We start from the raw sequence: 72,089 nt of genomic DNA, 5'->3' as shown, positions 1-72,089 counted from the left end.
TGGCTGTTTTTGCGCCTCCCTCTGTTTTCTGTACCTCACTTTCCTCTTTCTGGCATAAATCCTCGTCCACCATGTGGCAGTGCTGGAGTCGTCCTGAACCTATTCCAGTTGGGGGAGCTGCCCAATTTGCAAATTATTCATTGTTCAATTAAGCTTTGTTAAATTTAATTTATCTAAAGTGTATCTCTCTCTCTCCTCCTTCTTTCCTTCCTTCTTTCCTTCCTTCCTTTCTCTCTCTTTTTCTCTCTCTCTCCTTCCTTCCTTCTTTTGTTCGTTTGTTCTTTCTTTCTTTCATTTTTTCCTCTCTCTCTCTCTCTTTCTTTTCCTTGTGACGGGTTCAGTGAAAACCTGTTGGCCAGGTTGGAGTGCAGTGACGTGATCATAGCTCACTGCAGCCTGGACCTCCTGAGCTCAAGTGACACTCCCAACTCACACTTCGGTCTCCTGAGAAACTACAGGTTCCTGTCACCAAGTCTGGCTAATTTTTGTACTTTCTGTAGAGACAGGGTTTTGCCGTGTTGCCCAGGCTGGTCTGGAACTCCTGGACTTAAGCGATCTTCCTGCCTTGGCCTCTCAATGTTCTGGGATGACAGGTGTGAAATTTTTTCTTTGTACATATGAAACATATTTTAACATATGAAACATTTAACATCAATAATTCATATTAAAGAATCCCGTTCACTTAAAAGAGTGTTTTTAAAAATCACTGATAATATTTCATCTTCTCATTTTACAGACAGGAAAACTGAGGCCCAGAGAGGTTAAGCCATCTGCCCCAGGGACACACAATGGCAGAGCTGAGAGGCTGTTTCCAATATTCCTGCTTCAGTGCTCTGTACACTCATTGTTGTTCAGGCAGATGCTGGAATGTTCCCTGAATATAACCAAGATAAAACAACTCTAAAGTTCCTACCCTGTGGTGCAGATACACCCCTTGCAAAGGAACAGCAATGTGGTTTGTAAACCACAGTTTGCCCCCAGGACTGTGGAGTGAGTCTGGAAGGTGCAGGGTTGCTGCTGCGGGGCTCACATGGTGGCCATGTGGGGAATCCTGAGCAGACATATGGCGAGGACTCGCTGTCCATCACGCCAGCTCCGATCTCCTCAGCACACACACCAGCTGCCTCATAAACAAACTGCACAAATAACCCCCTCCCCGTTCCATCTCTTGCATACTTCAGGCCTTGATTTAAGCAAATGTGTTTCTTCTTTTAAAGATAAAAGTGGCATTAATTTTCACCAGCCTTCTCCCACCCCTCCTCCATTCCCCAAGGACTCAAATTCCTCCTTCCGGCAAACTCGGCTCCACTCGGTTCAAAACTGAAGTTCAAACTCCAGATTATCATTTGGTAGAACATTTGGAAAATCACCTCATTCAGAAACAATTAAGGTTTTATAAGATAATGTGTGCTGCTGAAAACATCCCATTATTTTTAAGTAGGGAAAATTCCAGAAATTCTATTTATTTCTCTCTCCTATCTGATAGTTCTTGTTTTCCATGGGAGGGAAAGTCTTCTTCTTGGAATACTGAAGAGAAAATATGCATGAGAAATCTGTCAAGTCATTGCATGGATATCTACCAATGTCTGAGAAATGGCCCTTGACCTGGAGCTGCTTCCACATTTGTTGGTGAGGTACAGTGCAATACAAAGCTGGATATTTCTGTAAGTCTTCGATGCATGTAGATTAAAGGTGTGTGTATGTGTCTGTGCATTTGGTGTGTGCATGTGCATATGTATATGGGCACATACTTGCATATGCTTGTACATGTATGTATATATGTATGCATGCGCATGCATGTGTGCATATGGGCGTGCGTGTGTGTGTGTGTGTGTGTGTGTGTGTGTGTGTGTGTGTACCATAAGTTCTGATTGCTGCCATGGACCACAGGCCATCACTGACTAGAACAAAAGGAAGACTGTGGCTCTGGGAGGCAGTGGCCCCTGGGGGTAGATGGAGAAGTCTAGACAAGGGTGTCCCTTGACAAGGAAATAAGTGAACTGAGGCACAAAGGCAGGAGGACCAAGGGGCTGCAGGATCCAGGGGAGACTACATGTGGATTAATCTACAACAGATTCCTGCATCGAAACCGGAGCTAGGGCTTTGGCTAATGTCAGCCATAGGCTGAATAGCAGTAAAACCCTGAGAATCACGGCTGTACACAGCGCATTGGCATTACCAGAGAGCCTGTCTCCACTGCCTAGTAACATGCACATGATTTGCCACCTGGGCGGATGAGGCAGGACCCACTGCTGCCTCCTCCACAGTTCCCCAAAAGGGCCCCCCACCTTCCAGTCATGTGAAGCGGGACGGCACCAGCTGAATAGGCACAGGCTGATCCCATTAAATAATGATGTGATTAAACCTCCCATTCTGCAGAGGAGGAAGCGAGGCTCGGAGGGAGGAAATAACTTGAGCCCGAGGTCACTCAGCTATAACGGATACCGAGGCAAGCCACTGCTGCCCGTGTTGAGGGCATCTGTCCTGTGTTCTCCCTCTGTCCTGGGTCAGCACTCATCCAGCCCTCAGCACAGCCTGGAACACCAGGATCAGCTCTTAGCAGTGTCTCCTGGCTAAAGCGAACCCCGGAGGTGCACCCCAGGTAGACCATTTTTGTGAGCTCTGTAAATACCCTCTCCATGGTCTGAATATATATGGATTTGAAAGATCTTAATTCCATAAGTACATTTTGCGTTCTCTGGAATGTTTCTTCACAGCATGATGTCCTGAAGCTCCAGAGAAAGGGCAAGGGTCAGGCCTCGGGGCCTCAGTTTCCTCCTCCTCGAGTGAGTGGTGTGCTAGGGAGGTGAACACAGAGTCGGAAGGAGTAGCCTGGGGAGAGTGGACAGCATGGAGGATCACCCACCCAAAGAACCCAGGTTCAGGTGGGGCCAGGAACTCTGCATACCACGGCTGTACCAACCAGCGCACCCTGAGGGTCACTGCAAAAGCACACAGCAGGGCGCCCTGGGGAGTGAGGCCAGCAAAGCCCAGAGCCACAGGCTGTTTCCTGGGAACCTGCCCCTAAGCGGACTGCCCTTCGCTCCTGCCAGGCCTGGCCACCTGACAAGTGGATTGCGATAAAGCAACATTTATTAGACATGCTGGTGAAAATCCACTAAGGAGAATAAGGGGCTGCTTCCCCATCACAGGTCTCCAGCATGCACAGAAAGTAAAGGTCTGATGCTTGGCCACTGCCAAAGGTGATCAAGTGGGACCAGGTGTCCAGAGGCCTCCTGGAACAGGTTCTGGAGGGGGAAGAGGAGGAGGGAGGGATGCGGCAGCCCCTCCCCTGCCCAGCAGGACATCTCAGTCCATCCCCTGGGACTTGCTTCTTCCTTGCCTTCTAATCTTCAACATCCTTGAAAGAGATTTTCAATTTTCCTTCCTCAACCCAACAGACATAGAATGACAGCCTGAAGCTGCCTAAATTAAAAAAAAAAAAAAAAGACGAGAGTTGGGGTGGGAGCAGAGAGAAGCCAGGCATAGCCAGCTGTCTCAGTAGCTCCTTTGTTCTGCAAGGAGCCTCAGGAGTTGCAAAGGGCCCCACATTGCTGAGGGTCCAGGCTGAGACGGAGACGGAGCTCCCACACACCAGGGCACCGGCTGTGCACGGCCGCCCTCCTTTGATCACAGGTGTGTACTCCGACTGTCATTCCACTTCAGTGACCACACAGAGCCCCTCTAGGAAGGGGACTCAACTCAGGGACTGTGACAAAGGACTGAGTGTCAGAGCCAGCTTTGTGGCCCAACACCGAAGGGATTCTTTTTCTCATTGGGAGCATTGCTTTCCTTTGCCATTTATAAGGATGATGAAGACATACGTGGCTGAAAGGACGCATATAGAGCTCTAAGATGGGACTCACCGAGGTGGCCCGTTGGCTTGGTGCTAGGAGGGCGTGGGGAACTCCAGTGCATGCATTTGGGTGTTCTTCAGCTGGACACATCATACCTTTTTTGTTTTGTTTTGTTTTAGAGACGGAGTCTCCCTCTTGTTGCCCAGGCTGGAGCACCGTGGCACAATCTTGGCTCACTGCAATCTCTGCCTCCAGGGTTCAAGCAATTCTCCTGCCTCAGCCTCCTCAGTAGCCGGGGTTACAGGCACGCACCACCACACCCAGCTAATTTTTGTGTGTATTTTTAGTAGAGATGGGGTTTCACCGTGTTGGTCAGACTGGTCTGGAACTCCTGATCTCAGGTGATCTACTCGCCTGGGACTCCCAAAGTGCTGGGATTACAGGCATGAGCCACCCAGACACATCAGGACTTCTGAAACTGTTCCAGAAGAGAAGGCCCAAGTGGTCTGTTTGTTAGTCAGAATTATGTCTGGAGCAAATAACAGAAACACCGCTCCCCAAGTAACTGTGACTTAAGATCAAGAGAGGTGGCCATCTCTGATGTTCACAACCCCAGAGTTCTGTGAGAGTTGGGGCCCCTGGCTCCCTTCAGCTCACACTTCCCCATCCCTGGGGCGTGGCGGTCATCCTGAGCTCAGGGTGGTGTCAGCAGCAGCAGAACGGAGTGCATGGAGATGGGGCACAAGCAGGCGCCGGTTGCCTCCTAAGGAAAACACCCCGCAGCTGCCCACAACTCAGCTGCTTAAATATGTTGGCTGGAACTCAGTTTCACGACTTCAACTACCTTCCAGAGAGGCTACAAAACACAGTTGTTATTTTATTTTGAGACCCACGGTTCTGGCTAAAATACCTAGCACCCTGGAAAAAATGGAGAAATACCCGCAGGCTCCGTCACAGCCTCCTTCACCAGAAGTTTACGCTTTTCACAAATCCTGTTCGCAAATAGAGCATCCTGCATGCTGCTGAGTTTCTTATCTCTACCAGAATTGTCTTCCTAAAGCAATTGACTCATGTTCCTCCATGCTTTGAACCCTTCTGTGACTCTCCACTTTGGGAAGGAAGAATTGCAAATTCCTCTCCTGCGTCACAATGGCACAGAAGATTCGGATTGTGTGTTGCTTCTTGCTGAAGCTGCCCCGCCTCCCCAAGCCACAGTCGCCCATTTCCTTCCAGTGAGGCTCTAGCATTTTGCACCACCTACTACCGTGGCTCTCATGAGATTATGCCAAATTGTTAAATTCCATGAGCAAGTGACTACTTGAACAAAATACGGACTCACAGGTAAGAAAGACACCGGCTACCTTGCTGCAAAACTGCTCCATCAGGGAGCTAGACTGTCACGGCTGACCGTGGACCAACAATGTCCCCCTCCCTTCGCATTGCCTTGCTCTCTGGAAGGCAAAGTGGGTGAATTACACGGGCAGCAGGTGGCTAAGTCCTGAGGGCACAGTGTTAACAGATCTGGCAGGTTGGCCAGGATAAAAGAGTTTGCACGCTGACAGTTAAGAAACCATGGTCATCCTGATGAGACAAGAGAGTACGGTCCATGTTGTCAGAAAAGGGGCATTTCTGGCTCTTGCGTAGCTTTGCTTCTGCATGAATAAGTGTTCTAAAAGCAGATTTTGTCCTTAAGATGTAAAAGAACATGGAAGAAAGGATCCCAGAGAGTTCAGGCAGGGCATTGCTTCCGTGAGCACTGCAGGTCAGTTGTGCTCGTCCCTTCTGATGACAGGGTGAGCATGTCCCCTAGCACCCCACAGTTACCCTGGGAACACGTTCCTTCCATGAGGCTGATTTGGGTTGCCACAGGTTCTACGGGATGTGTTCACACTGCTGCTGTGGGACCCTGCCTCTAAAGCAAGTCGAGCTGGACTTATCTGGACTGGCTTGGGCTTAAAACAAAACACTGACAAACAGAAAGCTCTAAATCTTCTCATAGCTGTTAGCCTTCCCTCTACCCAAGAGCCATCCCCACTCGGAGCCACCTCTTGAGATTCTTAACGCGAGCCGCAGTCCTGTCCTCATCCCTGCTCAACAGGTGTCTGGGGACAGGCTTCTTCCCATCAGAGGCCCGCCTAGGCTCTGAAGATAAAGTAGTGAACAGAATATAGGAACGTCTCACACCAGACCCCCCCATCAAGGAGCCATCATTCATGTCTCTGCAGACGACGGGCCCAAAGCCGAGCCTCCAGCAAATTCTAGAGACAGAAAACGGACTCAGGGCTGCCTGGACCCGGGAGCCAAGCGTGAGGACAGAGGGTGTGGCTGCTAATGGGGATGGGATTTTCCTTTAGGGTTACACAAATGTTTTAAAACTGGATAGCGGTGATGATCACACAACTCTATGAATTTACTACAAAGCACTTTAAATGGGTGAATTACATGGTATGTGAATTCTATTTCAACTAAACTGGCTATTGTTTTTAAAAAAGCCTAGCCTCCTTTCTTGACTACTGCATCTTCATGCATACTCTCTTCGATCATCCACACTTTTGTGTACGTGGATGTTGTCAGAACCCCAAACTGCTGGACCTCACATCCTGACACAGCAAACTTGACAGGTGACATCTCATCTGCTCATGACAACAGCTCATCCAGACCTCAGGGTAGGCTCCTGGCTCAGTCCTCCATCCGTCCCTCACTCCTTCACCCAGACTGAAAGCCCAAGCAGACCGTTCCAGCTGGCAGCTGCAGTCTGGTCGCCTCTGCCCTCGTTCTCCAGCCAGCAGCCCTGAACACCCCGGAGGTCTCTCTACCTCCACTTCTCTCTCGGTCCTTCTCCTCTCCCTCCACGTCCCTCTTAGCGCTTGTGGTTTGCACAGTGCTATCGATCTGCGGTTTCTTGCAAGGGCCACACTGCTTTGCTCCACTGTTTCCTGTCTCTGCCCTGCCTCACCAGAGGGATAGCCTTCTCCCACACCACCTCGTCTGAATTCTTCATGGCCTCTTCAAAGACTTCCCCTCTCTCACAAGTGCAGGCTCTCGCAACAAAAGTGCCGAGCCCTGGAGCCCTGGGAGTCGGTAGCCTCTATAGACTTCCGGAGCTCTCTAAAGTCTCTGTTGGCAGGAGCACGGGCTCCAGGGGCAGGAGAGCTGATGAGTTCTGTGCCCCGGTGGGAGGGGCAGGAAGTGGGGAAGGATGGGGTCTTCCACTCCAGATTGTAGTTTGTTTCTTCCCAAAGTGTTGAGAATCAAGCACATCTTTTGCCTCAAAAATCAATTTCTTTCTGAAGACCCCCATCTAATCTAAACAAGACATTCTTAGTTGTCCTGTAAACTAACTTTGACTTTGCTTCTTGTGAGCTAATCATCCTGGTCCCAACAGGCTCCCAGCCTGGATTCCATTTCAAAGCCCTCCCACATTAACCAGCAATGGTGTTGTTTTCTGCCGTCATCTCTCCCTAATCTCTAGGATTCTGTCCCGGTCACAGGAAAGGCTAGTGGTAGTGTCAATATCTTCATATAGAAGGAGAGAAGGAAGGAAGATATGAAAGAAGGGCAGGAGAGAGGTGGAGCGGGTGGGAATTTCACCTCTATGACGCTCATACTGGCTCCTCAAGCCTGTACTTTGGGGTGTTCTTAGTCATATAAAAATTTACATACTCCTTCCTCCATTCTGTGAGTGAACAGACAGCTTGAAATCTCAGGATAGGCCCAAGGTAATTGCACTTTGAACTTTTCCTTCTAGATAAAATTTGCATTTCACAAAGGTCTGCAGTGACTCAACTCAAAGACGCGACTAATTAACTTTCTGTAATGATAATGGGATCACTGGAGAGGGGGTGGATCGATCTCTCACAGAAAGCATCCTTCTCAAATCACAGCGTTTGAGGTAGCCTATGAGAGCACTGACTGTAATGCCTGGCACACAGATGTTCTCAAGAAGGTATTGTTTTCTGTGTTTTGTTATCTGCCTGATGCACTGAGTGAGTCCTAGTAAGCACAACTGCCGTTACATTGTGTATCTGGTTAATGAAATTGGAAGTAGGCCCTGGAGACTACTGAGAGGCTGGGGGAGTGGAAGGAAGGACTCCTCCCGGGCTGAGGCGCTCACAGACTGTCTGTGGATCTCCAGGTCCCTGTCTTAGATGGTGGTGTATACAATCTGCAGTGGGATTTTTCACCCTGGGGAGTTCCCAAAAACATTTGAAAAACATGAACGCCATGGGCTTGTATTTTTTTCTATGCAAATGCCCCTGTAGGAAAATAATAATAATAGTTAAAATGGAGGCCTCATGTAGCACATGGCAAGTGCTATACTAAGAGATTCGTTGCGATTTTGTCGTTTGGGTAAGTACTTTATCATCCCTATTTTACAGATGAGGAAATTGAAACTTACAAAAATAAAATAAGTTTCCCAAAGTCCCCAGCCCTGCTGAGCAGTGGAGGACCATCTACGCTTTCCTTCCACTCCCCACAGAGCAGGATGTGGGGGGCAGGGTGAGGGGCTCCCAGGCTGCACGGCAGATGGAACAGTGGGAAGCAGTGGGATAAACACATGAAGGAAACAGTTTGGGGTTGTATCTGTTACTCTAAGAGAGAATTCCCATAAAAATCACACGAGAATCTGGCTGGGGGCTGTGTTGGAGGCTACATTTAAACGAAGCAAGCTGTGCAGTCCCAGTGACGAGCCAAGCTGGTTTGTCTGCTCTCCCTGGCAGGGTGGAGCTCAGAAACAGGCCCGAGAGCTCGGAAATCACAGAGCACAATGCACATTGAGTCAGGCTCTTCTTAGCCTCAATGCTTCAACATACAATTTCTTTTCCAGGCAAGGTTGAGCTGTGTCTGGGCTGATTCACTTGTGAAGTCAGAAAGGCATTGTGCTTGGAGCTGGCAAAGCACCCCGTCCTGTATCTCTGATGGCTGGCTTCCTCCTGTGGCCAGGAAGCGGCCCTTTCCCCTCAGTGGGTGGGATCCCAGGTCAGCTCCTACCCAGCAGAATGAGGCCGGCCAGGCGGGCCCTCAAGGGTCTGCTCTCAAGCCTTTCTGCAAGAACTTGGGCCTGGTGTCACCAAGAGGACAGCAACGGCTGTGACTGACGGTCCACTCTGGTCCACGTTAACAGCATCATTCCCAGCTTTAACTTAACGTCCAACAAGCGTCTTAAAATACTGAGATTGCGCAAGAAACTAGAAATTTATGATAAAAATAAACATCTTTTACAGTATCTCTAAATATTGTCTAAAGCTGTTTCCCACCTGGGATGGCGATATTTACAAAGTGGCTCTAACTCCAAGGAGAATGTGAAGTGTGCACGAACGTAGCTTCCTGCTTCCAGATAGAAACCTTCAGACCCATGTGAAGATCAGGGGGAGGATTCAGGCCCCAGTTTCCAAATCTCCAGCTGAGGTGAGGTGCAGCTTGCAGGCTCAGGGAAGTGTCTGTCAGCGTCATCCTGCCCAGGCTGCTCACCTGGAGGGGGCACCCTCAGGGCAGTCAGCCTGCCAGCCGCTGCTCCCTCTGAGCTCACAGTGTCCCAAAGAAAACCACACCACACTGAGGGCCCTGACTCATGCCTGGGAGAAGAACCCCATCCCTGATCCTTTTAGGCATACAGGGCTGTTCTTTTGCATTCTGGGAGCTTCATGGGGTGTTACAACGTGACTGAGCACTTTGTTTCAGAAATGACCAATTAATTCATTTTAAGTCCTGTGTAGGGAGGCCAGTGACATGTTCTTGGAAATATGAGGTCATTGGTTTGTGAAGTTAACTTGTGAGAAACTACCAGACTAACCCACCGTGTCATACCCAGCAATGAAGGTGTCCCTTCTTGGCTATGGGACGCTGCCTGAATATGGGTCTGGCTCAGGACTGTCCTCTGGGAAGCCCAGCACTGAAGCACTTGGCCACTGGATGTCCCCAGACAGGAGTCTGAGCTTCTGAGAGCCAGCAGGCAAGGAGGAAAGCATGGTGCTGCCCCTGATATCCAAGGAGGGCTGCATGTCCCATGCTTGCAATCTGCTGGAGTGGAGGGAAGAGAGTGGCTGCGAGCCTGCCTGGGCTCCGCTCCCTCCCCCTGTTCTTCCACTCTGCATGTTCATCCTTCCTGGCATCTGCCTTGTAGAAATGTCGGGGGCTTGCACAGAGTGACTGCCTATTGAGCAGTCCACATTTCCTTAGGAGGAATGACTTGGATTCTCTTGTTTCATTAAACGAGTAATTAATCCAACAAATATTTGCAAACAGCCTGCTCTGTACCAAACACTACACCAAGTTCTGCCACCACTGAGCACCCCGCTCCCAGCTACGGGTGCTGGAGTGAAGCCGCAAAGAGAAGACGCTCTTAAAATGTCTCTGTCATTTGAGAGGCGTAAGCTGGTGAGTAGAAACACTGCCACACCATCCTTGGTCTCCTGGAAGGAGAATACTGGGCAAAATGACTGGCTCTGTGTTTCTAAGGCAGATAGTCCCTTTTGCAGCAGACCTACATCATAGCTTGAGGCCTTGCTCTAGGAAGGAGGCTAGGAGAACAGGGAAATGCATTTCTAGCCTGCCCCTGGACTCCAGGGCAGACGGGCTGGGCAAACGGGTGAGTCCTGTGAATTTGAATCAAATGCACCAAGCAAACTGGATTCCAACAGCCAGAATCCTTTGTATCCTCTTTGCTGGTTCAATTCAGTAAACGTTGTCTTGGCCCCTAAAATGATCCAAGTTCTGAGGATATCAAAAATAAATTAGACTCATTTCTTGCACCTAAGGAGTTTATAGCGGGAACAGACATAAGTATATTTCGTTTCACAGCTAGCAAAATTTCTGCTCTGATTTTAGATGTGTACGAAATACTATTTCTTACTTTTTTCTATAACTAAGTTTAAGTAATATTTTAAGTGCCCATTTTTGCAGAGTGGTAGCACACCAATCCCAATACATGTGTTCTTTTACCTGTTACTCCTGGGGTTGGGGGTAAGTACTGGAGACTTTGTATGGTGCCAAGAAATCAGGCAAGGAGACATCCATGCCCCATCTGACTCCACTCACATCTTCTGAGCCAACTATCGTTCTTGCATGGTCTTTACTACTGGCCCAGCTCTGTCACCACCATTTGTCCCCTGTCCCAATCATGAAGTCCCCTAGGGGCCAGTGTATTGCTTCATTCCTTCTCTGCCTTTCAGATACTCGGGTGTCACTGCTGCTCCCATCCCAAACTGGGTGTGGTAAATTCCAAGAAATTATCTAAGGGTCTGTCTACTTATGTTTTTAACTGAAACTGTTGGCATCCCTCCACCAATCACAACACTGCCTATGGTGGCAAGGGACACATCAAGCTGACATTTCAGAAAACATCCTGAATCATCCCAGAGGGAAAAATAAAACACGCCTCGCATAAAAGCTTGGAGAAGAGAATGTCATACGGCTTCTCAATTGCTACGCCATGAAGCCACGCTTTCAGAACCAAGGCAGGATGACGTCCAGTCTAGAATTCTATACCTAGCTAACCTGTCAATGAAGTGTAAGCATGGTGTTGTGGGTCTTCACATGTGGAAGCCTTGGGATGCTTCTTCCCAGGCATTTTTCCTGTCTTAGGAGGCAGGCAGCTCAGTGCAGCCATAAACCAGTAGGTGGAGGGCAAGAAACGGGAGCACATGGAATCAGGATGGGAGAAGGAGAACAGGAATTCACAGGACAGAGTGAGGGAGGCCTGAGGTGAAAGCTGAGCTGAAGGCCTCAGGAACAGCCCAGCCCAGGAGGCAGCAGGGCAGCCAAGGAACCACAAGAGTAACAGCACTTAGGACAGTAACAGCAACAGGCTACATACAACCGAGCAAGCAGAGAATGCACATGAACTTCTTCCAGGGAAATGTTCATTTCTTTGGAAGATTTTGGGAAGGAATTTGTGATAAGTATTTAGAACGCTAATTAAACAACAAGAAAGAGGCAATTATTGATTCAAAGACAGAAAATTTGTACAAAAGGAAAAGCAATCATACTATACTATATGACTCAACTATGTACAAAAGTAACACAGTTCAAATAACGTAAACAAGGAATACTGACTCCACCCAAAACGGCAATATCATGATGTGGAATGGAGAGAGAAAGGCATAGAGGTACAGAGGAAGGGGTGGGAGGAGTTGGGAGAAGGGAACCCCCCATCAATGATCCCAGCTCACATGGAAAACCTGGGTCATCCGTAGACTCAAATGCAGGGAGACCAGGCAAGGCAGGTGAGAGACACTGCCACTGGAGGGCAGAAATCAGCAGTGGGGCTGCGAGGCAGGGAGCCAGGGTTCTTCTCACTGGAAGCCTAGGAGGGCTGCTGGGTGCTATTGACATCTTAAGCTCAGAATATGCATACCTTTGACTTTCTAAAAGGAAAAGCCACATTGTAGCTAAGGGAAAGACAAGGTTTGGTGAGAGTATTATGTTGAGAGGGGATTTCTATGCCAGGTTCTGGGCAGGAGAGCTCACACACCCATCACTCACATTAGGATCAGTGTCTCCTAACCCTGCCCAGTGGGAAGCATTTCTGTAGCTTCTCCCTGCTGAAGCAAGGTCTGCGGACAAATGCCTGCTGGGCAGTCGGAGCCAGAAAGTTGGGTCCCCCATCCTCCACCTGCACCCACCTGAGACACTCTGGGCCTCTCCTGCTCTCACATGGTGCCTTCAATTTCAACATTAAAGATCCACGTTTTTGAAGGAGGATCCTTTCCAAAATACAGAGGTAACCTCCTTCAAAGTGGGCACAGCCAAATACTTAGGACATCAATTTTGGTCACCCTACACACACACTTACATGCATACATGCACATATACCATTGTGCTTGCCAACCAGGAGAAGATGGGGCCGACTTTGCTGCAGACTTCCACATTATACAGCGACGAATCCAGACGTGGTTCCCCAGTCCCTGACCGTTCCAAGGGAAGAGGAGCCAATGCCATCTGACCATGGGGCACACTGCCCCACAGCCTGAGGGTCCGACAGCTCACCCTGAGAACCTGACCATGGGGCACACTGCCCCACAGCCCGAGGGTCCGACAGCTCACCCTGAAATGAACATGTAGTGGCATGTGTTGTTATCACACCTGCTGTGACGCTATCTCTGAAAGTTCTCCCTAACAGGATGATCAGGCAGGCCCAGCACAAATGCCACCTACCACTGGGCTGTGATGTTGGACCCCACAGCTCACATTCTTTCCAAGCTCACCCTCAAAACAATTTTCTGACAATTCGGAAGCAGCTCCCACCTTAACCCAAAGTTCTGTGAAATCCCGCCTCAGTCTAGTGTCATGTGGAGAAGAAACACTCCCCACGAGCCTGTTTAGGGAAAGCCACTGGGGTGCTCGCTGGAGTGGCAGTGGCTGCAGCGGCAGCTCCTATCAAAGGAAGAACAAACCTCATTTCAGAATGGGGTCTGCTACCTACTGGAGAACCTCTTGGCCATGATGCCAAGTGACAGCAGGACCACCCCATGGATACACGTATGACATCTCCTGGGTGAATCCTAAAATATTCAAGAAGGACACAATCTCGCCAGAGGGGGAATTCCTTGAGAGCAAGTAGGGGCCTAGTGTGAGAGAGAGTTGCGTGTTTAGGCTAACAGCAAAAGCACGCAGATACTTATTGGCTGCAGAAATCCTGGACAGCTCATTCTAGAATTTGGGAGTGAGGCCATACAGAGGGCTTAGAATAAAACATCCCTTCCAGCTACCTTTGCCAGCGTGCAGAGGGGAGCATCAGCGGAGGTGTCCAGGATGCTGCAGGAAGCGGCCTCGCCCTGTAACTTCAAGACAAAACCACAGAGATGGAGCTGAAAGCAGACGGCAGAGCTTTTCCCTGCCCAGAGGAGCTTCTGAGAAATGCAGCCCCACATAGACCTACTGAAGCATGCTTACAAGATCCAGGCGACCCCTGTGAGAGGTGCTGACTGGATCAATTCCCTTTCTCCGAGGCATTATTTAAATCACGAAAAGCCAAAGGTGGTGCTACTGGTGAGAGCTGGGGACCTGTGGTAGGCCACACAATGTTTTGAGACTCTTTTTTCTTCTCTGCAATCGTTCCTGCCCCTGAAGACTTTTGTGAGGAGTAAATAAAATCATATAGGTGAAAATGTTTTCTAATAACAAAGTATCCTGCAAGTGTTATCAGTTTACCTTTGAAATGGACATCTCCTTTTCAGTCCCCTGGTCTGGCTGTGGCTTACGGCTTGGGCTTATCAGCTGTCCAGGCAGAGTCACTGCAGGCAGGGATAGACAGGAGCGCCCAAGGGGCTCAGGGCTCCAGTAACTCAGATCCTTTTAAGCGCCAAGACCTTCTGCCTCCAGCCTCTCCTAAGCAGCCTGTGCTGAACCAGGCAGTTCTGATTTTCAAAACCCAACTTGTGAAAGGATAATATCTTAGGCCCCCCAAATCACTAAGCTAAAAGGAAGAGTCAAGCTGGGAACTTCTTAGGGCAAGCCTCCCCTCCATTCTATTCAGTCACCCCTCTGCTCACTGAGATAAATGCTTATCTGATTGCCTCTTTTGCAAAGGCTAGTCAGAAACTCAGAAGAATGCAAAAGTTTTTCTCCTGTCTATCTAGGACCTGGAAGCTCCCTCCCAGATCCACCTTTCTAGATGGAACCAACATTTGTTTTCCGTGTATTGACTGATGTCTCACGTCTCCCTAAAACTCGTAAAACCAAACTGTGCTCCAACCATCTTGGGTGCATGTTGTCAGGACCTCCTGAGGCTGTGGCAACCACATGTCCCCAACCTTGGCAAAATAAACTCTAAATTAACTGAGACCTGTCTCGCATTTGTCCCTCGAGTGTTGTGGTAGGTTTTGTTGTTGTGGCTGCGGTGATGAATGTTGATCACTGAACACTTTACACAACAGTATCCCGGTTTGTAATTTAAAATCCCTGGTGCCATTTTCTTCCTTCTGCCTTCTGGGTAAAGACTGCAGTGACCGATGCCCCACAGATACAGTGAAGAAAAACAAGGGGGCCCCTGTTGAAATCATCCCAGTGCAAAATTTACATTTGGGGGAACACTGCTAATAAATGTACATTTGGAGAGCATTTATAGGAAGCTGCACGTTTCAAATCAGAGTGCATCTGTGCTGCAAACTCAGTTCACAAGCGTTTGGGAATGTCAACCCAGCGATGTTCCTTGGAAGTGGCTCATTGTCATAAATTCTTCAAGCAGGTTAACACAAAGCTAGGAGAACAATAAATGCAAGGCTAAATTTTATTTTTAGAAAGCGCCGTAGCTGAATTGATTTTTAAGAGAATATATAAAAGAAAGAATCTAAATCTTGGGAACTGGTAGAACCAAGTTATTTACCATTTTTACTGTTCAATTTCCGCTGGTAGAAACAGGAAGGAAGCCGTAAAGGGCCTGTCCATTGAAAGGAGACCAAAGTGGGAACGCAAATAAATACTGGAACCCAGTGGTTATGGTAACTGACAACCTCAAAGATTTTTCACATCCTCTCTGGGGAAAAGAATATTTTACGCTAATTTTGGGGGTAACGGATGGCATTTTACTGAAAATGTAGATCCTAATGTGAAACTAAAAATTTCCATGAAGAAAATATTTTTCCACTGGGCGCCAATTCCAGAGTCTCAGAAGCTAAAAAGGCAGACATGTTTTTTTTTTTTTTCCAGTCAAAGTTGATTGATAGCCTTAAATCATTATAATTAAACTTTCAACAGTAATGGCATGCTCTCTGCTTCTATTTTTCTTGTATCTGGGGCTTCCCTGCAACATTGGTTGTGTGAATATGGCTACGTTATTTCCTCTGGGGCAGACACCAAGGTCCCCTGTGGTCTCTGGGCTTGTTTTCTGTGTCCTGCATGAATCAGGAGTTGTATGTCCAAGAGACACCAGCAGAAACTTCCAAGAAAGGAACGGCTCCTTGCTGCTCCCCAGCCACTGCTCGGCCACAGGGCCAGTGCGTGGGACAGGTCTGTCACATCAGGCTGAGCATGCACCGCACCAATCACGACAGCTGTTCCTGTTTGGCTTTCAACTTCAAAGCTTCCTGCTTTCCTGAACATGCATTCCGAGTTTTATTTTCCAGCACTACAAACCATGCAGTTCCCCAAGTGCGCTAAAGGTCAAGCTTTCATCCCAGGCCTAAAGGAATACACTTGGACGCTTTCCTTTTTTGTTTTCCTTTGGGGAAGTCATAAAAACAGCTTTGATAATTAGTAAACAGCCAACATTTCCCCAGCCCTCATAAAACATAAAGGCGATGGGAAAACCCAGATTTGCTTTCAAGTCTCCTAGAGGCTTGTGTTAACGGGGGTCCACATTCTTCTGAGTGCAAGCAAATTGTTCAAGCTGCCTTGTTGGGTCTGCCTGTATTGCCTGATCCACCCTGGAAGGAATGTGACCAGGTGCAAGCTTCTGTCCTGGCCACGTCATAGGAATTCACTAAAGGTAACAGGGAACCAGCCTGATTCTAGATTAAGACTAGAGTCGATCCCTGGAGACTGAGAAAATTATTTTAACTTTTCATTACATGTAAGGGCTCCATACTTTTTTGTGTATTTTTCCATTTTCCTGGTAAACCCAGTAAATTCACAACAAGTATACGGAAGAGCTTTTAATCTGTTTTGAATTAGTTTAAAAATTTCAACCCAGCCCCTCAGTTAGCTCAAGGAAATGAAAAATATTAGCAGCCCAATTTGAGTCCATGGTATGCGTCTGCCGGAATTTGAGTTCATGATAGGTGATTGCCTGATGTCGCATCACAAGGGTTGGCAACATGATCGGCTGGGTACCTGGACAGCCTAATGGCTCTGCAAAGAACAGGCAGGATGCAAATCCACCATGGCCACTTTGGAGCACTCCTGTCTCAGCTGGAGTCTTGGCTGATGCTGAGAAGCAGGAAAGATGGGAAAGAGGAGGGGCAGGCTGCCTCTAGCCTCCTCCAGGAGGGAAAGTTGAGCTCAGGAGGTGGCAAGTGCAGGTAATTTCAAAACATGAGCGATTTCTGGTAGTATTTCATTCAAATAGAAGACAAGTACATCAACGAAGTGGAAAATATGTTGGCTCAAGAGTCTGCAAAAGAGGCACCATCTTCAATTAATTCATGGACTGCATGGGAAGTGTGCAGAGGAAAAAGAGGAAAGATGTAAAATTAAATACTTTAATTAAATAAGGCAATGCCCAGTCAGACTTATTTATTGTGAGGGCAGAAACAAGCTGACTTAATTGAGCAGCAGATGAATTTATTGAAACCTCAGAGCCTACCCAGGCCTGGCAGGGGAGGACACGTGGCCCTCACTGCCAGACACTCAAGCTGGGGCTTGCCCACTGCCCACCCTGGCACGGGGTCCCAGTGTCATTTCTAGTCTTCTGACACTACTGCCCTCTGTGGCAGGGACTCCACTTCTCTTCCCAGAAAGGCTGGGACATGAGGATCTGCCTCATTCAGCTTCTGAGTGGGAGCTGCCTCTGCTTACCATGGAGGCTCATAAACTGGGGATTTCTCTGAGCATTGGAAAGAGAAGCACAAATCAAAAAAGAGATGTCTGCAGTTTTTACCCTACCCCCACCCCCTTAGCAGCACCTTAGAAATAAAGAGGAGTCCTCCTTTTCCAAAGGGCAGAATGGACCCAAACTTGCATTGCGCTCTGAATTCACTTCGCAAAGGCACTGTTCTTCCTGCCACAGCCCCTGCATAGGTGCCGCTGCCTCTCCACTGACTTGGCATTTACTGCTTTCATCACCCAGGTGCTAGGGCTTGGCTGTTCTCTTGCCTCCTCCATGTGCACCTGGCTCTTTAATTACGCTTTTCCAGGGAAATGTGCATGAACTCACACTTAGCGCTTTACAACCTCCTTCCATTTTGAAACATGTACACCTGAAAATTTTAGCCAAGACGAAATACAGATCTTTATCTGCCAGGTCTTTAAGCACTTTTCCTTCAAGCTCTATCTTTAAAGAGAATATTTAACCTGTGTGTTTCATTGAAAACCTTTTTACAGTCAGTAAATATTCATTGAGAATCTGTGCCCGGCTCTAAGTGTGGACGTACAGTTATCTCCATAGAACCCTGTAAGGAGTTGTACCATCCCCATTTCACAGATGAGGAAATGCGAGTATGATCTGGCAGAATGACAAGGCTAGCTAATAAAAAGGCACTTCCCAAACACAGGCCTTTCTGTCCTTTGGAACCTACCCCTCCAAGGAGCTGTTTCCCTGGAAGATGCCCTCACCTAGGGCAGCTTCGTTCTAGGGGGAGTCTCTTACCCCCATACTCCAGATGTCCACCCAGCACTCACACCTTAGCTGTAGAGGTTAAATCAGGTACTGATGGACACGTTTCTGACAGTTTGTGCTCAGCAGTGTTGGGGACTATTGCTGGAGTTGTAAGCCGGCTCTAATCATCAGGAAAAGTGTTGGTAAGCTGGAACTTTATCCTTCTGTCCTCTCAGGGAGCTGGTGGCTCATAGAAACTGAGAATCGCATATCACCCACCAGCCCAAAGAGATGCCAAGTACAGAGTTGTAATGATTCTGATTAAAACACCAAAAACCAAAGTGAAATCCCTGAGCAGCGGAGAGTGAACCTTACAGCTGCCAAGACTTTAGCAGCAGAAGGCAGCCCGACACAAAAACAAAGGAAAGGGATTCTCTGGATGAATGACTTTCTAGCCATTTCTGCCTGGAGAAAGCAATGTATTTCAAGAAGAAGGGAGAATAGAAGTGTGGAAAAGTTCAATGCCCACATCAACAAAATTACATTCCACTAGGTTCACATGTGACCTTCAAAAGGTCAAACCATTCATTCCAACAGCATTTTTGTGCTTCAAATTGTGCTTGACTATATTGAGTTTCTATAATAAGATCCAGGGATAACAAACAAATTCTCATCAGTTGTCAAATGTGATCTGTCAAAAGTAGAGCGTGATCGGGTGTGGTGGCTCATACCCATAATTGCAGCACTTTTGGAGGCTGAGACAGGAGAATCACTTGAGTCCAGGAGTTCAAGACCAGCCCGGGCAACATACTGAGAACCCCCCTTTATGAAGAATACAAAAATTAACTGAGTATGGTGGTGAGCACCTGTAGTCCCAGCTATTATGGAAGCTGAGTCAGGAGGATGGTTTGAGCCCCATCAAGGCTGCAGTGAGTCATGATCACGCCACTGCACTCCAGTCTGGCAACACAGTGAGACCTTGTCTCAAAAGAAAAAAAAAAGTCAAGGGCTCTAGCACAGTGGTGTGAGCCTGTAGTGCCAGCTACTTGGCAGGCTGAGGCATGAGGATCACTTGAGCCCAGGGGCTCAAATCCAGCCTGGGCAACATATCAAGATCTTGTCTCTAAAAAAAAAAAATCAAATCAAATAATAAGATTAAATTTTAAAAATCAAGGGCACTGCAAAATGCCAACTGCTAATTGATGCAAACTCTCCACTAGAGAAACATTGGTCATACGGCAACAGTATGGAATGACAGAATTACATCTCCAGACCTGATGATTTAATATTTATGTGGTTATGACAGTGGGGCAGAGCTGTAGGTTTTGCTGAGCAGGGCTCCAGGACCTGAAGCGGGCTCCCTGGAAGCCTGTCCTTAAGATCTTCTCTTGCAAAGAAATTCCCAGGCATACAGAAGTCCCAAATTATTTTCATCCAGTCGGAAACAGATACAGCTTCAGAATTTTTACCTAAGCATTTTGTGGGGAAGGACAAACAAAAATCCCAGTTTCATTAGCGTTAGCCTCACAAGGATTCTAAAACCCCTGATGAAAAATTGGGCATATCAGGCAAATTGCCCTGCCCCGAAAGAAGGGGAAATGAGAGGTGCTCTGAGCGGGGCCACTCCACGTTTTTCCCAGGTATTTTATGCACCAGGTGTAGCAGATAAAAACACCAAACCTCCTGGCTTATGGAGGGATCCAATCACCGCACGTCGTACAGCGCAGGAGACTCTTTAAAAAGCATTTGGTAAATTCAGATGCTCTCTATGTGTTTCTGGACACACTTTCTCTCACATAGTGTTTGGAGCAAAGAACTCAATGAACTTAAAATCCCAGACAGAATGGTGGGAAAGGCTTTCTTCACAAGTTCCTTCTGTATTTATCAGTGTTCGTACCACCCAAATGTCCTTCTGGGACTGGTGTTAAGACCTAAAGATTAAGCCTCTGTCCAAGTGGAATTTATGAGCAAATGTAGATTGCCACGGAAGTCTGCTGTTAGACTGAGACACAATAGTCCTGAAATGTTAAATTTACATTACACTCACCCGGTAATTCATTTTAGACCCTCCTGTTAAGGACAGGACTCATTGTCACAGACTGATCTGAGGTGTTAATAAATGCCCCTTGTCTATTCCTTAAGGGACACCCCGAGTTTTCAGAGGCCTCTGCCAGCCATGCTCAATGCAGCCTGCAGGCTCTGCCCTCCAGCCCTGACAAAGATTTAGCCCAAACTAGACGTGATGGAGAACAAAGGGAGGGAGGCTGAAGGAATCTAGCAAGCACCAGGTTTTGTGAATGCGTTTGAACAAGAGCGTTGCTAGAATGCTTCTGACCTCGGAAAACGCCAGGAAGGGAAATCACTAGAGATGAAAAAGACAAACGACACAAATAACCTTTTTTAAAGGTAAAACTATAGAAAGAGTGAAGCAGACAGAATCACAGCTTTCTTCAGGCCGTTTAAATCTTCAGTGTTTTGAAAACCTTGGGTTTTATCAGAGGTGGTTGAAAACCCACTGACTGAGTCCAGCCTCCACACAGCACAAAGGAAGCAACCAACGTCCCCAGAGGAGCCCAGTGGCTTCCAAGGCCTCAGTAAGTGAGGGACACAGCTTGAGCTCTGTGGAGAAGCTCCCCCTTCCAGCCTCTCCTCGACCCATGTGGCTTCCCTTTCTCTGGCTGCAGACGCTTTGCTTTGAAGTAGCCATATCCTCGGGTATTTCAATAAAATCGCATCCCCGTTTCTGTCAGCTCCTGGAAGCTGGAAGCCAGGGCATTACTAAACCTTTATTAAGCTCCAGTATAGAGGAAGAAATGGAAGCAAAAAGACCAAGAACCACCGCTGTGTCTTTATGTCATCCTCTGTAGTGCACCATATGTGAATAAAAAACACTGGTTAACTGAGAAAAATCAGAGTGGGCCTGGACCTCTGCGCTTCCTCTTCTGTGTTTTATTTTGTCCCTTTGTTGGACATCAGGCATCAAGATCGTGTTAAACATACTCTTCTGATTCTTAGAACTTTAGCACTATTAGTCTATGCAAGGCAATCAAATCCTATTTATTTCTTTATTAATTCATTTACTGGCCCATTCTTTTCCTTGAGAACTAGAGAAGACCTCTTTACTTCCTGCTAGTAGGAAAATAACAATCTTCTGGCCATTACGAATAGTGTAGAACCGTATAGGCATGCCTCGTTTTACTGTACGTTGCTTCACTGCAATTTGCAGATATTGCATATTTTTTCAGATGGAAAGTTTGTGGCAACCCGGCATGGAGCAAGTCTGTCGGTTCTGTGCCACCAACAGCATGTGCTCACTTTGGGTCTTTGTGTCACATTTTGGTAATTCTCATATTTCCAATTTTTCATCAGTATTATATATGTTATGGTGGTGTGTGATCAGTGATCTTTGATGTCACTATTGTAATTATTTGGGGGAGCCACAAACCCTGCTTCCATATAATATGGTGAATGTAATCAACAAATGTTGTATGTGTTCTGACTGCTCCACCCACCAGTTGTTCCTGCACCTCTCCCCTCTCTTCAGGCCTCCCTATTCCCTAAGAGACAACAATACTTAAATTAGCCAATGAATAACCCTACGATGGCTTCTAAGCGTTCAAGAGAATGGGTCATATGTCTCTCATTTGCAATTAAAATCTAGAAATAAGCCAGGCATAGTGACACACACAGGTAGTTGCAGCTACTCGGGATGCTGAGGTGGAAGGATGGCTTGAGGCCAGGAGTTGGAGTCCAGCTTGGAGGAGGAAGGAAAGGAAGGAGGGATGGAGGGAGGGAGGGAAGGATTAAGCTCAGTGAGTGAAGAAGACTTGTTGAAAGCTGAGATAGGCCAAAAGCTAGGCCTCTTGCACCAGTCAGCCAAGTTGAAAATGTAAAGGAAAGATTCTTGAAGGAAGTTAAAAGTGCCACTGCAGTAAATGCATGAATGATAACAATGTAAAACACTTTGTTGCTGGTATGGGGAAAGTTTGAGTGGTCTGGATAGAAGATGAAACCAGCCACCACATTCCCTTCAGCCAAAGCCTAACTCTTTTCAATTCTATAAAGACTGGGAGAGGTGAGGAAGCTGCAGAAGAAAATTTGGAAGCCAGCAGAGGTTGGTTTATGAAGTTTTAACTCTATAACATAAAAGTGCAAGATGAGGCAGCAAGTGCTGACAGAGAAGCTGTTGTGTGTTATCTGGAAGATCTGGTCATCAATGAAGGTAGCTACAGCAAACAGCAGGTTTTCAGTGTAGACGGAATAGCCTTCTACTGGCAGAAGATACCATCTAGGACTTTCTGTAGCTGGAGAGGAGGAGTCAATGCCTGGCTTCAAGGCTTCAGGGGACAGGCTGACTGGTAAGGGCTAGTGCAGCTGGTGGCTTCAACTTGAAGCTGATACTCATTTGCCCTTCTAAAAATCCTAGGGCCCTGAAGAATGATACTAAATCTGTTCTGCATGTGCTCTATAAAGGGAACAACAAAGCCTGGATAAGAGCATCTCTGTTTATATTATGGTTTACTGAATATTTTAGGCTCACTGTCGATACCTACTGCTCAGACAAAAAATATTCCTTTCAAAATACTGCTCATTGACAATGTACCTGGTCTAAAGTGCATCAGAGCTCTGGTGCAGATGTGCAAGGAAATTAATGTTTCATGTTCTGCTAACACAACATCCACTCTGCAGCCCATGGGTCATGGAGTAATTTTGACTTTCAAGTCTTATTATTTAAGAAATCCATTTTGTAATTTATAGCATCTATATACAGTGATTCATCTGATGGATTTGGGCAAAGCTAATTGAAAACCTTCTGGAAAGGATTCACTATTCTCTGTGTCATCATGAGTACTTGCAATTCATGGGAGGGGGTGAAAAGATTAGCGTTAACAGGAGTCTGGAGGAAGCTGCTTTCGACCCTCATGAATGACTTTGGGGAGCTCAAGACTTGAGTGAAGGAAGGAGTTCCAGATGTGGCTGGAATAGCAAGAAAACTGGAATTCGAAGTGGAGCCTGAAGATGTGACTGTATTGCTACAATCTAACGATCAAACCTGAACCGATGAGGAATTGTTTCTTATGGATGGGCAAAGAAAGTGGTTTCTTGGGATGGAAACTACTCCTGTTGTAGATGCTGTGAACATCATTGAAATGACAACAAAGGATTTAGAATATCAATCAACTTAGTCGATAATCAGGGACGGGATGTGAATGATTGATCCCAGTTTTACAAGTTTTAGTATGAGTAAAATGCATCCCATGCTACAAAAAAATCTTTTGTGAAAAAAAGAGTCAATCAGTGCAGCCAATTTCATTATTGTTTCATTTTAGGAAATTGTCATAACCACCGCCCTGATCAGTCAGCAGCCATCAACATCAAGACAAGATCCTACACCAGCAAAAGGAGTGAAACTCACTGAAAGCTCCGATGATTGTTAGCATTTTTTAACAGACAGTATTTTTAAATTGTTACGAAAATTACTTTAGACATGATGCTAGTGCACACTTAATAGACTACGGTACAGTGTCCACATAACTTTATATGCACTGGCACACCAACAAATTCATATAACATTGCTTTACTGTGGTGATCTGAAACCCAGCCCACGACATCTCTGAGGTCTACCTGTATTTGATACCCTGCTTCTTGCCTCAGAGATCCTAGTATTTCCTATAAATCTAACTTGCTTATTTTGATAGTAAATAAGTTAATTAAAGCCAAGCTATACCTGACTCACATATTCTAAAGAGTTAGACATTTGAAGCCTCTGATTTGCAGATTCGTAACTCTGATGATTGAGAAGCATCACCAAGTGACTGGTGGAGAGAGAGATGTGGTTCTTAGGACGGCTGGGTGTTTACTCTGCTTTGATGCTCCTCCAGAAGATGCTTCATTACTTGCAGGATAGAAAACTGTTTAAAAAACACTAATATAGAAGTATATTATCCTGAAAATTTAGCCTGAAGAATTCAGTATGCAGGATATTATCTTATGCTCAAGTTATTTATTAATCTCAAATAATTTATAAATCAATCCTTAAACACACTTAGTCATTTTGCCAAATTTTATGTGTATGTTGACAATGATTTATAATGTGATAAAAACAGGTACAAAACATTTCTCCGATGACAGTGTACATTGGTACAACTTTTGGAGAGCACTATGGCAACCATATTTCAAGAACAATAAGAAGGTTCACAATGTTTGATTCAATAATCTCACTCCAGAGAATGTATTCAGGAAAAGAGCCCACAGGAAAAATTCAAAGAAGAGGAAAGTTAAATACATAATAATGTTCATTATGGAAGCAATGTTCTAGTGAGGTAAATTTAAATGTAAGTTAAGAATGAAAGAAATCCATAGATGGTGAAAAACGCCATGATGAGAGTATGGTGATGTGTTATGATGTTCTTAGAGAAGAATGGGAGGGAGTACTGTTGGTAGGATGCTCAGAGAAATTCTCTCTGCAGGGAATGACCTTTGAGCATTTGAGCCAAGACCTGAAAGTGAAAATGAGCCAGTCATGTGAAGAGTTCGGCAAAAATCATCCTAGAGAATGTCAGCTGCAAATATTGTGAGGCAGGAAAGAGTTTGACAGGTGAGGAACGGGATTATGAATATGAGCAGAATGGGGTGAGCCAAAGCAGAGAAGCACAGGTGGAGCTGGAGTGGGAGACAGTAGAGTCGACAGTGGAATGTATGAAAACGCTAGACTAAAAGATGCATGCGAGGGGCCCCACGACATGAAGATTGTGCACGCATATTAAGACAAACTGCAGGGAAACTTAGAAAAATAGAAAAGAATACTGTATGATTTTTTTAATTGCCGTCGACATTTTTTACAAAATTATTTGCCAAAAATTAGATTCGCTTGGTTGAATATGCAAAATACAGTCTTGACATTGCACCATTATGACATGAAAAACATTCTCCTTCACTCCTACGCCCATTGCCACTTCATTCCCACCCATTCCTGCTCAGCAGATGTGATCTTCTTTGGAGACCTTCCTCTCCACTGTGGCATGCTCCATGATGCCAACCACAACGACTGATTCACCCAAAACCCACGGAACTGAATTTATCTTGAGAATTCAGTTCACTTTGAAAACACGTAGAAACACAATTCTGTAGGTTTTAATCCTATACTCAAGTTGCTCCCAGTCTCAGGATGGAGTTCTTATAACACAAAAATCTGTCTTTAATAACAGACCGAAATGTCGAGCCCTGAATCAGAGGAGCAAAGTTACCTGCAAAATATAGAAAATGGACAATGCCTAAATCCATTCACTTTTTTTTCAAGTGAGGCAAACAACATTTTAATAATCAGTATTTTAATAATCAATCATCAATGGGCATATACAGTTAGTGCTCGCCAACACCAGTATGCTCACGGACGTTTGCAGGTCTCCTCTGCAGTTAGGTGGGGTGGGCCACTTGCCGAATATGGTCTATGGAATATGAACGGCAGTGAGATGTCCCTTGCAGCTGGGGTGACTGGGCATCTGCTATGATTTCTCTATGGTTTCTTTTCCTGTCCACATGGCTGGGAGTGAACGGATACAACATTGCATATCCAACATTGCATATGTCGAAGGAGTACAGGCCTCTGAGTCACACATGAAGGAGAGCTGCCCAGAAGAGCTGCTGGACCCCATCAGACTCTGTGTGAATGGGAACTAAATTTGGATTGTTTTAAGCCTCTGAGAGTTCCGGAGCCATTTGCCACAACAGCTAGCACATATTACCCTTCCAAATCACAACATGCTCTATAAGATGGATTTGCAGAGTCTTCCCACTTCCTCTGTGTTTTCTAGAACTCTTATTTTCATAAAATATTGAACTATGTGTCTCTTTGGAAGACACCAATTATATTTCCCAATCTCAATTATTACGTCTACAGTAGAAAGAGAAACCATAAGATTCTCCAGCATGAAGAAAACAAAACATGGTCTAATAGACCCATGCCGCCAGCTTGATGCTGCCTGTAAAAATCCAAACAGCGCTAACGGAATTCCAAAGGATCTTTCTGTTTGGGCTTTTGTTTTTCCCATGTTGTTCCTTCTGCCTGAGGTGCCTTTCCCCTCTTCTCTGCTCCTACCATCCACCGATGTTGAATGATCCATCTCAAATGTCAACTCTCCTTCAAAACCTTTCTCTAGCCAGCCCCAGGCAGAATTAATCTCTCTTTTTTTTCTGTCCTTGAAAAGGTCATCAGTGACCTCCTAGGGGGCAGACCCAATGTCTTCTTTCCAGTCTGTATCCTACTTGATTTATTTTGCATTTGTTAATATTAAAAACACCCTCCTTATTTTTTTTTAATATTCTTTTTTAGTATTTGAGATTCTGCTTCCTATACATTCTGTGCTTCCCTTTCTCATCATTCTTCTCACCCCCTCTCCTGGCCCCTTCTGCACTTTCTTCTTCGATGTTGGTATCTCCCTTTAAGAGGGAGTTTGTGACTCTCCTCTTACTTCACAAACTCACTAAAGAATGTCATCCTCTCCCTTGGTTTCTATAACTAACAGTTAGCCAATGACGCGAAAAGAGATGTCTCCAGCTGAACTCTCTCCTGGACTCCAGACTCATATTTCCAACTATTCACTAGAGATTTCTACCTGGATGACTTTCAGGCACTGCACAAAATGGTCTAATTTTCTTCCCCCCCAAGCATGCTCTGCCTCCTGTATTCCTTCTCTCAGTTAGTATCATCACCAGTTGATAGCTACCCAAGCTGGTAATCTCAAGAGTTCATCTCTCTCCTTCTCCTTCCTCATCTTCTATATACAGATACTGCCAATTCATATTTTAAAATTCCTTACGTAAAGAAAAAAATATTGCCAAGTGCAGCAGCTCACACCTGCAATCCCAGCACTTTGGGAGGCCAAGGCAGGAGGATCACTGGAACCCAGGAGTTCAAGACCATCCAGGTCAGCATAGCAAGATACAGTCTCTACAAAAATCTTAAAAATTAGCCGGGTGTGGTGGCACAAACCTGTAGTCCCAGCTGCTTGGGAGGCTGAGACAGGATGATCACTTGAGCCCAGAAGATTGAGGCTTCAATGAGCCATGATCACACCAATGCACTCCAGTCTAAGCAACAGAACAAGAACTTGTCTCTAAGCAAAAAAAAAAAAAAAAAAAAAAAAAAAAAAAAAAAAAAAGAATATGGATGGCCATGGTGTCAGAGACCTAAGTTCAAATTTGATTCAACCACTTTCTAGTCATATCACTTGAATCAAGTTACTTCATCTCTCAGCGCTTCTAATTTCTTATCTGTAAATGCGTATAATAATTAAATACGGAGGTCTCAGGAGTGTTGTAAACATTAAATGAGCAAACACGTGGAAAATGACTGGTGTAGATGGACCAGATACTCATAAACTGTAGCCTCTTTTTTTTTCCCCTAAATACCAGTGTTCCACTGTCCCTGTTCAAGACTCCATCACCTGTTATCTGGATTAGCATGATGGCTATATAATTCCGCTTTTTGTCTCTCTTTTCTTCTTCATTCCCATTCACAGATGGGTCCTTTTCCTTCAAATCTCTGCACACCATGCTCTTCTCACACACAAACCAATCATATCATACCCATTCTAAAATTTTTTTGAACTCCCCAAGATCAAGCTATTCATCACTACCCTCTGCCATCACATCTTTCCCTGACCACATGTCTCTTCTAGTTGGAGCCCTTTTGATTGCAAAGTACAACTTAAAGAGGGGTAAGTTTCCCCCAAGGACACCAGAGCTCTGGGAAAGGCAATAGCATTGCACCAAGCTCAGACTCAGCCGACTACAGAGCTCACTGCCCCTGTCCTGGTCCCACAACATGGAATGGCTGTGGAATGTAGTGAGATAACTTTTCTGGTCTCCATACATGTTTGAAAGTAAGAGAGAAATCCCCCACATGCGAGCTCACATTTAGAGCAGTTGGTAAAGATGAAACCCAGGGGGAGTTCAGACCAGGTGGATCTGATGGCAGGGGGTCGAAGCTCTGTTGCCTGATGAGGACAGTGAGATCAGGAGGAGCAGGTCACACTTGAGGTACCTGAGAACCCCTCTTCCTGCATAAAGCTACCTGCTTAAAATCCTGAAGGGCTGAGAAAAGAACTGCCTACATTCTACCTGTTGACCAGGGCTCTAAAGAAGGCTTGCCATTCACCAAGGTTGTGGTTGGAAAAGGAATGATCTGGTAGAAATCAGAGTCGTAGGATAATGCACAAATGTGTATAGAGCCTGAACTCGGACTTTACGTGTAATGCAGGGAGCCCAAAAAGAGAGGCTAAAGAGCAAAACCCACCAGGCCAGGGAGCTGCAAACACAAAGGCTGGCGAGGGGGCCAGTTCCCTCCTCATCCCCGTGCTGCTCTGTTTGCGAGATGCTTCACTCTCCAGCCTGACTCTGCACACCCGTGGTTCAGCCCCCATGCTTCGCCTCAGCTGCTCCTTTCATGCGGACTCAACCCAGTTCCCCCAGGCAACTGGCAATAGTCTCCTTGTTTCCCAGTGTGAAAATTCTGAGCCATGACTGCCTTGGCCAGCTCATCTCTACAATCCAGGCCACAAGTCATGGAGCCCTGAACAAGAACAAGCTCTAAGCTGGCTGCTTTGAAACCACATATCTGCCCCCCGGTTCCCTCAGGCATAAGCCACGGATGGGCTCATGTGGCCGGCTGTGGGGAGCAGCAACTACAGATGAGTAGAGAGATGATGGCCACTTTCCAAGCACAACGCACTGTGCTCAGGTTGTTTCTCTGACTAGAACATACACTTCGTGGGCCTCCCACAGCCTCTTCGCTGCCTTACAAAGATCAAACGTCTCCAGAAGGCCACTTCAGGCCTTCAGGCAGCAGCAGCCCCTCTCTAGGCTCCGACAAGCACATTGTACTCGCCTACATATAGTATGCCACTTACATGTTGAATCACAATTATTTGTTTACTAGTGTGTGTTGTTTCCTAGACTGTGAGTTTCTCAAGGGCAAAGACTCTCTTAGTTGCCCTTATATTCCCAGTGCCCAGCAGCATTCCTACTACTACCCAGGAGGGACTCCATGAGTGTCCATCATTTGATACGTGAGTCAAGTCACCTGCATATTCTGTCCCATCTACTAGCATGCTACAGAATCCCCCTAATAGCACAGGATCATGGACCAAGAGTCTAGCTTCCTTGGGTTATGGATAAAGAAACATGACCCCTGGCAGGTAAGGGAGTTTGACAAATTCACGTGAATGGCAAGCAGAGGCCCTACGATGGGAAGGATGTCTCTCTCTTTGGGCTTCCTCAGTCAGGCTAGGGGTCTGCTCACAGCACAGATGTCTCCAAAGAGTGAGACTGGATACAACCGTACCAACCACTTCTAGCTCCAATGGGCTGCATGGGGACGGCATCCCATGAATTTTATCAGGCTCAGAGTGGCTTTAGAAATACAAACACTTCTACAACCTCCGCTGCTCAACAGGAATCCCTCCTCTTGTTCTTTACTAAGCCGGCCTGAATGCAAACTGGGTCCTCTCTGAGAAAGGTCCAATCTCCCCTAGCTTTTGAAGTTAACATCAGAGGCCCCCTCTGTGGATCAGTGACAGAGGCAGAGAAAGGAGAGATCTGTGTCAGTGGCCCCAGCAAAAGCGATTCAAGCCTAAGACTCTCTGATCTGCCCCGCGGGCTTATTCCATTGTCTTGGAGCGGGGCCACGCTTACACAGGAAGCCCTGTGTATCACGCTGCACCGTGGGCAGAAACATTGCAAAGTCCTTCCTATGACTGATAAACAGTGTTTGGTTTGGATCAAGAGGAAAAATAAGGCACTCAGGATAATAGAGGCGGATGGAGAAAACACACGGGACTCCAAAATGAGAGCAAAAGAAGATGATTGCTTTGAACCATTAATGTAGTAACAAACTCTAGGAACAATGAGCATTGGCCAGAACAAGCTTCCTGCCATCCAGCTGCAGTCAAAGCTGAGAGTTCACGGAGGCCAGGGAACTGGCAGGAGCTGTGTTATGGCTGGAGGAGAACAAACAGGCCAGGTCAAGAAAGGCAGGCCCCTTCAAAGGACAACATCTCAGGGTGTAGATGACTTCAGCTGCAGTCCCTAACAAAGAAAGGTGTCCCCTCCTGCAGAACGATAACATGAGACAATCTGAAAGGAAGAAAAAGGCAGATGGCCAGGCTGTGGCTGAAAACTATTGCATTCCTCTCTAACAATAGGGTGATAGTATTATTTGTTTTTGTTAAACTGCTTTAGGAGGTGGTGGGTGGTGGGTGGTGGGTGTTGGCTGACCCCCCTTCACCAGGGACCCATGTGAGGAAACTTCATGCCTGTCTCACTAACTTCAGGACATTTTGTTTTGCTGAGGGAGGCATTCAAGTTGAGGGAAAAGGCCAAGTTGCTCAGGATGTTGGAAGGAATTCTTAGAGGCTGTGCAAGGGGTAAGTAAGAGGAGAGAAGACACCACTGGCAAGGGAGAAAAACTTGGGCAGCAGGAGTAGGGGCCAGAATTTTAAAAAGTTTGATGGGAAATTTAATTTACTAAGAGGTGTGAACTGGAACCTTTCATCTGTGTATCTTCATTTGCTGAAGATTTCAGTAAAATATGTACTTCTTCCTAAACACACTATGGAATGAGGTCCATTTTATGGGATGCTGATTTTGGACCCAGGTGGTGTGGGGTGGGAGCTGAGTTCCCTGTGGCTTGCCCCAGCTGAGTTATACTTTTGAATAAGTTGTTTCTGTGGAACTTCCCATGCCAGGATCTCAGGCCTTTGACCAAAGTGCCAACTTGGCATTAATAAAGGAAAATAACTTTTCCCCTTATCTCCACTCCCAGAGCTCTGCAATTGCAGTTAAAGCTAGATGATTTATTAATAATTTAGTATAGTACAGTACTTATTCAGAAATTTTGTGCTTTGTTTTTCACTGTGGCAGACTAATTAGGGAAGAATAGAGTTGCAAAATGGGGAGTTGCTAGGCAGGGCCTAGGAGGAAAAACAAAAATAGACTTTGTATTCCCCCAGGTCTAGGCCCAGTGAGGATAATTAAGCCAAGTTGTCCCAGCTGGGTAGACGTAGATAAAGTCTGGGTAGTTCAAAGGCTGAAGAGAGCATGGATTGACTAAGAAAAAAATCGAAAGGGAACTGGGCGGGTGTGGGCTCCTCAGCCCGGGGACCAGAGCTGGCTAGATGGCAGGGCTGGGGGCGGGACTCAGGTGGGACAGCAGTACGGGTACGTGAGGCCTTGGGATCTTTAGTAGTCAGGATAGGCCAAGTTACGCTGCATTAACAGATACACTCTGAAACTTATGAAATATAAAATGAGTCAAGCTTCTTTTATTAAAGCAGGTTCCTTGGTTATTTCTCTTTCATATGGCTACCCAAGGCCTCAGGCCGCTTCAGTCTTGTAGCGATGCCTTCCAGAATACATGACTTCCAAGGTCACTGCCAAACAGGAAAGACAGTAAGGACATGTATTGCCCAATGTGGTAGCCAGGAGCCACGAGTGGCTAATTAAATTGAAATTAATTAAAATTAAATAAAATTTTAAATTCAAGTCTTTGGTCACACGAGGCCAGTGGCTACCGTAGCGGACAGTGCAGATACAGAGTATTTTCATCATTGCTGAGAGTTCTAGTGGACAGAGCCAGCTGAGAGCTTTACACAGGGGACTTCGTTGCCCCTCCAGGAGGTGGCCTTCATCACTTCTGCCACATCTTGTTGGTTAGAACCAAGTCCCGTAAACCCAACCTCACTGCTACACAAGCTGGGGTGTGTGCACCCAGAAGGGAGTAGGGTTGGTGAGGCCCTAGTCACTTCCACAGGGGACTTTGAGGGAATCTCCCTGGGCCGGCTTACAGGGACCCAAGAACTGCCCACCTCCAAACACACCAAGGAGCAAACTGCCGTAGAGCTCAGGACCACAGACTATTGTCTTATACAATGAGTTCCTTCCTGGTACAATCTAAAGATGGAGTGAGAGGAGGAGAGAGGGAGAAAGAGAATGTCCTGAAAGATGACTGAAATAAAATCTTTCTTTAAGTTTACAGAGTAGAAAATTAAGTCCAATTTTATTTGATTTAGAAAAAAAAGAAATCAAGCATTTTTTTTCACTTAGATGAATCCTGGGCAACTTTTATGTGCTACATCCTTTAAATTATGAAAGGGAACGAGGAACAGCAAAGATGTCCCTAAGGGTTAGTGCCAGAAGCCAAGTGACGGCCACAGACTACCCGCCATTCCTCTCTCACCAGAGATGCCCTAACTTTTCTCTCAGAGGGGATGTGCAGAGAGTGGAAAACACCGACTATTTAAAGTCCAATAGGTCCGAGATCCCCTCTTGACACCAAAGTCAGGGCCCATAGGAAGCGTTGGTCAGGGCCTGGCAGCCCTAATGTGGTGGACACACGTGTAGTCTGTGCTGGGACAGATAATTTTGCAAAGGGCCAGACAATGGGGGCAGAACCAGGCCCCAGGCCACAGGGGCAGTAAGACTGCAACTGGGAATGCAATTCAGGATGTCAGAAGCCGGGAGGATCAGAGAATTCAGGAAGCATGGTGTTAAAGAAGGTCCAGGCAAAAGTTCACATTGGACTCTGTGCTCAGCCCCAGGCCTCTGAGAGCAAGCTCCAAACGCAGCGGCCAATAAACATTCTTTGTATATTCTTCTTTTCTTGTGGATTTCTATTTTACCATTATCTTTGAACACGTAGCTACAGCCCTGCCTCGTTCATGAAGTTTACAACATTTTCTTCTATGACCATGACCTTTTTCAAATTAATTTGAATTTCATAAGATTACAGGCTGGTTTTCTAATTATCCCACAATTAAGTCACTACATAGATGCTTCTTATTGTTTTTCTCATTACTTTTTTTCTTGTGTGTATGTGTATATATTTATTCTCTAGAATAAGAGATTATAAGTAGGGGGTTCTTGTAGAGTAGATTTACAATAGGTTATCAGGAATCAAAAAGCACAAAGATGTCTAATTTTTGGAAGAGGGAATCTCAACAAAACCTTGGCTTGTTTCTAATACTGTGGATAATTCCACCTACAAGCATCAAAAAGAACGTCTAACCGCCCAGAGAGGGGCAAAGAAGCGAATGAGTCCCGGGTCCCATGAATGAGCAGCTTCCACCAGCGGGAGGGCCTCACACAAAGTGGACTCCTCTACCTGAAAAGAAGGGGTTGGGAGACTTTGGAAGGAAGATGTCAGAAAACGGCCTGGCCAGTCTCAAGATCTTGGAACCCTAAGCTAAAGTAGAGAGAGGTTGTCTTGGTGATGAACAGAGGAAATATTGTTACACTACACCAAGTTGTAAACATATGGAGCAGATTATGCTAAGAATGTCAGGGAAAAATATAAATAGATTTTAAGTGGATTCAGATCAATTCATGCATAGTAGACCTCATTATTAATAGGTTCTTAAGGGAAAGTTGGAAATATTCTGTGGGTGTTGTCACAAATCCTTCACGATCAATATCAGACAGCAAAACTCTACAACTCACCCAACAAACCTTTCCCAGCACCATGTCAGAGGCAAACACTGACTGAAGGATCTCTAGCCTGACATGCTTCAATATTGATTCAGTTCTTATCTCTTTATATTCTTGGAGCCAAAAGCCTTGAGCTTTATCTACACTGAATGGGATTAATTACATTTAGAGACAGTGGGGTGGTTGGTTGAAAAATGGTTCATCAATACTAAATAATTTATAAATACAGACAACCTCCCTCATTCCAACCCAGTGAAATCAATCCAGCCATTTATTCAATCCTCAAAGTAGTACATTCCACCTTGGGGTGTTGCCGACAAGATGTACATGACCACCAGCCATCAGAGCTTATCTTGCCCTTTGAGTCCAGGGAGTCAGCCAATATTTTAAACCATACTCAAATGGAAAATACAAGAGAGAGAGGAAGTAGCTAGAGTCTATTGTTCCTAGACACAAAAAGAATTAACTTGACTACAGACAAGAAGGGTTGCAACTGGGAGGGGAGTTAGGAATGGCTAGAGTAGAACTATCACCTCAGTTTGCGGCTTAGGAAAAGAAATGCCAGAGGGGGATGATTGCCCAAGGATGCACATTGTGGGTTGATGGTGCGGCAAAGGGCTACCTTCTCTCTCCCATGCAGGGTTCAATCCCATCCGGGACTAAACTATTTTCACACTATGCTGATTAGTTTATTGGAGTACAGGATAAAGAATTTTATACCTTAATGTCTGGAACTGAGATTGAAATTACTCTAGAATTTTATTGGAAATGCTAAACAAAAGCATTAAACAAAAAAGTGTGGGCTAGCAACAGTTTGAAGAAAGTTTAGACTTTCTGGCGTCTGGGGACAGGTGTTCAAGATCCCTTCTCCTGGGTGCACACACCCAGCTTGTGCAGCAGTGAGGCTGGGGTTAAGGGACTGAGCTCTAGCCAGTGGGATGTGGCAGAAGTGATATAAGCCACCTCCTGGAGGGGCAACAGAGTCCCTTGTATAATCCTCTAGACCAGCTCTGTCCACCAGACCTCTCTGCAATAGTGGCGATGTTCTGTATCTGCTCTATCCACTAGGGTAGCCACTGGCCTCATATGATCAAAGACCTGACTTTAAATTTTATTCAATTTTAATTGAATTAAATTAATTGAGATATTGGGAATACTGGGAAGCAGACCGTCAAGATGACCAGCAATAGAACAATAGTACTGGTACTGGCCTCAAGTAAACAGAGAGAGAACGCTTGCTCCCCCACACCACTGGTGGCACTGTGGGACGACACCACCACATCTCCCCTGCTCTTAATTTTTAACTACTTCTGTTTTCATGAATAGCAAAGTTCTGGCTGTTGTCATCTTTTTCCCCACATTTGTTCAAAAAGGAAGTTGTACAAGCTTAGCATACCATTGTCTGATATTTTCTAAATTTAGCATTCATGGTTTGTACAGGATGAAGATTGTTCAACCACATCCACTAGGGAACCCATTAGCAAAATAGGGGCATTTCAATTCTGTCTGACCTTGGCCTAAAATAAGAACTGCATTTTATGTCATGGATTAAGATACACAGTACATTCATATGCACAACTGAAATAAAGTTTTTATGAAATAATATTTAGCCTCACTACAGAAAAGCCACTTGGATATTTTCTGTTCTATTTATTCACTTAATGTAAATGGCCATCACCACACTGTCAATGAACCACAAATGGTTCACCATCTACAGTTTGAAAACCCTTATCATGAGGAGAATACACACATTCAGCCCACTCTTCACAGCCATCATGTTTTTGTGGGGGTCTGACTGAGGGTCTCCCAGCTTAGCAAGACTTGCAGCTGGTGGGATCTGACAGATAAATGGAGCACCTACTTATCCCCATGGCTGCTTCCAACTTAAGCTTCTTTCCGGGCTCCCTCTTTTTGGAGAAGGTCCTTTCACAGCCCACAGGCTGCTCCTGGTGGGAATGAGGAAACAGATCAAGGAGTCCTCTGTGACCATCACCACCTCCAGATCTGAAGGGAGGAACAGAGAGCTCATGGTGGCTCAGCTGATGCTGATAAGAAGGATGTGGGACAGTCATCAAATTATGCCCAAAGCATAACCTCATCCAGCTGATAGATTTAGATATGTGTTAAATACAAATAAATATTAGATAGATAGACAATTAGGTGGTTATATGTGAAAAAAAATTAATGAACTTAAACTCAAATGATAAACACTCTTATATAATTATGTTTTTATTTATGCCCTAATTTTTAAAAGAAAAATAAGCAAGTGAAAACAAAACCTGACAACAGAATTTTTAAGTTCATGTCTACCACAACATCTAACATCTTCTATACTCACAGGATTTTACAGTAAGAATGAATATTCATAACAGTGGTTTTTAAAATACCAAATCCTTGAGTGAATTAATGAAAGCCAGATTTAATGAACCGATATTTTTCAGAAAGACTTTTTAAACAAGGACTGAACCAAAGGAGATTTGACTTAGTTGAACAGAAAATAAATTTAAGTGTGTTCCATTCATTACAATAAGGGGGGAAAGGGACTAGGATTTATTGAAAAACTAATAGTTCAAATAATAGTTTCATATTTAATGCTCACTGTTGTCTAATAAATTATGTAGCATTTGCCCATCTTAAAAATGAGCAAACTAAGGCTCAGAGCTCAAGTTCTCACAATCAGTAAGTGGCAGGGACAGGAATAAAACCCAGTGATCTCTGGATTCAAATCTCATGCTTCAAAAAACTTTAATAGAAAAACAATCCTAACATTTGCAAAAGACCCCAAAATAGTTAAAACAGTGTCAACCAAGAAGAACAAAGCTGGAGGCATCACACTTCCTGATTTCAAAATATGTTACAAAGGTACAATAATCAAAACAGGATGATGCTGGTATAAAAACAAACATATAAGCCAATAGAACAGAACAGAGAGCACAGAAATAAATCCATACATCCGCAGTCAATGGATCTTTACTAACAGTGCCAAGAGCACACAATGAGGAAAGACAGTCTCTTCAATAAATGGTAATGGGAAAACTGAATTTCCACATGCAGAAAAATTAAAAAGGGCCCTTATCTCAGACCATATGGTGAAAGCCCATCTCTAGTAAAAATATAAAAATTAGCCAGGCAAGGTGGTAGGCACCTGTAATCCCAGTTACTCAGGAGGCTTAACCTGGGGGGTGGAGGTTGGAGTGACCTGAGATGGTGCCACTGCACTCTAGCCTGGGCAACAGAGTGAGACTTAGTCTCAGGGAAAAAAAAAAAAAAAAAAAAACCAACTCAAAATGGCTTAAAGACTTAAACATAATACCTGAATCCATGAAATTGCTAGAAGAAAATAGAGGAAAAGCCTCTTGACATCGGTCTGGGCAACGATTTTTTTGGATATAACCCCAAAAACACAGGCAGCAAAAGCAAAAATAGACATGTAGGATTGTAACAAACTAAGAATTTTCTGCACAGCAAAGGAAACAATCAGCAGAATGAAATGTCGACCTGCATATTGGGGAGAAATTTTATAAACCATTTATATGATAAGGGGTTAATATCCAAAATATATAAGGAACTTGAACAACTGGATAGCAAAAACAAAACAAAACAAAATGAAAATTCAATGGGCTAAAGACCTGAGGAGTCATTTCTCCAAAAATGACATGTGAATGGTCACAGGCATACAAAAAGGTGTTTCATATCACTGATCACCAGGAAAATGCAAATCAAAACCACAGTGAGATAGCACCTCACATCTATTAGAACAGTTATGACCAAAAAGACAAAAGATAACAATGTTTATAAGAACGTGGAGAAAAAAAGAACACTTGCATATTGTTAGTGGGAATGCAAATTGGTGCAGCCATTATAAAACACAGTATGGAGGTTCCCCCCAAAACTAAAATTGGAACTACCAGATGATCCAGCAACACTACTACTGGGTATATGTACAAAGAAATGAAATCAGTATCTCAAAGACGTTGCTGCACTTCCATGTTCACTGCAGCACTATTCACAATCACTAAGAGATAGAAACAATCTACATGGCCATGTATGAATGAATGGATAAAGAGGTTTCTCATATCTATGTGCGTGTATATATATATATATATATATATATATATATATATATATGTGTGTGTGTGTGTGTGTGTGTGTGTGTGTATGTACATACATATATATACACACACATATATATACACACACATATATACATATATATGTGTATACATGCACACACATGCACACACACATGCACACACACATACACACTTACCCCTCAGTATCCATAGGTTAACCTCATATTTAAAATATTTGAGAAAAAAATGGATGTTTGCCTCTGTACTAAGCATGCAATGTTTTTCTTGTCATTATTCTCTAAACAATACAGTATAACTACTATTTTCATAGAATTTACATTGCATTAGTTATTGTAAATAATCTAGACATGATTTAAAGTATACAGGAAGGTGTGCATAGCTTAGACACAAACACTACACCACCTTATATCAGGACCTTGAGCATCTATAGGTTTTGGTATCTGTGAGGAGGTCATAATAGACTATTATTCAGCCTTAAAAAAGAAGGAAATCAGTGGATCCAAGATGGCGAAATAAGAAGAGCTCTGGAGTGCAGTTCCCAGCAAGAACAATGCAGAGGGTGAGTAATAACTGCCTTGTCAAACAAGTTATTACTGCCCACAGACTAGGAGATTCCCAGGCTGAAAAGCACCATGAATTTCCAGCATGGCTGTTTCAGCCAGCACTGTGAGTCTCTGCACAAAAATTCACATGAATCTGGGCTGCCATTTCAACTGGTACCTGAAATGCCTGGAAGACAGAGCCACCAACTCAACTGAAAATAAGGGGGCTGAAACAGGGAGCCAGCTGATCTGGCTTGGTGAGTCCCACCCCCACAAAGACCAGCAATCTGAAACACTCTGGATTGAGTTTCATAGCAAGCACAGCTGGACCCTGAACAGACCAGCTCTATGGGGGAAGGGAATCCACCATTACCAAGGCAGTCGTCCATTACTCAGGTAGTCTGCCATTACCCAGGCAGTTCGTCATTACTGAAGCAATCCACCATTACTGAGGCAACCTGCCATTGCAGAGGCAGTCTGCCATTATTGAGGTAGGCGGCCATTACCAAGGCAGACCACCACTACCTAGGCAGTTCTAACTATACCTCTATAAACAAAACCAGAAGGAAGTAAGGAAGTTCACACAGTAGCTGGGAGGAGCCCACAGCAGCTCAGCAATGCCTCTGCTGGCAGATTGTGACTAGGCTACCTCCAAGCTAGGCATGTAATCTCTGAAAAAAGGCAGCAGCATGTCAGGAATTATAAATAAAGCCCCAACTTCCCAGGACAGAACACCTGGGGGAAAAGGTGATTATGAGTTCCACTGCAACAGACTTAAATGTACCTACCCAGCAGCTCTGAATGAAACAACAGAGCTTACAGCTCAGCACTTGAGCTCCTATAAGGGACAGAATGTCTCCTCAGGGAGCTCTCTGACTCATGTACATCCAAAGAGACACCTTATAAAGGAGAGCTCAGGCTGACATCTGGTGGGTATCCTTCTGTGACAAAGATAAGAGAAGAAACTGGCAGCAACCCTTACTGTTCTGCAGCCACTGCAGGTGATTCCCAGGCAAGCAGGGTCTAGAGTGGACCTCCAACACTCCTACAGCAGAGGGGCCTGACTGTTAGAAGGAAAACTAAAAAACAGAAAGAGATAACTTCATCATCAACAAAAAGGACATCCACTCAGAGACCCCATCCAAAAGTCACCAACTACAAAGACCACAGGTAGATAAATCCACAAAGATGGGAAGAAACCAGCACAAAAAGGATAAAAACACCAAAAACCGGAAAGCCTTTCCTCCTCCAAGAGGTCACAACTCCTCATCAGCAAGGGAAAAAAGCTGGATGGAGAATAAGTCTGATGAATTGACAGAAACAGACTTCAGAAAGTGGGAATAAACTTCTCTGAGTGAAAAGAACATGTTCTAACCCAATACAAAGAAACTAAGAACATTGAAAAAAGGTTTGACAAAATGCTAAGGAGAACAAACAACTTAGAGAAGAATATAAATGACCTGATGGAGCTGAAAAACAAAGCATGAGAACTTCAGGAAGCATACATAAGTTTCAGTAGCCAAATTGTCCAAGCAGAAGAAAGGATATCAGAGATTGAAGATCAAATCAATGAAATAAAACAAGAAGGCAAAATTAAAGAAAAAAAGAGTGAAAAGACATGAACAAAGCCTCCAAGAAATATAAGATTATCTGAAAAGACATAATCTACATTTGATAGGTGTACCTGAATGTGATGGAGAGAATGAATCCAAGTTGGAAAACACTCTTCAGGTTATTATCCAGGACAACTTCCCAAACCTAGCATGGCAAGCTAATATTCAAGTCCAGGAAATGCAGAGAACACCACAAAGATATTCCTCAGAAAGAGCAACCCAAAGGTACATAATCCTCATATTCACCAGGGTTGAAATGAAGGAGAAAACACTAATGGAAGCAAGAGAGAAAGGTCAGGTCACCCACAAAGGGAAGCCCTTCAGATTCACAGTGGATCTCTTGGCAGAAACCCTACAAGCCAGAAGAGAGTGGGGGCCAATATTCAACATCCTTAAAGAAAAGAACTTTCAACCTAGAATTTCATATCTAGCCAAACTAAGCTTCGTAAGTGAAGGAGAAATAAAATCCTTTATGAAAAAGCAATTGCTCAGAGATTTCATCACCACCAGGCCTGCCTTACAAGAGCTTCTGAAAAAAGCACTAAACATAGAAAGGAACAACCAATACCAGCCACTCCAAAAATGTGCCAGATGGTAAAGAGCATTGACACAATGAAGAAACTGTGTCAACTAATGGACAAAACATCCAGCTAGCATCAAAATGACAGGATCAAATTCACACATAACAATATTAAACTTAAATGTAAATGGAATAAATACCAGAATCAAAAGACATAGACTGGCAAACTGGATAAAAAGTCAAAATCCATTGGTGTGCTGTATACAGGAAATCCATCTCATGTGCAAGGATACACGTGGGCTCAAAATAAAGGGATGGAAGAAGATCTACCAAGCAAACGGAGAGCAAAAAAAAAGCAGGAGTTGCAATCCTAGTCTCTGGTAAAATAGACTTTTAAAACAACAAAGATCAAAAGAGACAAAGAAGGGCATTACATAATGGTAAAAGGATTAATGCAACAAGAAGAGCTAACGATCCTAAATATATATGCACCCAATACAGGAGTACCCAGATACATAATGCAAGTTCTTAATGACTTACAAAGAGACTTAGACTCCCACACAATAATAGTGGGAGACTTTGACACTCCACTGTCAATATTAGACAGATCAAGGAGACAGAAAATTAACAAGGATATCCAGGACTTGAACTCAGATCTGGATCAAGCAACCCTAATAGACATCTACAGAACTCTCCACTCCAAATCTACAGAATATACATTCTTAGCACCACATCACATCTAGTCTAAAATTGATCACATAATTGGAAGTAAATCACTCCTCAGCAAATGCAAAAGAACAGAAATCATAACAAACAGTCTCTCAGATCACAGTACAATCAAATGAGAACTCTGGATTAAAAAACTAACTCAGAACCGCACAACTTAATGGGAACTGAACAACTAGCTCTTGAATGTTGACTGGATAAACAATGAAATGAAGGCAGAAATAAAGATGTTCTTTGAAACCAAAAAGAACAAAGACACACGTACCAAAATCTCTGTGACACACTTACAGCAGTGTCTAGAAGAAAATTTATAGTAATAAATGCCCAAATGAGAAGTAAGGAAAGATCTAAAATTGACACTTTATCATCAAAATTGAAAGAGCTAGAGGAGCAAGATCAAAACAACTCAATAGCTAGCAGAAGACAAGAAATAAATAAGATCAAAGTAGAAATGAAGAAGATAGAGACACAAAAACCCTTCAAAAAATCAATAAATTCAGGAGTTGGTTTTTTGAAAAGATCAATAATATAGACAGACGACTAGCCAGATTAATAAAAAAGAAAAGAGAGAAGAATCAAATGGATGCAATAAAAAATGATAAAGGGGATATCACCACAGATTCCACATAAATGCAAACCACCATTAGAGATTACTACAAACAACTCTGTGCACATAAACCAGTAAACCTGGAACAAATGGGAAAATTCCTGGATACTTACAGCCTCCCAAGCCTAAACCAGGAAGAAGTTAAAACCCTGAATAGACCAATAACAAGGACTGAAATTGAGGCATCAATTAAGAGCCTACCCACCAAAGAAAGCCCAGGTCCAGATGGCTTCACAGCCAAATTCTACCAGACATACAAAGAGAAGTTGGTATCACTCCTTCTGAAACTATTCAAAACAGTCCAAAAAGAGGAAATCCTTCCCAAATCATTTTATGAGACCAGCATCATCCTGATACCAAAACCCAACAGAGACTCAACAAGAAAAGAAAACTTCAGGCAAATATCCATGATGAACATAGATGCAAAAATCTTCAACCAAATACTGGCAAACCGATTGCAACAGCAAATCAAAATGCTTATCCATCACAATCAAGTAGGCTTCATCCTGGGGATGCAAGGCTGGTTCAACATACACAAGTCTATAAATGTAATCCACCACATAAACAGAACCAAAGACAAAAACCACATGATTATCTCAATACATGCAGAGAAGGCCTTTGACAAAATTCAACAGCCCTTTATGCTAAAAACTCTCAATAAACTAGGTATCGATGGAACATATCTCAAAATAATAAAAGCTATGTATGACAAACCCAAAGCCAATATCATACTGAATGGAAAAAAAACTGGAAGCATTCCTTTAGAAATCTGGCACTAGACAAGGATGCCCACTCTCACCATTCCTATTCAATATAGTATTAGAAGTTCTGGCTAGAGCAATCGGGCAAGAAAAAGAAATAAATGATATCCAATTAGGAAAAAAGGAAGTCAAATTGTCTCTACTTGCAGAGGACATGATTGTATATTTAGAAGACCCCATCATGTCAGCCCAAAAACCCCTTAAACTGATAAGCAACTTCAGAAAAGTCTCAAGATATAAATCCAATGTGCAGAGATCACAAGCATTCCTATACACCAATAACAGACTTAAACAGAGCCAAATCAAAAGTGAACTACCATTCACAATTGTCACAAAGAGAATAAAATACCTAGGAATGCAACTAACAAAGGATGTAAAGGGCCTCTTCAAGAAGAACTAAAAACCATTGCTCAAGACAATACGAGAGAACACAAACAGATGGAAAAACATTCCATGCTCATGGTTAGAAAGAATCAGTATTGTGAAAATGGCCATACTGCCCAAAGTAATTTATAGACTCAGCACTATCCCCATCAAGCTACATTCTTCTCAGCACATTCTTCTGTGACCCTCTTCACAGAACTCGAAAAAACCACCTTAAACTTCATTAGGAACCAAAAGAGAGCCCGCATAGCCAAGTCAATTCTAAGCAAAAAGAACAAAGCAGGCGGCATCATGCTACCTGACTTCAAACTATACTACAAGGCTACAGTAATCAAAACAGTATGGTCCTGGTACCAAAACAGAGATTTAGACCAATGGAACAGAACAGAGGCCTCAGAGGTAACATCACACATCTACAGCCATCTGATCTTCGAAAAACATGACAAAAACAAGCAATGAGAAAGGATTCCCTGTTTAATAAATGGTGTTGGGTTAACTGGCTAGCCATGTGCATAAAGCAGAAACTGCACCCCTTCCTGACACCTTACACTAAAATTAATTCCAGATGGACTAAAGACTTAAACATAAGACCTAGCACCATAAAAACCCTAGAAGAAAACCTAGGCAAAAACATTCAGGACATAGGCATAGATAAGGACTTCATGACTAAAACACCAAAAACATTGGCAAACAAAAGCCCAAATAGACAAATGGGATTTAATTAAACTCCAGAGCTTCTGCACAGCAAAAGAAAGAATCATTAGAGTGAACCAGCAACCAACAGAATGGGAACAACTTTTTTGCAATCTACCCACTGACAAAAGGCTAATATCCAGAATGTACAAAGAACTAAATCAGATTTACAAGAAAAAAACAAACAAACCTATTCAAAAGTGGGCAAAGGATATAAATAGACACTTTTCAAAATAAGACATGTTTGAGGCCAACAAACATGAAAAAATGCTCATCATCAATGGTCATTAGAGAAATGCAAATCAAAACTACATTGGGATACCATCTCATGCCAGTTAGAATGGCGATCATTAAAAAATCTGGAGGCAGAGATACTGGAGAGGTTCTGGAGAAATAGGAACACATTTACACTGTTGGTGGGAGAATAAATTAGTTCAACCATTGTGGAAGACAGTGTGGCAATTCCTCAGGGACGTAGAAATAGAAATTTCATTTGATCCAGCAATCCCATTACTGGGTATATATCCAAAGTTTTATAAATTGTTCTACTATAAAGACACATGCACAAATATGTTCACTGCAGCACTGTTTACAATAGCAAAGACCCGGAACCAACCCAAATGTCCTTTGATTATAAACTGGACAAGGAAAGTGTAGCACATATACACCATGGAATACTATGCAGCCATAAAATATGATGAGTTTGTGTCCTTGTAGGGACATGGATGACTTTGGAAATCATCATTCTCAGCAAACTGACACAAAAACAGAAAATCAGACACCACATGTTCTCACTCATAGATGAGTGTTGAACAGTGAGAATACATGAAAACAGAGAGGGGAGCATCATGCACTGGGGTCTGTTGGAGGGGACTAGGGGAGGGACAGCAGGGGTTAGGGAGGTTGGAGAGGGACATCATTGGGAGAAATACCAGATATAGGTGACAGGGGGATGGAGGTAGCAAACCACATTGCCATGTATGTACCTATGCAACAATCCTGCATGTTCTGCACATGTACCCCAGAACTTAAAGTGCAATTATATATATATATATATATGTGTGTGTGTGTGTGTGTGTGTGTGTGTGTGTGTGTGTGTGTGTATATGAAGGAAATCTTGCAATTTATGATAATGTAGACAAACCTGGAGCACATTATGCTGAGTAAAGGAAGCCAATGGAAAGAAAGATTAATATAACATCACCTCACTTCTAGGGGCAATCTAAAGAAATTAAACTCATAGGAGCAGAGAGTAAAATGGTGGTTGCCAGGGGCTAAAGGATGGGAGAAATAGAAAATGGTCAAAGGATATGATGTTTCAGTTATTCAGGAAGAGTAAGTTCTGGAGACCTAATGCACAGCATAAAGACTACAGTTGCTAATATTGTCACTTGTAATGTTTTAAGAGAGTTGATCTTCAATGTTCTCACTACTAAAAAGAATGCAATTATAATTATACGAGGTGTGTTAATTAACCTGATTGTAGTGATCATTTCACAATACATATGTATATCAAAAACATTATATTGCACACCTTAAATATATACAAGTTTTATTTGTCAATTATACTTCAGTAAAATTGGGGGGAAAAATTTAACTACACCATGGACTCTCCAGGAATAATTCCTTTAGGCTTTGCTATTTTTCCCTCTCCATGTGTTTATAAATTGTGCAATAAGTGAAACCTTTGCTCTTTTCATGGGAGTGATATAAAATAAATCCAAATTCTGGATCTCTAGCCAAAGTGTCACTGTCACCAAGGGCCCTCATGTCCTCACCCTCTGTTGAGGGTAAATTGTTCCTCCCCCATGGCCAGGTCCCTCCCAGGGCTGGCCTGACTGGGTGGTCTCTCCACTCTGCTTTTCATAGTTTGGGGTGCACTCCCACTTCCGGTGCCCCTGGCGGCCTCCCGGGAGCATCAGGGAAGCGTCCTGAACCCGCCCTCTGAACCTGCCCTTCTCCTGTTCCTCCAGTGCCTTTGCAGGGTTACCGTTGAGTGTCCTGGCACCTTGGCCAGGCAGACCATGCTGATCAGTTACCTTCTACAGCTCCCATGCCTGAAATCTGCCCCTCCTTTTCCACTAATTGATCCCTTGGGAAAGGAGATTTCTAATGACTAAGAGCAAATAGGGTTGAGCATGCACTATGATGCAAATAGCAAGGGTCGTGATAATTCTAGACCAAGTAACACCTGCTCGGCCACTGTTCAATTCCCAGACGCACTGTGCTGAGCTGAAAGTGGGCCTTTGCCTCTGCAGGAGACTTCAGCTGGGATCCCACTGGGCTGGATCTAGCGCTGGCTTCTCCCAGAAAAAGCCCAGGGCATATCTCTCTACATCATGGCTAACCCTGTATAGAAAGGCATTTTATTTAAAAACCTATTGGTGTGCTAGTTCTGTGAAATTCCTCTCAGTGTAAGTCCTGAACCAATTTCCTTGGCAGCCAGAGCCCTTGAGCCATGTTAGAATACCATTTTCCTGTGTTCTTTTCTTGGATAAATTGCAAGACACCAGGACTCAGCCAGCTTCCTGAAGAAAATTCTAAAACCCTGCATTTCCCATCAGGACTGCTGATAACAGAGAAGGGCTATCCAGGCAGAACCACGCAGAGGGTGATGTGAGCAGGGAGCGACTCTGAACCAGCCTTGGGGACCCGTTCCTCACTGTGGAGGGGAGAGGGCAGGCACATGGCTCATTTAGGGACTCTGGGCCTCTGATCATCTCAGTTGACTGAGGCCTTGCTCTTTTCATTTTCATCCTAAAATGATTAGGTTTGAATGCTGAGGTTTCATGTTGAAAATGTAATGAGAACCTTCATGGATTGGAATGAGATGCAGAAAGCTGCACAGATGGGGTTTCTTTCTGGGGACTGGGCACAGAGAAATGCTTAGGCAGGAAATGGATCTGGCACCTCCCAAGACCTTTGGGTTACCAGGCAGCCACTTCCTGGGGTCCTAATTTTCCAGCTCTTTCCTGAGCACTGCCGCTCACTTTTTTGTCTCATAACCACAGCGAGAGGGGAGATACTGTGGGAAACAGTAGCGTCTGGCACTGCTATGCAATTACTCAGAATGAAAGGCTTGCGATTTTATAAGGAGCACTGAGTGGGGAAAGGGAGGTCAAGAAGCGGCCAAAAAGGGCAAAACCTCAATTTCTTCAGCTACCGTGGAGAGAAAAACAGACACGTGTTTGGCTTGGGCATTGTGGGTGCCCAAACAATCAGGTAAAAAATTTGAAATCCGGTGACTATAACCATTTTGAATTTGTGATGCTAAACGACTAGCTTGTTTGGTAAGTTTTCTTTCTCCCAGAAACTTCATAAAGAATAAACGTTTACCTCCAGGCCGAGGAGATATATTGGGTCTTTCTTTGAACATCTTTTGAGGGACTTGTGTGGTGGAAAGTACATCACGTCCCATTGCTTCAAAAATGTTGATTTCAAAAATTCCTGTTTTCAATATCACTCCCAGATACAACTTCGCATATTCCCTGTTCTTAAAGAAACTTCTGAATTCACAGCAAAGCCAACTGAAATTTGTGACTGTCATCTGTGGGCATATTTGGCCAAAAGGAAAATAACCCTGCTGAGAACACCAGGCTCAGGGCTATATTTTGGGTACTGCGGTTCTCAGCGGCCTCAACAGCTGCATTGTTCAATTACAGCATGGCACATGTTCCTGAGCTCTGGGTTTCTGAGTCTCTCTACACATACACTTATTTTACTTCACTGGTCACCATCCATGAAAGAGAGCACAATTCCTCTTGGGTGAGAGTGAGAGGAGAGAGAAAGAGCCATTCTCTTCATTGGAATGAGGTCATTGCTATGCTCACAAGAATAAAATCTCCAGCCTTGAAGATGGTAACTGTGAGAGTTTTACTTATTTTAATGGCCTTCACTTCACCCTTTCAAGTCACAGAAGTGATCAGAAACAAAACACTGTAGTCATTTATGCAATAGAAAGAGGGTGGAAAATGATTTGCAAATACAGTTCTCATTTACTCACCCCAAGTTCATTTGATAAATCTCACATTCCTGGCTTACTTGGCCCAGATGCTCTTCAGAGGATGTTACCAAGTGAACAGATTATCACTGCTTCTTGCCATCCAAGAGCATTCTTTATCTGAGTTCCTGAAGACGGATGAATCCAGGTTCCCACTGTAAACTCTCTAGAGCAGGAAGTGGGTGGTGGCATCATGAGGTCATGGGGCTTATGCTTCTCCACCAACTTATGTTTATTAATACTCCAGACAGTTTGGCCCCTGACTTAGAGAATCAAGTGAAGCCCCTGGGGTAGGTAGTTGACCCTAAGGGCAGCTTTTTCCCACTCTGAGAATTATAGCATGCCCTTTCTCTCATTCCCCCACAAGATCCTCCCCCATGCTGAGGCCCATTCACTTCCCCTGCTTCAAGAAGAAAGAGGTGAATAGTTTTTTTCTATGGGATGTGGACAAGAAATGCAAACACATTTTACGACTTACATGCTGTGTACCACTTGGATCAAATCTTAACGTTTTTTTGGCATTCAATAAACAGAATTTTAGCTCTCCTAGCCACCACAGTTTTGACAGATATATCAGAGATGCAGCCAAGCTTTTGTCACTTTGCTGAATTCCTCAGTGATAGTTCTCAGTTTAGAACATGCGTGTGTATTTTTTAATGCATATTTTGCTGCACTTTAAGTTCTGGAGTACATGTGAAGAACATGCAGCATTATTGCATAGGTACATACATGGCAATGTGGTTTGCTGCCTCCATCCCCATCACCTATATCTGGCGTATAGGTGATACCATGGGGATACCATGTTATCCCTCTGCAACTCCACACCCCCAACTGTCCATCCACTATTCCACAAACAGACCCCAGTGTGTGATGTTCCCCTCCCTGTTTCCATGTGTTCTCATTGTTCAACACCTGCCTATAAGTGAGAACATGTGGTAGCTGATTTTTTGTCCTTGCGTAGGTTTGCTGAGAATGATGGTTTCCAGGTTCATCCATGTCCCTACAAAGGATACAAACTCATCATTTTTTATGGCTGCTTAGTATTGCATGGTGTATATGTGCCACATTTTCCTTGTCCAGTCTATCATTGATGGGCATTTGGGTTGGTTCTAAGTCTTTGCTATTGTATAGTGCCACAATGAACATATGTGTGCATGTGCCTTTATAATAGAACTATTTATAATCTTTTGGATATATACCCAGTATTGCTGGGTCAAATGGAATTTCTATTTCTAGGTCCTTGAGGAATCGCCACACTGTCTTCCACAATGGTTGGAACTAATTTACACTCTCATCAACAGTGTAAAAGTTTTCCTAATTCTCCACATCCTCTCCAGCATCTGTTGTCCACAGATTTTCTAACTGGCATGAGATGATATCTCAATGTGGTTTTGATTTGCATTTCTCTAATGACCAGTGATGATGAGCATTTTTTCATATGTTTGTTGGCCTCATAAATGTCTTCTTTTGAAAAGTGTCTGTTCATATCCTTTGCCCACTTTTGAATGGGTTTGTTTGTTTGTTTCTTGTAAATCTGTTTTAGTTCTTTGTAGATTCTGGTTATTAGCCCTTTATCAGATGGGTAAATTGCAAATATTTTCCCCATTCTATTGGTTGCTGGTTCACTCTAATGATTCTTTCTTTTGCTGTACAGAAGCTCTGGAGTGTAGTAAGATCCCATTTGTCTATTTTGACTTTTATTGCCAATGCTTTTAATGTTTTAGTCATGAAGTCCTTGCCTTTGCCTATATCCTGAATGTTTTGTCTACATTTTCATCTAGGGTTTTTATGGTGTTAGGTCTTATGTTTAAGACCTTAATCCATCTGAAGTTAATTTTAGTGTAAGGTGCAGGAAGAGGTGCAGTTTTTGCTTTCTGCACATGGCTAGCCAGTTTTCCCAACACCATTTATTAAACAGGGAATCCTTTCCCCATTGTTTGTTTTAGTCAGGTTTGTCAAAGATCAGATGGTTGTAGATGTGTGACATTGCCTCCGAGGCCTCTGTTCTGTTCCATTGGTCTATGTCTCTGTTTTGGTACTAGCACCATACTGTTTTGATTACTGTAGCCTTGTAGTATAGTTTGAAGTCAGGTAGTATGATGCCACCAGCTTTTTTCTTTTTGCTTAGAATTGACTTGGCTATGTGGGCTCTCTTTTGGTTCCATATGAAGTTTAAGGTGGTTTTTTCCAGTTCTTTGAAGAGGGTCATTGGTAGCTTGATGGGGGTAGTGTTGAATCTATAAATTACTTGGGGCAGTATGGCCATTTTCACAATACTGATTCTTTCTAACCATGAGCATGGAATGTTTTTCCATCTGTTTGTGTCCTCTCTTATTTCCTTGAGCAGTGGTTCATAGTTTTTCTCGAAGAGGTCCTTTACATCCTTTGTTAGTTGTATTCCTAGGTATTTTATTCTCTTTGTAACAATGGTGAATGGCAGTTCGTTCTTGATTTGGCTCAATTTACGTCTGTTTTTGGTGTATAGGAATGCTTGTGATTTCTGCACATTGATTTTGTTTCCTGAGACTTTGCTGAAGTTGCTTATCAGTTTCAGGAGATTTTGGGCTGAGACCATGGCATCTTCTGAATATACAATCATGTTGTCTGCAAGTAGAGACAATTTGACTTCCTTTTTTCCTAATTGAATACCATTTATTTCTTTTACTTGCCTGATTGCTCTGGCTAGAACTTCCAATACTATATTGAAAAGAAGTGGTGAGAGAGGGCATCCTTGTCTTGTGCCAGATTTTGAAGGGAATGCTTCCAGTTTTTGCCCATTCAGTATGATATTGGTTGTGGGTTTGTCATAAATAGCTTTTATTATTTTGAGATATGTTCCATTGATACCTAGTTTATTGAGAGTTTTTAGCATAAAGAGCTGTTGAATTTTGTCAAAGGCCTTCTCTGCATTTATTGAGATAATCATGTGGTTTTTGTCTTTGGTTCTGTTTATGTGGTGGATTACATTTATATATTCTGCGGATTTGGGGTGAAGAGTTCTATAGATGTCTATTAGGATTGCTTGGTTCAGTTCTGAGTTCAAGTCCTGGATATCCTTGCTAATTTTCTTTCTCATTGATCTGTCTAATATTGACTGTGGAGTGTTAAAGTCTCCCACTGTTATTGTGCTAGAGTCTAAGTCTCTTTGTAAGTCATTAAGAACTTGCCTTATGTATCTGGGTGCTCCTGTATTGGTTGCAGATATATTTAGGATCATTAGCTCTTTTTGTTGCATTGATCTTTTTACCATTATGTAATGCCCTTCTTTGTCTCTTTTGATCTTTGTTGGTTTAAAATCTATTTTATCAGAGACTAGGATTGCAACTCCTGCTTTTTTTTTTTTTTTTTCTCTCCATTTGCTTGGTAAATCTTCCTCCATCCCTTTATTTTGAGCCTATGTGTATCCTTGCATGTGAGATGGGTTTCCTGGGTACAGCACACCAATGGGTTTTGACTTTTTATCTGATTTGCCAGTCTGTGTCTTTTGATTGGGGCATTTGTCCCATTTACATTTAAGTTTAATATTGCAATGTGTGACTTTGATTCTGCCATTTTGATGCAAGCTGGTTGTTTTGTCCATTAGTTGACACAGTTTCTTCATTGTGTCCATGCTCTTTACCATTTGGTACATTTTTGGAGTGTCTGGTACTGTTTGTTTCTTTCTGTGTTTAGCGCTTCTTTCAGGAGCTCTTGTAAGGCAGGCCTGGCGGTGATGAAATCTCAGCAATTTCTTGTTCGTAAAGGATTTTATTTCTCCTTCACTTATGAAGCTTAGTTTGGCTGGATATGAAATTCTAGGTTGAAAGGTCTTTTCTTTAAAGATGTTGAATATTGGCCCTAACTCTCTTCTGGCCTGTAGGGTTTCCACTGAGAGGTCCTCTGTGAGTTTGATGGGTTTCCCTTTGTGGATAACCCGATCTTTTTCTCTGGCTTCCCTTAGCATTTTCTCCTTCATTTCAACCCTGGTGAATCTGAGGTTGCTCTTCTTGAGGAATATCTTTGTGGTGTTCTCTGTGTTTTCTGGACTTGAATATTGGCCTGCCTTGCTAGCTTGGGGAAGTTTTTCTGGATAATATCCTGAAGAGTGTTTTCCAGCTTGGATTCATTCTCTCCATCACATTCAGGTACACCTATCAAAAGTAGATTAGGTCTTTTCACATAATCCCATATTTCTTGGAGGCTTTGTTCATTTCTTTTTACTGTTTTTTCTCTAATCTTGCCTTCTTGTTTTATTTCATTGAGTTGATCTTCAATCTCTTTCTTGTGCTTGGACGATTTGACTATTGAAACTTGTGTATGCTTCACAAAGTTCTCATATTGTGTTTTTCAGCTCCATCAATTCGTTTACATTCTTCTCTAAGTTTTTTATTCTCCTTAGCATTTCATTAAACCTTTTTTCCATGTTCTTAGTTTCTTTGCATTGCATTAGAACATGTTCTTTTAGCTCAGGGAAATTTGTTATTACCCACTTTCTGAAGCCTGTTTCTGTCAATTCATCAGACTCATTCTCCATTCAGCCTTGTTCCCTTGCTGGTGAGGTGTTGTGATCCCTTGGAGGAGGAAAGGCATTCTGGTTTTAGATGTTTTCATCCTTTTTGTGCTGATTTCTTCCCATCTTTGTGGATTTATCTACCTGTGGTCTTTGTAGTTGGTGACTTTAGGATGGGGTCTCTGAGTGAACTTTCTTTTTGTTGATGATGAAGTCATTTCTTTCTGTTTTTTATTTTTCCTTCTAACAGTCAGAGCCCTCTGCTGCAGAACTGCTGGAGGTCCACTCCATACTCTGCTTGCCTCAGCTGCAGAACAATAAGGGTTGCTGCCAGTTTCTTCTTCTGTTATGTTTGTCCCAGAAGGATACCCCTGCCCCAGATGTCAGCCTGTGTTGTCCTTTGTGAAGTGTCTCTTTGGATATACAGGGGTCTCAGAGATGCTTGAGGAGACATTCTGTCCCTTATCGGAGATCAAGTGTTGAACTGTGAGCTCCATTGTTCTGTTCAGAGCTGCTGGGAAGCTACATTTAAGTTTGCTGCAGTGGAACTCATAACCACATTTTTTTCCCAGGTGCTCTGTCCTGGGAAGTTGGGGCTTTATTTATAATTACTGCTGCTGCCTTTTTTCAGAGATTCCCTGCCCAGTAAGGAATTAGCCTAGTCACAATCTACCAGCAGAAGCATTGCTGACTTGCCATTGGCTCTGCCCAGCTGCTATGCGAACTTCTTTGTGATTTTGTTTATAGAGGTATACTTAGAACTGCCTCAGTAATGGCAGCCTGCCTCAGTAATGACGGACTGCCTCTGTAATGGTGGACTGCCTCAGTAATGGCGGACTGCCTCAGTAATGGCAGACTGCCTCAGTAGTGATGGACTATCTTGGAAATGGCAGACTCCCTTCCCCCCACAGAGCTGGACCATCTTGGGTCCAGCTGTGCTTGCTATGAAACTCTCAATCCAGAGCGTTTCAGATTGCTGGTCTTGGTGGGGGTGGGACCCGCTGAGGCAGATCATCTGGCTCCCTGTTTCAGCCCGCCTTTTTTCTGTTGAATGGGTGACTCTGTCTCCCAGGCATTCCAGGTGACAGTTGAAATGGCACCCAGATTTGTGTGACTTTTTTTGGGGAGATCTGCATGCCGGCTGAAACAACCATGCTGGAGACTCATGGCACTTTTCTGCCTGAGAATCCCTGGTCTGTGGGCAGTAAAAATTGGTTTGGAAATGCTGTGATCACTCACTCTCTGCAGTCTCACTGGGAACTGCACTCCAGAGCTGTTCCTATTTGGCCATCTTGGCCTGCTATCAGAACATGGTTTTGACACTGATGCAGAAGAGAGTTTCACAATTTTATTGCTAGGAATATATATATATATATATATATATATATATATATATATATATGTGTGTGTGTGTGTGTGTGTGTGTATATATATACACACACACACATATTTATTGAATATATACATGCTATTAGTATAATTTTTTTGCATTTGGAATATACTTTAGTCCCTGAAAACCCACAGCAGTTTCACGCTAGCAAAGATGAAAATGTTTAAGGAAAGCAAAAGCAGAACAGAGTGAGCATGAGCCTTCAGATTCTGCTACGCTATAGGCCATGGTGACTTGCACGTGCTAGGCAGGAAGGGCTGAACAGCCAATCCACCAAGACAAGTATTTAATGATGATGTGAGAGACTTGTCATGACATGCCCCACAACAGAGCATCTGTGTGCAGTTTCATGTCCAAGCAAGAAGCAATGCTTGCTATGTGGAAAAGACTTTAAACATCTCGCCATGGCTAGGCAAAAGAAAAAGATGGAAGTTGCTCCCAGGTGGCATAAAGAGAAGACAGCTAGAAAAAGGTAAATCAAAAACAGATGTGTTTCTGAGAGCCTCAGTTTGACAGACCCTGAGCTGAAGCTGTATCCTAGGGACTCTCATATTTGTTACATACTCTCTAGGTGAAGCCAATGTGCAGCCAGGTTGGTAATCTCCAGGTTCAAGCACAGATTCTAAAACAAAGAGAATTTTAGCTGTCGTGTAGACTTAGTCGTTCTTATCAAATACTTCTGCTGCCTTCAAAGGGCCCTGACTTCCTCATTCTTAGTAAGAGAAAATAAAATCTAAAGCAGCTTGAGTTACCCATCAGATTCCTCACTTACTAGACTGGCAAAAATCCAGTGCTTTGACAAGTTGCTCTGGGGAGAGTGTGGGAAAACAGACACTCTTATAGCTGAGAGTGGAAATGTCCGAATGACAGAACATCTTTCAGGGTAACTTGGCTGACATGGCAATTCTACTTTTGGGAATTGATCCTACAGAAGTAACTGCACACATTTTAAAAAGTCATATTTACAAAGTTATTCACGGCAGCATTGTCTGCATTAATAAAAGATTGGAAACAACCCAAGTATCCATCCGTAGAAGATGTGTTTAATCAATTATGACACTCCTATGTAATGAAATGCTAGGCAGCTATTAAGGAACAATAAGGACACAGTGTAAATGTGGATGTGGAAAAGGTGTCAAAAACAAGCAGAAAGGGAAAGGTGTGGACAGTATCTGTTTGCTCATATTTACATCAAGAAACACTGGACTAATATTCAAGAAGCAAATAGAAGTAGCTAACTATAGGGAAGTGATGGGAAGATAGAGAACAGGGTTGAAAGAAAGATGAGTGGTTGTCAGACTTCTCAATCTGTACCTTTTTATATTTGACTTTTGAATCATGTGATTATATTAACTGTTACCCCTAAAATTAATTTTTTTAAAAAAAGACCCTGAGGCACTCCCCACCACACACACATAGTGATCCAATACAGGTGTTTACACTGGATGAGTCTCTTTTGATGATTACAGTCAAGATTCTGGTGCCCAAAAAGTACAAAACAGTTATGAATGACCCTTCAGAACTTGAAAAAAGAAAAAAATCTTTGTTAAATAGTGTGCTGTAAGCCAACAGGTTTTTTTTTTTTTAATGGAATAGAAGTATTAAGATTCATAAGAAACTTAAGAATCAAAGAAATTTAGAAATCAATTGTCCACTCATTTCTCCCTCAGATAAGGAAACTCCGGTTCAGAAGTTTCGGTCACTTGCCCAGGGTCACACAATTAGAGTCAGAGGCAACCCTGGAATCTTGCCCTCCTGGCCCTAGGTCAATCCTCTGTGTTCAATCCCAGCTCCTCTGACAATATTGAAGAAGAACTCTAAGACCACCCTCAAAATGCTTACAGCTCTAGACTAGAGACCCTGTAAGGAAAGATGAGGCAAGAACTGAAATACTCAAAGTCTAGAGGGGTAAAAAGGGAGAAATGTAATGAAAGTGAACCTTGCATGGTGCCTAATAAATTGGAAGGAAACCATCTGTTTTCTGTGATTAGTGGAGCCTAGGAACTAGAATTTATGCTATAACCAGGCATTAGACAGAAAGAGGAAATTCCTAATTTGTCTGGTTATACACAAAGATATCAGCAAAGAAGGCTCGAATCTTGCCTTCACTAGAGGTTTTTAAAGAGAGGGTTTTCTTTCTCATCAGCAGTTCTTTCTAAATCATGTCTTATTTAACATAGCTTGATCATTTGGGAAGGATCTCAACCTCACCTAAGGCACCAGTACCCCCTCATCTACCCAAAACTGACTCTAGCAACTGTGTCTACAGCTCCAGCTCGTTGCAGGAGAGATGTAGCATGCTGTACTGAGAACAGTTCCCTACTAAATTTCTTTTTTCTTTTTTCTTTTTGACAGAATATTAAGATTTTTTTTTCATTTAATAGCAAATATTTATTGAGTGCTTACTATATGTCAGGTACTGTTCTTAGTAAATGTCCCCATTTTTTTTCCTTTTTCTGTTATACTTTAAGTTTTGGGATACATGTGGAGAACATGCAGATTTGTTACATAGGTATATATGTGCCATGGTGGTTTGCTGCACCCATCAACCCATCATCTAGGGTTTTGTTGTGTTTTTGTTGTTGTTGTTGTTTGATACAGAGTCTCTCTCTGTCACCCAGGGTGTAGTACAGTGGCGCAATCTCAGCTCACTGAAACCTCCGCCTCCCGAATTCACACAATTATCTTGCCTCAGCCTCCCAAGTAGCTGGGATTACAGGTGTGTGCCACCATGCCCGGATAACTTTTTGTATTTTTAGTAGAGATGGGGTTTCACCATGTCAGCCAGGATGGTCTTGATCACGTGACCTTGTGATCCTCCCACCTCAGGTTTGAGCCCTGCATGCATTAAGTATTTCTTCTAACGCTATCCCTCCACCTTTCCCCCATTCCCCGATAGACCCTGGTGTGCGATGTTCCTCTCCCTGTGTCCATGTGTTCTCATCGTTCAAGTCCCACTTATAGGTGAGAACATGAAGTGTGTGGTTTTCTGTTCCTGTGTTAGTTTTCTGAGAACGATTGTTTCCAGCTTCATCCGTGTCCCTACAAAGGACACAAACTCATTAATTTTTATGGCCATATAGTATTCCATGGTGTATATGTGCCACATTATATACATACACACACACACACACACACACACACACACACACACACACACACATAATTGTACTTTAGGTTGTGGGGTACATGTGCAGAACATGCAGGATTGCTGCATAGGTACATACATGGCAAAGTGGTTTGCTGCCTCCATCCCACCCTCACCTCTATCTGGCATTTCTCCCCATGTTGTCCCTCCCCAGCCTCTCTATCCCCCACTGTCCGTCACCTATTCCCCATCACAGACCCCAGTATGTGATGGCCCCCTCCCTGTGTCCATGTGTTCCCATTGTTCACCATCCACCTATGAGTGAGAACATGCGGTGTTTGATTTTCTGTTCTTGTGTTAGTTTGCTGAGAATGATGGTTTCCAGATTCATCTATGTCCCTACAAAGGACACAAACTCATCGTTTTTTATGGCTGCACAGTATCCCATGGTGTATATGTGCCACATTTTCCCTATCCAGTCTATCATTAATGGGCGTTTGGGTTGGTTCCAAGTCTTTGCTATTGTAAACAGTGTTGCAATGAACATACATGTGCATGTGTCTTTATAATAGAAAGATTTATGATCCTTTGAATATATACCCAATAATGGGATTGCTGGGACAAATGGAATTTTTAAGTCCCTGAGTAATTGCCACACTGTCTTCCACAATGGTTGAACTAATTTGCACTACCACCTACAGTGTAAAAGTGTTCCTATTTCTCCACATCCTTTCCAGCAAATGTTGTCTACAGATTTTTTTAATGATTGCCATTCTAACTGGCGTGAGATGGTATCTTAATGCAGTTTTGACTTGCATTTCTCTAAAGACCATTAATTATGAGCATTGTTTCTTATGTTTGTTGGTCTCATATATGTCTTATTTTGAAAAGTGTCTGTTCATATCCTTTCCCCACTTTTGAATGGGTTTGTTTGTTTGTTTGTTGTAAATCTGTTTTAGTTCTTTGTAGATTCTGGTTATTAGCCCTTTGTCAGATGGGTAGATTGCAAATATTTTTTTCCCATTCTGTTGGTTACTGGTTCACTCTAATGATTCTTTCTTTTGCTGTGCAGAAGCTCTGGAGTTTAGTAAGATCCCATTTGTCTATTTTGACTTTTGTTGCCAATGCTTTTAATGTTTTAGTCATGAAGTCCTTGTCTATACCTATATCCTGAAGGTTTTGCCTACATTTTCATCTAGGATTTTTATGGTGTTAGGTCTTATGTTTAAGTCCTTAATCCATCTGAAGTTAATTTTAGTGTAAGGTGTCAGGAAGGGGTACAGTTTCTGCTTTCTGCACATGGCTAGCCAGTTTTCCCAACACCGTTTATTAAACAAGGAATCCTTTTCCCATTGTTTGTTTTTGTCAGGTTTGTCAAAGATCAGATGGTTGTAGATGCGTGGCATTGCCTCCGAGGCCTCTGTTCTGTTCCATTGGTCTATGTCTCTGTTTTGGTACCAGGACCATACTGTTTTGATTACTGTAGCCTTGTAGTATAGTTTGAAGTCAGGTAGCATGATGCCTCCAGCTTTTTTCTTTTTGCTTAGAATTGACTTGGCTATGCAAGCTCTCTTTTGGTTCCATATGAAGTTTAAGGTGGCTTTTTCCAGTTCTGTGAAGAGGGTCATAGGTAGCTTGATGAGTATAGTGTTGAATCTATAAATTACTTTGGGCAGTATGGCCATTTTCACAATATTGATTCTTTCTAACCATGAGCATGGAATGTTTTTCCATCTGTTTGTGTCCTCTCTTATTTCATTGAGCAGTGGTTCATAGTACTCCTTGAAGAGGTCCTTTATGTCTTTTATTAGTTGTATTCCTAGGTATTTTATTCTCTTTGTAGCAATTGTGAATGGCAGTTCTCTCTTGATTTGGCTGTTTTAGTCTGTTATTGGTGTATAGGAATGCTTGTGATCTCTGCACATCGATTTTGTATCCTGAGACTTTGCTGAAGTTGCTCATCAGTTTCAGGAGATTTTAGGCTGAGACAATGGGGTCTTCTAGATATACAATCATGTCATCTGCAAATAGAGACAATTTGACTTCCTCCTTTCCTAATTGAATATCATTTATTTCTTTTTCTTGCCAGATTGCTCTGGCTAGAACTTCCAATACTACTTCCAGTTTTTGCCCACTCAATATGGTATTGGCTGTGGGTTTGTCATAAATAGCTTTTATTATTTTGAGATATATTTCATCAATATTTAGTTTATTGAGAGATTTTAGCATAAAGTACTGTTGAATTTTGTCAAAGGCCTTCTATGCATCTATTAAGATAATCATGTGGCTTTTGTCTTTAGTTCTGTTTATGCAGTGGGTTAGGTTTATAGACTTGCATATGTTGAACCAGCCTTGCATCCCCAGGATGAAGCCTACTTGATTGTGATGGATAAGCTTTTTGATGTGCTGTTGCAATCTGTTTGCCAGTATTTTATTGAAGATTTTTGCATCTATGTTCGCTATGGGTATTGGCTGAAGTGGAGCAAGATCAAAAAAACTCAAAAGCTAGCAGAAGACAAGAAATAAGTAAGATTGGAGCAGAGCTGAAGGAGATAGAGACACAAAAACCCTTCAAAAAATCAATAAATCTAGGAGCCATTTTTTTGAGAAGATCAATAAATAAACAGAATACTAGTCAGATTAATAAAAAAGAAAAGAGAAGAATCAAAGAGATGCAATAAAAAATGATAAAGGGGATATCACCACCGATTCCACAGAAATTCAAACTGCCATCAGAGATTACTACAAACAACTCTATGCACATAAACCAGTAAACCTGGAAGAAATGGACAAATTCCTGGATACTTACAGCCTCCCAAGCCTAAACCAGGAAGAAGTCAAAACCCTGAATAGACCAATAACAAGGGCTGAAATTGAGGCAGCAATTAATAGCCTACCAACCAAAAAAAGCCCAGGTCCAGTTGGGTTCACAGCTGAATTCTACCAGACGTACAAAGAGGAGCTGGTACCACTCCCTCTGAAACTATTCCAGACAATCCAAAAAAGGAGAATCCTTCCCAAATCATTTTATGAAACCAATATCATCCTGATACCAAGACCTGGCAGAGACTCAACAAGAAAAGAAAACTTCAGCTTATTTTCTTTATCCAGTCTATCATTGATGAGCATTTGGGTTAGTTCTGAGTCTTTGCTATCGTAAATAGTGCTGCAATAAATGTACATGTGCATGTATCTTTATAATAGAATGATTTATAATCCTTTGGGTATATATCCAGTAATGGGATTGCTGGGTCAAATGGTATTTTTGGTTCTAGATCCTTGAAATCACCACACTGTCTTCAACAATGGCTCAACTAATTTACACTCCCACCAACAGTGTAAAAGTGTTCCTATTTCTCCACATCATCTTCAGCATATGTTGTTTCCAGACTTTTTAATGATCACCATTCTAAGTGGCATGAGATGGTATCTCATTGTGGTTTTAATTTGCATTACTTTAATGACCTGTGATGAGGAGCTTTTTTCATACGTTTGTTGGCTGCATAAATGGTTAATTTTGAGAAGTGTCTGTTCATATCCTTCACCCACTCTTTGATGAGGTTGTTTTTTTCTTGTAAATTTGTTTAAGTTTCTTGTAGATTCTGAATACTAGCCCTTTGTCAGATGGATAGATGGCAAAAATTTTCTCCCATTCTGTGAGTTGTTCTGTTCACTCTGATGATAGTTTCTTTTGTTGTGCAGTAGCTCTTTAGTTTAATTAGGCTAATTAAACTAAAGAGTCAATTAATTAGATTAACTAAACTAAAGCGTCAATTTTGGCTTTTGTTGCTTTTGCTTTTGGTGTTTAGTGGTGAAGTTTTTGCCCATGCCTGTGTCCTGAATGATATTGCCTAGGTTTTCTTCTAGGTTTTCCTGGTTTTAACACTTATGTGTAAGTCCTTAATCAATCTTGAGTTAATTTTTGTATCAGCTGTAAGGAAGGGGTCCAGTTTCAGTGTTCTGCATATGGCTAGCCAGTTTTCCCAACACCATTCATTAAATAGGGAATCCTTTCCTCATTGCTTGTTTTTGTCGGGTTTATCAAAAATCAGATGGTTGTAGCTATGTGGTGTTATTTCTGAGGGCTCTGCTTTATTCCATTGGTCTATATATCTGCTTTGATACCAGTACCCTGCTGTTTTGATTACTATAGCCTTATAGTATAGTTTGAAGTCGGGTAGCATGATGTCTCCAGCTTTGTTCTTTTTCCTTAGGATTGTCTTGGCCATATGGGCTCTTTTGTGGTTCTATATGAAATTTAAAGTAGTTTTTTTCTAATTATGTGAAGAAAGTCAATAGTAGCTTGATAGGAATAGCATTGAATCTATAAATTACTTTGGGCAGTATGGCCATTTTGATGATATTGATTATCCCTACCCATGAGCATGGAATGTTTTTCATTTGTTTCTGTCCTCTCATTTCCTTGAGCAGTGGTTTATAGTTCTCCTTGAAGAGGTCCTTCACATGCCTTGTGAGTTGTAATCCTAGGTATTTTATTCTCTTTGTAGCTAAAGTGAATGGGAGTTCACTCATGTTTTGGCTCTCTGCTTGTCTCTATTTACTAAGCAAATGGAACGCAGAAACAAACAAAAAGAAAAGCAGGTGTTGCAATCCTAGTCTCTGATAAAACAGACTTTAAATCAACAAAGATCAAAAAAGACAAAGGGTATCATAGTGGTAAAGGGATCAATGAAATAAGAAGAGCTAATATAGATGCATCCAATTCACAGGACCACCTAGATTCATAAACCAAGTTCTTAGAGACCTACAAAGAGACTTATACTCCCACACAATAATAGTGGGAGGCTGTATCACCCCACTGTCAATATTAGAAGATCAAGACAGAAAATTAACGAGGATAGCCAGGACTTGAACTCAGGTCTGTACCAAGTTGACCTAATAGACATCTACAGAACTATCCACCCCAAATCAACAGAATTTATATTCTTCTTAGCACCACATAGCACTTATTCTAAAATTGACTGCATAATTGGAAGTAAAACACTCCTCAGCAAATGCCAAAAAAAAAGAGAAAAGAACAGAAAAAACCATAACAAACAGTCTCTCAGACCATAGTGCAATCAAATTAGAACTCAGAATTAAGAAACTCCCTCAAAACCACACAACTACATGGAAACTGAACAATCTGCTCCTGGATAACTACTGGGTAAATAACAAAATGAAGGCAGAAATAAATAAGTTCTTTGAAACCAATGAGAACAAAGACACAACGTACCAGAATCTCTGGGACACGGGTAAGCAGTGTTCAGAGGGAAATTTATAGCACTAAATGCCCACATCAGAAAGCAGGAAAGATCTAAAACTGACACTCTACCATCATAATTAAAAGAACTAAAGAAGCAAGAGCAAACAAATTCAAAAGCTGGCAGAAAACAAGAAATAACTAAGGTGAGAGCAGAACTGAAGGAGATAGAGACACAAAAAAAAACCCTTAAAAAATCAATGAATCCAGGAACTGTTTTTTTTTTTTTTTTTAAAAAAGGTTAACAAAATAGATAGACCACTAGCCAGACAATAAAGAAAAATAGAGAGAAGAATCAAATAGATACAATAAAATATGATACAGGGGATATCACCACTGATACCACAGAAATACAAGCTACTATCAGAGAATACTACAAACACCTCTATGCAAATAAACTAGAAAATCTAGAAGAAATGCATAAATTTCTGGACACACACATGCTCCCAAGACTAAACCAGGTAGAAATTGAATCCCTGAATAGACCAATAACAAGTTCTGAAATTGAGGCAGTAATTAATAGCCTACCACCCAAAAAATGCTGAAGACAAGATGGATTCACACTGAATTTTATTAGAGGTACAAAGAGAAGATGGTACCATTCCTTTTGAAAATATTCCAAACAATAAAAAGAGGGACTCCTCCCTAACTAATTTTATGAGACCAGCATCATCCTGATACCAAAACCTGGCAGAGACACAACAAAAAAAGAAAATTGCAGGCCAATAACCCTGATGAACATCGATGTGAAAATACTCAATAAAATACTGGCAAACTGAATCCAGCAGCACATCAAAAAGCTTATCCACCACAATCAAGTCAGCTTCCTCCCTGGGATACAAGGCTGGTTCAATATATGTAAATCAATAATCATAATCCATCACACAAACAAAATCAGTGCCAAAAACCACATGATTATCTTAATAGAAGCAGAAAAGGCTTTTGATAAAATTCAACACCCCTTCATGCTAAACACATTCAATAAACTAGGTATTAATGGAACGTATTTCAAAATAATAAGAGCTATCTATGACAAACCCATAGCCAGTATCATACTGAATGGCAAAAGCTGGAAGCATTCCCTTTGAAAACCAGCACAAGACAAGGATGCCCTCTCTCACCACTCCTATTCAACACAGTATTGGAAGTTCTGTCCAGGGCAATCAGGCAAGAAAAATAAATAAAGGTATTTAAATAAAAAGAGTGGAAGTCAAATTGTCTTTGTTTGCAGATGACATGATTGTATATTTTGAAAACCCCAACATCTCAGCCCAAAAACTCTTTAAGCTGATAAGCAACTTCAGCAAAGTCTCGGGATACAAAATCAAAGTGCATAAAATCCTTACTTAATTTCTGATGTGGGTAGAGTGCTGAACACAGCCTCCTGTATGGTGGTGAAGAGGGTCCATCTGAAATCACACTGCCCAGTTCTAACTCAGTTCTGCCACTCTTGAGCTGTGAAGCTGGGACAAGTGACTTAGCTCTCTGTGAAATGCAATAATCAAACCTCCATGCCAAGCACGGTGCTTGACACATGGGTTTGTGTTTTTGTTTGTTTGTTTTTTTGAGACAGGGTCTCACTTTGTTGCCTAGGCTGGAGTACAGTGGCACAATCTCAGCTCACTGCATTCTCCACCCGCCCCCACCCCCACCCCCCCACAGGCTCAAGTGATTCTCCTGCCTCAGCCTCCCGAGTCACTTGGATTACAGGTGCACGCCACCATGTCCAGCTGATTTTTGTATTTTGGTAGAGATGGAGTTTTGCTGTGTTGGCCAAGATGGTCTTCAATTCCTTTCCTAAAGTGATCCATCTACCTCGGGCACCTCGGCCTCCCAGAGTGCTGGGATTACAGGTGTGACCCACCATGCCCGGCCTTGGAACATAATTAACTTTCAAGAAATTCTATATTCTGTGGCAAAGACTGCTGTATTCATCAAAATATGTCTCCTCTTGATCATTGGCCCACACTAGACTAGGTATTCCCACATTTAGGTGGCTTGACTGTGTTTTTCAAGGGGAATTGGGTCGGGTGATGTGTGATACTAAGCCAGGCCCTTTTAGACTTCCTGCACATATTCCTTCATGCTCTTTCCCATACTGGCTTGATGCAGATGAGCCTGGAGAATTTGAAAGCCCCGGAGCTTAAAAGGATGTTGCCATAGGAGGAAAAGAGCTGAAGTCTGAATAACTGCGTAGAGGAGAGCTAGTCACTGACCAGGAAGGCACATTTGGACTTTCACATGAGAGACAAGTAAACTCCATTTTGAGCCACTGACATTTCATCTTCACAGCTTACAGCAGTGAACCTCAGCACAACTTATATGAAGAACTCTTAAGAGCAGTGGCCTTATGGGTGGCTTCATTGGTCTAGCATGAATTGATGTTTCTTTTCACACTCCAGGGTGGACACTAAAATCACTGGCCATTTTCCACATGGCATCAGCCTTGGTGAAGTAGCACGATGTGCTCCATGCAGCACAGAAAATGTTTTCGTGCTATGAGTAACTATTTGTTGAGTGAATTAACCACCTTTATGCCAACTCTTATTGACATGAAAAGCTATAATTAGTTATCATATGAAAATCTAGCTTGTTTGCCATATATTAAACACTCAACTGTATTAAACACTCAATTAAATCAGTATTTCTTTGTGCACAATTTCTTATAAAATATTTTGGCATAGAGTTTTCTTATTAAAAATAAATACAATATAAATTAACATTGACAAAGAGGTTGGTCTATTAAGTTGAAAAGTTCCCTTTTTTCTAGCTGCCAAACTCCTGATTATTTGAGTTTTGCAACCTCTGAAGCAATGGTTGAAGATATGAGAAAGACTTTTTTTTTTTTCAGCTTGTTTTCCCTACCACATGCCTTCTTCATGATCATACGGCAGTCTCATGGGAAACCCACACTTGACCACTCTCTTTGATACTCAGGCAGCTCACACATCACGAGCCTTTTTTATTTTCAACTTTAAGCCAGCTTCTGACTTAGTATTCAATACATGAATCAATCATATGCTGAGCAGTCATGTTGGACTGGGGAGTCTTTGTCCTAATTCCTTGACATTCATCTCTTTCATGAATGTGTCATGTTCTATTTCCTTAAGAGAGTCACTTGTAACTTCCTGTAGAACACATTTTTCTAAAATCAATTCAAAGATATCCTTCCCTCAACCCCCTCTCTTAATGATTAATAAGCAAATAATTAATTGGCTGTTAAGATTAATGGATAGATGATGGCTGGATAGATAGATAGTGGCTGGATAGATGGATGCTGTGTGAATGGACAGATGGATTCTGGTCTTCCAGCCTCTATACCTACTCATCAGAAGAACCCTAAAACCTCAGCATTGTGGATCTTTCGATATGATCCTTCAGGTGCTTAGAATTTAGATCAGGTGGCCTTCCAAATGGTCAAATGTGCTCCCTTGCCAATATTCTAAGGAGCCATTTTGAGAAATGTAAGCTACGCATACAAAAGCTAAACCATTTAGATCATTTTCTCATAAATGTAGAGCTATTGGAAGAAAAATCAAATAAATCTTATGCAACATTTGCCTTTTCTATTTAGAAAAATCTGAAAAATCTAATTTGAAATTTAGTTTCATTAGGTTTTATTAGCATCTTGCGTTCTAGATATTATTTTCATGAGTAAAGTTACAATTTTTCTCCATTTTTTCTTCCCTCTGGCATAGTCACAGACATTTTGTCTGACTCTGCCTGTTTAAAACCATTTATGACTGGCCTGTGATTGGTTCAGAGAACATGCGTATGAACTTAAAAGCAGCAGCATTCAAAGTTAGAATGACATTTGTTCATTCAAGCAGCAAGCTCAGCCAATTGGCAATGGCCTCTTTGCAATAAAAATATGAAGAAACAGCCTTTTCATCATCTAAGGTACTTGTAGCAGATTCAGTGAGTAACTTTCCTCACTCTTTTATTCATTCATATAGTGTAGAATGCCCTGGTTCCATCTTCTTAGAGTCCTATACGGAGGAATATGGTGGCTTTTATCCAGCAAGTCTTGGCAGGCTCCAGCTATACATTGTTATTTGATTAAGGATTTGGCATATGAGCTAAGGTAAGCCTTTTTATGGCATTATCCAGAATGGGCTTCCTAGCAAATGACATACTCCCCAAAGAACGTTTCCAAAGAGGCTGTTGTAAAGCTTTCCTGTGCGTAGAAATTTCACATGTAGCCTGCTTACCTTGTTTCATAGACTGGGTAGAATACCACCAACTACTCCAGGGTTTCTTAAACTGAAACTTGGACTCCCTAGATGTGAAGGTGGGAAAATACACAGAGATTCTCTAAAAGCCAAAGAACTGCTAATAGTAAGTGAAGCAAGTATCCATAGAAAGAGAATAACAGAAGAAGCAGAAGTTTTCCATCTTCTGGTCCCTTCTCCTTCTTTCTAGTTCTGCTCAGATTTTAGAATCAACCGTAATGATGAGAGAAAGTCTAGAGGGAACTGAATAAAACAGCTGACGTCTGCGGCATGGCTGAAAGAAAAACTTAAAAAAGCCTTTTCGGGAACACTTATGCACTGCTGGTGGGAGTGTACATTAATTTACCCATTGTGGAAAACATTATGGTGATTTATCAAAGAACTTAAAACAGAACGACTATTCAACCCAGCAATCTCATTATTGGGAATACCCAAGGGAATACAATCATTCTACCGTAAAGATACATGCACACCTATGTTTATCATACCACTATTTGCAATAGCAAAGACATGGAGCCAACTTAAATGTCCATCAACGTAGACTGGGTAAAGACTGGGTAGTACATATACACCATGAAACACTACACAGCCATAAAAAAGAATGAGATCACGTCCTCCGCAGCAACATGGATGGAGATGGAGGCCATTTTGCTAAGCTAACTAGCACAGGAACAGAAATGAAATATCACATGTTCTCACTTATAAATGGGACCTAAACACTGAGGACGCATGAACACAAAGAAGGGAACAACAGGCACTAGGGTATACTTGAGGGTGGAGGCTGGGAGGAGAGTGAGGGTGGAAAACCTACCTATCAGGTACTGTGCTTATTACCTGGGTGACAAAATAATCAGTATACCAAACTCCCATGACACACAATTTACGTACATAGCAAATCCCCATAGACCCCTGAAACGGAAATAAGAGTTAAAAACAAAAACAAAATAACAACAGAAAATAAATAAATAAATAAGCCTTCTGGGAAGTGGACAACTACAGTGTGATGGCAGATCTGTGAGGTCAGGGGGCCCTGTCTCAAAGGACACAGTGAGGTTTAAGGACCTTGTCTTTCCAAGTGACTGTCGAGTCATTCAAACGGACTGAGTCAGCCCCAAATGGTCATGCGCACTCCTTCCTCCAGGAGCCCTTATTTCGCGGGAGGATCTCAGTGTAGCCTTCCTGAGCAAGTCACTAGAGGAGACAGAGCCAAGAAGATCAAGCTGTGAATCTTGGCCTGAAACTCAAATCAGCTGGCTCCATTTTCTTTCCGCATCTACCTTCACTGCACGTTGCCCAAAATAGTCTCTCTAGTTCAGCAAGACAAGGGCTCCTGGAAGTTAGGCGCTAGCAGTATCGGAAACTATCTTTAGGAGGAATTAATTCTCTTCTGGAAAGGTTCTCTTCAAGGAACTGCCTGGAAAGCATTTACCTAAGGCAGCAAAGTACTCGCAACCATTTTAGACTCGGGGTCCCCAGTAAAGCCACATGTCCCAGAATATAAGAACTTTCTGGGTGCAATTTTGCAAAGTCTCATATCCCCTTCCAGCCTCTGTGTAAGCAAGGTCAGCAATAACCTCATCTGCCAGTGGAAGGAGACATCCCTCCTCAAGGGTCCTGGAGCCCCCCGGGCTGCGCAATGGCCACTTTAAAGGAAGCCACTCAGCTACATCTGGTGCCGTCTGTGAGCAGGGACCTTGCAGAAAGTCCTGGGACCAAATTGGAAGGTGGTTGCTGGCCTTGCGTTTCAGTTAAAATGAACACGGCATTTGAAATACTCTGGTGAGTTTGTTTAAATTCTTTAAATTACTTTTTCTCTCTTAACTCCATCTTCCTCCCTTCCACTTACCCTACACGCTGGCAATGGGAAAGGAAGAGAAGAAAATTCATTTTCTGAAATTGTGTTTATAAGCTTTTGTCCTCGAACAATATTTTCAATGTTTTAACAGATGGTTCACACTTCCAACATCTCTACACTCACATTGACTCGATTTTTAGAGTCACATTGGAAGTGTCTGGCAATGAGAAAGAATGTTTGAGATTGGTGATATTCCAGCAAATGCAGCCTGTATGGCTTGGAAAGCCTCTGCCTCTCGTAGCAGTGCAGGCTGGCTTTGGGCAGCCATGGTGTGGGGAGAAAGAACTTTCTCTGCACCTGTGCACAGGGCACTGACACCGCTTCCCCGGGGCTCTACGCGTCTCTCGCCAGCTTCCTGCCTGCGTCACTTTCTGTAGTCTCTGTTCCCTGGAGTGCCTAAAAGCCCAGGCCGTGGGCCGATGCTGGCTCCACCACTGACCAGCCAGCAACTTCATGCACTTTGCCTAAACTCTCTTAACCCTTGTTTGCCAGGTTCATGGTAAAATGCCCAGCAACTCTTAGCCATTATGAATTTTAGTGTTTCTGTAGCTTCTAAGCCAAATGAGATGTAGGCACAGATGTCAAAGATGACAACGTGAGAGGATTGTAGGTGAAATTGGAATGCAGATCAAAGTAAAATTTCCAACTCCTTTTTCTTCAGCTGAGGCTTTGGGATGAACTCGGGGTGAGGGACGGTGAGGGGGCAGTCAGTTCCCCACCAGCCACAAGGACAACTGTGACCCACCCTACCCCTCATCAAGCATAGAGTTCCCAGGAGCCTAGGAAAGAGGGCACTGAGCCTCCAGACCCCAGCCAGACCCTCCCGAGGTTTATCTCCAGTTGGAAGCAGAGGTGGCAAGGGAAGTCTTATGACTAGAAAGTAGGTTCGAGATGAGAGAAAAACCAAGACAGAGACAGACAGAGAGGCAGAGAGAGCGAGCACTAGGCCATGCGTGGAGCGACCAGTGGTCGATGTTCGACACAGTTGAGCAGGAGCACAGGCAGCCAGAGATGGGGGGCCGTCCCCTGGTGTTTGCATTCTTGCTGTCTTCTGTGGCCGAGAGTAGCCATACAACAGCCCTCAGCCAAGATAGCCTATCTGTGTCTTCATACAGATGCAGGAACTCCCAGGGATGAGTGCTCAGGAAGGGAGTGGACGGCAGAACCCTCCCCAGGACGTGGACCCTCTTAGGCAGGTGGCATTTGTCAGCCTGGGTTTCCTTCCTTCCCACCCTTTCCATCTTAGGTTCCTCCCAGTCTCTTCCACATTCCTCTCCCAGCCCCATGCTGACACCCTAGCTGCCCTGGCAATGATGGGCTGTGATAAGAGGACCCCCATGCAGGGAGGCTGGGACCTGCAGTTTCACGCATCTGTGAAGTGCACAGGATGGAGTCTGTGTGAAGCTTGCTGCAGTTGAGTCATGTGGGCAGAGGGATGGGAGACGTGCCATGGATGAAGGAATGCAGAGCCAGTCTCCCCAGGTAGTGCCTTCTTTTAGAAACCGCCTGGGAGGAGTGGGAGGTGCTGATGAGCCTCAGAATAAAATCGACATAAGCATGTCCGATAATGCTCCATTCTCAATAGTATCACCGTTTGTCTTAGACTTCTTATGCAGCAGCGAATTCATCTGATTAATAAACGAGATGTGAAGAGCAGTTCGCGGAAAAGCTCCTCTGCAGTCCCTGGTTAGGGGCTGCGTGTGCTCTGGGCTCCCCAAATGCCATCCATGTAGCTAAAAGCTTGCATTCCTCTCTTAGAACCCTTCCAAAGGGCTCCCATTTCTCCTTTGGCATCTCTGAGCCTCCTAAATTTCACTCTAAAAGTCTCCACTCTTTATCCCTGATTGGTTTTTCCCTTTCAAAACAAAAGCTTCTTCAAGCCATTGCAGTCCCACCAGAGATATTCTCAAGCGCATTCTGTTCTGAAAAAAACTCATCGTGAGGCTGCTGGAAGCTTCTGCTTGGAGTGGGAGATGGAGAAGTAAGGGGCAGGCAAGTAGGGGAAGCCTTCAGGCAACACTCCATCTGGGATGAGCATTTTGTGGAGGGTGTTTTGGAAATACTAGGCAAGGAAATGTGAATTTTTAAAAACAATAACAACAACAACACACACACCAAACAACAGAAGAAAACAGCATTGTTATAGAAAAGTGACCTGAATAGAATGGAACCTCATGGGTCTTGTGGGCACAAGCCCGGGCCAGCGTCCTTGTGGCCTGGCTGGGCAGTCCGCCTATCGGTTCTGGCAGCTCTGGGCAGACCCCAAAACAGACCCAGCCCTCAGACCCCTGGGGCCACCGCCCTTTGTCCTCCCATTTAGGGAAGCCTGCGACCCTGAGAGCCCTCCTTCACCGCACTGTCAGTGCATGAGGGACCTCGAAGGCACAGCTACATCACCCAGGAAAGCCTTAAGCCAGGGGTAGGATTTGGGCGGGAAGGGGAGCAGCTCAATTATCAGGCATGAGCAGCAGGTCATGTTCATGAAGGCCAGAAACGTCCTCTGCAAAGCCAACCTTAGAACTGATATGAGCCTGAAGGCCTTCATCAGATCCTTTCTGTGACAGTCTCCATTCCCAAGTGCAAGCTGCCTCTGAATTTGGAGTAACCACTTTTATTTGGAGAGCTGCAGGAAAGAGAATTGCTCACTTTTAACCTTGATACCTGTGTCTTGTTGCTGCCTTTTCCCAGTGGAATGCCGGAATTACAGACCATTAATGCCTTGGGAGGAGCCTTGGACCTCACCAGGCCAGCCTCTCCATCCTACAGACAAGCAACTGCAGTCTGACTTAGGGGACAAATGGCCTTGGCACCAAGACTCTCCCAGGCCCCACCCAGGCACTGTTGCAGGGACTTGCCTCTTGTTGCAGCTGGCTTGCCTGAGTTATTTTCTGTTCCCTTTGTAATGATTCTATTGTCACAATGGGTCTCACCCAGTAGAGTGCACCCCATGCATACCCTGAGGTCACCATGTTCTCTGCAGACAGAGAGTGCTTAATAAATGAGTCTTGATGCACAGGCACTACAGAAACCTCATCTGAGGCCTCGGCCAGGCCAATTTGCTTTTCCCAGATGACCTCCGCTCCCATCCCTTAAAAGTTTCCTATGGGCCGGGCGCGGTGGCTCAAGCCTGTAATCCCAGCACTTTGGGAGGCCGAGGCGGGTGGATCACAAGGTCGAGAAATTGAGACCACCCTGATGAACATGGTGAAACCCCGTCTCTACTAAAAATACAAAAAATTAGCTGGGTGTGGTGGCACGTGCCTGTAATCCCAGCTACTCAGGAGGCTGAGGCAGGACAATTGCTTGAACCCAGGAGGCGGAGGTTGAGCCGAGATCGCGCCATTGCACTCCAGCCTGGGTAACAAGAGCGAAACTCCGTCTCAAAAAAAAAAAAAAAAAAAAAGTGTCCTGTGATGCTCCCCAGATGTTCTGCGGAAGCATCCAGGAGAACCAAGCCCCTGGGGCAGAGCGACAACATGCAGGCGCCAGGCCTTGCAAGCCCAGGATCTCGGAACTGTCTTTGAACAGAGTTGCCTCAGGCCAAATGCAAGTTTCTAGCATCTGGACCCACAACACCATCTCGGCAAAGCTGATTACAGAGGAGTGTCAGTGAAGTTCATGGAAAAGATATCTTCAGGAAAAGAGTGTTTGGCAGCTTCCGTGAGGGGTAAACAAGCCAACAGAAATTAAGCAGGAGAATCCAGGGGCCCGTACCAGTAAAGCAGGGCAGCTCATTGCAAAGCATCTGCATGTTCCGGGTCTTCCTAACACATTAGCCAGGAGAAAGGCAGACCTGCACGCGGACTAACAGGACCGTTTTGGAAGATAATGTGCTGGAGTTTAACCTCTTTAAAGTGACCTTTTAAAAAACCTGGATCTCTAACATCTCCCATTGAATTGTGAGATATGAAAAAGGCACCAGACTCTGGCCGTGTGGCGGAGTCCTGTCCCAGCTGTGGGACTGGTTCTGAACTGAAAGCTTCCAGGCGGCCTGGTCTCAGCACTGGCTGGGTGAGGCCTGGACTCGGGAGTCAAAGGCCCAGGTCTAACCAAGATTTGTCTACCTCACTGTCATCTAAGGAGGACACGTGGCAAGTGGTTCGTCTGTGGGTGCCCTCCTTTCTCGCCTGTGGAAGAGGATTTGCCCTGCCTGTCTCACAAGCCTACTGTTTAGACTGAATGAGGGACACATGTTCATTCAGCATGAAGCATGATTGAAAGTCAGGCAATACAATTCTATTAAACTGCACCGCTGACTGAAAAAAGCAATGCTCGCCTTACGTGAAAAACTACTAAATCCTTTTTATCAGGTGGGCTCATTGAGACAAACATACACACCCTTTGGCACCCCCTCACTG

The sequence above is a fragment of the Saimiri boliviensis genome, chromosome 13 (genome assembly GCF_048565385.1).
Source record: "Saimiri boliviensis isolate mSaiBol1 chromosome 13, mSaiBol1.pri, whole genome shotgun sequence".
Lineage (NCBI taxonomy): Eukaryota > Metazoa > Chordata > Mammalia > Primates > Cebidae > Saimiri > Saimiri boliviensis.
This window is presented reverse-complemented; position numbering follows the sequence as displayed.